Source organism: Ornithodoros turicata, chromosome 7 (assembly GCF_037126465.1).
Source record: "Ornithodoros turicata isolate Travis chromosome 7, ASM3712646v1, whole genome shotgun sequence".
In the NCBI taxonomy this organism is placed as follows: Eukaryota; Metazoa; Arthropoda; class Arachnida; order Ixodida; family Argasidae; genus Ornithodoros; species Ornithodoros turicata.
Genome location: NC_088207.1, coordinates 19,912,131 through 19,973,078, shown reverse-complemented (window position 1 = coordinate 19,973,078; position 60,948 = coordinate 19,912,131). Strand labels below are relative to the sequence as shown.

General features: G+C 47.0%; 3 protein-coding genes and 1 long non-coding RNA gene across 6 annotated transcripts in view; 3 read left to right on the top strand and 1 right to left on the bottom strand.

Moving 5' to 3' along the window:
- Positions 1 to 328: 328 nt before the first annotated feature.
- Positions 329 to 3,597, bottom strand: LOC135399647 (uncharacterized). The gene is made up of 3 exons (XR_010424375.1): positions 3,084 to 3,597; positions 2,777 to 2,915; positions 329 to 2,135 (listed from the first exon to the last, which is right to left on the bottom strand). It is a non-coding gene; the product is annotated as an uncharacterized LOC135399647 (long non-coding RNA).
- Positions 3,598 to 12,945: 9,348 nt separating this feature from the next.
- LOC135399645 (uncharacterized) lies at positions 12,946 to 15,620 on the top strand. The gene is made up of 2 exons (XM_064631374.1): positions 12,946 to 12,967; positions 13,027 to 15,620. Coding segments are annotated over exons 1-2 (1,746 nt in total). The 5' UTR covers positions 12,946 to 12,966; the 3' UTR covers positions 14,772 to 15,620.
- A 15,992-nt stretch (positions 15,621 to 31,612) lies between these two features.
- On the top strand, positions 31,613 to 45,430 carry LOC135400292 (uncharacterized). Of its 3 annotated transcripts, XM_064632094.1 has the most exons (10): positions 31,613 to 31,787; positions 32,411 to 32,429; positions 35,664 to 35,739; positions 36,218 to 36,357; positions 37,120 to 37,149; positions 38,506 to 38,862; positions 39,718 to 39,825; positions 40,231 to 40,521; positions 43,592 to 43,779; positions 45,289 to 45,430. In XM_064632094.1, the coding sequence occupies exons 3-9, from the start codon at positions 35,714 to 35,716 to the stop codon at positions 43,771 to 43,773; spliced, it is 1,134 nt and encodes a 377-aa protein (XP_064488164.1). In that variant the 5' UTR covers positions 31,613 to 31,787; positions 32,411 to 32,429; positions 35,664 to 35,713; the 3' UTR covers positions 43,774 to 43,779; positions 45,289 to 45,430. The 3 variants fall into 3 exon arrangements, with proteins under 3 accessions (XP_064488164.1, XP_064488163.1, XP_064488165.1); XM_064632093.1 differs by lacking the exon at positions 35,664 to 35,739; XM_064632095.1 differs by lacking the exons at positions 35,664 to 35,739; positions 36,218 to 36,357.
- An 8,302-nt stretch (positions 45,431 to 53,732) lies between these two features.
- The window catches only part of LOC135400291 (uncharacterized), an 11,570-nt gene continuing 4,354 nt past the window's right edge, over positions 53,733 to 60,948 (top strand). The window contains exons 1-2 of the mRNA XM_064632092.1: positions 53,733 to 53,848; positions 57,732 to 57,836. Of these exons, the coding sequence (XP_064488162.1) occupies positions 53,743 to 53,848; positions 57,732 to 57,836 (211 nt within the window). The 5' untranslated portion in view covers positions 53,733 to 53,742. The remainder of the gene's footprint in view (positions 53,849 to 57,731; positions 57,837 to 60,948) is intronic.

The window sequence follows — 60,948 nt, the reverse complement described above, 5'->3', positions numbered from 1 at the left end:
GAGCTGGTGATAGTGTCCATAATGGCGAGACCTGAAGAGGAGATACAAGAAGGGACATAAACAAGCTATGTTGAGACATTGTGTATGTCCCTTCCTATCCCTCGTCTCAGGGTTTTTCGCTATGGACCTTCATGATGTTTCCTTCGGCAAACTTTACATATTTTTATGTAGAATGGTGAAGGTACAGCCATGCGCTGTTAGCAAATCACACAGTACTTTTCTTGAATCAAGAATCCATGGAAGGTACACAGTCATCTTCAGCATTGCACACATATATGGGACATGTTAATCACTTTGTAATGTCACAGACATGTTATGGAGGCCGGCACATGATTAGTGGTGCTGAACACACAACTATTTGTCATAGTTTAGGCATAAAAAGCAGTTTTGTCACCTGCATGTTGAGGAAGATGTATCTCTACATGCTTTGCCATGACACAAATATATGAAGCAACAAATGTACCCTCTACTTTATTATGGTTATTAGTCAACACTGCCAAGAATGTGGGAACACAGTCTTGTACCACCTACACTCTTCAAAATGACATTCACACACGACACATTATAGGTCAACAAGACTCCAGAATGATGTCCTCTCCCTCCCCATTGGCTGAGAACATTTTTCTACTACTTTGCATAATGGGAAGTTAGTACAAGAAACGTACACATTCCTTTTTTGAGCAAATCAGTATTCAGCGCGTTACCATACTGTGGTAGGCCTGCAGTGCATTACGTGGTACAGCACACACTGTAAGAAATTTCACCGTAGAGCATGTCCCCCATTCTAATGACAGTCTTCGCCAGTTTTTCAAACTGCCATTTCCCATAGTGCTTTATGGTATGACACAGTATTTCTAAATCTTTACTGTAGTTTACTGGTTGTAGCAGAAAAAAGACACCACTGTTTCCGATCACAGGACGCACGCCATAAGTGCTATACGGAAAGAGTACATGCTGCTCTCTAGCAGTTGTTAGTGTTTGGACATCGTATGGTGCATGCAGGGTAAATTCCATGGTTAAAATATCCAAACGTGAACAACTGTTAGATTACATGATGTAGAATGCTCTGTAGTACAGTAAAACCTCCAAAGTCGGACACCTCCCTACCTCGGACAACTCCCCATGATTTCATTGCACGGGCAGGCTCCCATTGAAACTACATGGGGACGAAATTCTCTATGTCGGACACCTCCCTATCTTGGAAGTAGGATAGGGTTTTCCCTGCAAAGTCGGACAAAACCCTGGCCAAATTACCTCAACGTCGGCCCATCTTTGCACCAAAAAGACCCAAAATGAGCCAGTGGCCTTGACTTTTGCCCCTTTTTTCCCCTATTCTGGTCTCAGCATTTTGTTGCTTTAGTTTTTCGAGTCCAAAAACAAGTGCTGTCAGTCTACATTGTAATTCTTTACGTGAGCACTTGTCTTCAGTTTGTCTAGAGCCTTTGAACGAGCACTGCACCAAAGCTATGAGAAGTAGGCTGACGCTTCAGAGACAAGTCCTTGCTGCTCGAAAAGCTCCGGATGTAATGCCATTGAGTAGAATCTGAACGGAATTGAATATAGTAAAATCAGTAATAATTATCAGTGAAGAGTGGGTAGAGGTACCACTACCAGGCACCACCACCAGGTACCACTAAGGACCTTAAATTGAAGAAGGGGGACATTTCTCACAGCTGTGATCTCTTCCATTTTTTGTTGCCGTCATATTCTGTAACTCGGACACCTCTATACGTAGGAGACGCTTCGGCTGCACTGCGGGTGTCCAACATAGGAAGGTTTCACTGTATTTATGTTCCGTGTCATGTGACCACAAACAATATATGCTTTTGCTCATGCTGCACAGCACAGGCGAATTGAGCTGCATGTGAGGATAATAACATGAAACCCGAGGCGTGGAGGAAAATGCATGACTTTACGGTCTCTGTGTCAGTTGTTTCATGTTGTAGTTGCGTACCAGCTGGTCTGTACATGAGAATAGGTTTGATGCATTGTACACGCACCATACACATGAAGTATGTGGTGTGTTGTGATAGTAATGCCACTGCCAATTGAAGAATAATACTCCAGGTGGATTGTTTCGGTACAATCTTGAACTATGCATACCAAGGGGTAGGGCATCTGCGTGACAGGTTTACCTGGAAGTAAGAATGTAAATGTTAGCTAAAGTCATTGAATAATTAACATTATCAATATACTGCTGCAGATCATACCAACAATAGCACACAAGATGCTCTGATATGCTATGCAGGAATGTCTCTGTACTCACAATATTAGTACAGCAGCTACAGAAAAGCATAAAACTAGTTTTTGTATACATGATACCACTTGAATGCAACACAAGCTTCTGCTGCACCTGAGAAAAAGTATGTACTGTTGCACACATGATGCTGTTTGAATGTCTCGAAAAACATAATTTATGACCGAAAGACATCAACTGGAAGATTTCGAATTACCTTAGTCAAAACTGAGAAAAAGTATGTGCTGTTGCACACATGAAACTGCTTGAACTGCCCTTGAGCGCTCTGGAAGAACACCTTATTTGTGACCAAAATACAACAGCTGAGCGAACATTGAATTTATACCTTACTCAAAATACACAAGATGTGCTGCCCTGCATGTGATACGATGATACTGCTTAAATGTACTCTGAAAGCGCTGGCACCTCAGGCATGGTTGCTCTAAGCTAGCGAGCAACAGCAAGGGTATACGAACACAAGTAGTCGAGCACAAGTGGTGGAATGCACTTGATTAATCAAAAAATGAAATGTCTCAGTACCAGGTGTCACTGTTCCGTCAACAAAAACAGATGAACTTTGAAGGGGCGTCTGGTTGGCACTGGTGACAGCCTTCAGATTGAAACCCAGACGGTGATAGTTGAGACGTGGAGTGCAAGCTTTTCGGTGGTGCCAGAATGCCTGCGAAATCATTTAACAAATAAGGCAATTCCAAATCTGTACTGAGAATACACCCGCTGGGGCGTAATCTCAAAGGATGAAGCAGTAACTGACAGATAGCGTATTTTTCTCTTCTACGTGATGCAATTTGCACCGCATGACTGACTTGTCTAACATTACGCGTCTTACCTTTATCTGCTGCCTAGTCCTGCCCCTGCAATCTCCTGCTGCAGATAAGGTTGGCACGGCATCCCGGACGAGACATCTTCGGCTTCTTGTGAAACAAGTTGCGCATTGCTTCCGTAACATTCGTATGAGCCAGATGAACAGATCACTGCTTTCGAAGGTGGCACCCAGTCGGAGTTGTAACCGATTGTTGCAGTCAATAGATTTCTCTTTCACCTTTCGGAAAATTGTGGTTTGAAACATTGGAACTGCATGCTGAAGTGTTCTTGCAGACGGGAGCAAAACGCTCACGCATTCTCGGCACGCAGCACAGAACACGAATCACACCAGGAAGTCTGTACTGGCCTAGCAAATGCTTTGCAGTCGAAGGAAGCAAAACTCACGTTCCTCGTGGGTCCAGAAATATACTGGCTCCCTAATAGCGAACTGTTTATCACTTCCCCAATGTGAATCTGCGCAGCAGACGGCTCGGCAGGAGAAACTGGCCGGCTTGGCGGAAGAAACCAAGCCAAAAGTCATGCCAAGCCGGAGCGCGGGCAGACCACGAATGTATGGTGAGCTAGAATGAATGGTGTGCTGAACGGCGACTGAAACCGGGTCGTGACGACGGGCCTGCCGATAGGCGGCTACAAAGGGCTCGGCCCGCTGCCGCTTCTTGCGCCCTCAAGGCCACGTGACCGCATGCGCAAAGAGCACCTGGGAGCGCCAGGGAGTTCCCGCGATTGCCGAAATTGAAGCAATCTGGCAGATACAGGGGGAGAGAGAAAAAAAATGTGGGCGTGCTGATACGTCACGCTTCAGAGATATGATTACGACGGACGGAGGTGTTCGCGTTTTGGAATGTTGTGATGAAGGCACTGCCTCAGTGCCTTTCGATTCCTTCTTGGGATAATCGGGAGATAATTTTCTTCGGGGAATAAGGAATATCTCTGGTTCTGCTACATCGCTTCTGCGCGAAATCCCCTAATTAAAGAGGTTAATTAATGATTTTTGGGTAATTAGTGACCTTGTAGTTACATACTTTCTTCGAGAGGGTGTTCGCCTAGCCATATATAACTCAAAGAAAAATAAATAAATAAAAGGGAGGAATGGAGTGGACTTTCACTGCTGCAAGCTTGTTGAAGATACTAAAAAAGTATTCAAGTCAAGATACTAAAAACTGCCTTGTAAAAGTATTTGTAAGGTACCAAGTTACTCCCAAAAGCACTTAACGTAAAGTAACTTGAATCAAAAATAACAAAGACGGTTAAGAGCATCAGCTGTTTACTATATACATTAAAAACAAGACTTTCGTGCAGTAGGCTGCACTTCTTCAGGTTTGAGGACCTGTTACAAGTGGTGAAGCATATATCAAAAAACCAAGTCACATGGTACAAGAGAAAAGGGTAAGGGTGAAGAGAACTACAAACGCGATACAAATATCAACAAAAATGAAAATGAAAAACAAAACGCAATCAGTAGGAGGTGGCTCGACAAGGTCAGACAGACATACATACAGACGGGTCGGAGTTGTACGTGGAGGAAAACAGTGAACAGCACATGAATAGGCACAGCAGCCAGTTGGCACAAAAGGCTTTAGAATGCGTACGGGAAATTAGGGCTCAAGGGCGAAGGATTGAGGACACACAGCACCTTGATGGCTAAGAGCTTCCAGACTCTGGGAAAGTAACGCGGAGTTGGTGTCTTACTGATTGTGTATCATCGTGTATGATGTGAAAAATGGCAGACAAGTTATAATACAATAAATAGACTCATAGTGTAAAGGACTGTAATGGACCGCCGTACACGTTGATGCCGTGTGGCTGTAACGTTGCAAATTTCGAAATGAAAAAGGATTCTCGATTTTTGCGTTTGATGTCATTAGCGTACCCGGATTCTAAAATGGTGATAAGTATATGCGTATGCAAATCATGTCCCGGAAGATTAAAATGTAGCGATACAGGTGACTGGCGTTTATTAACAATATCTGATTTATGGCCATAAAATCTTTCACGGATGGTGTTACGTGTTTCGCCTATGTATTGTTTATTGCACAATTTGCATGTAATGAGATAGCAAACATTGAATGAGTTACAGTGAAGGGACTGCCGAATAGAGAAATCGAAACCATTAACAGTGCTACAGGTGGAGGTACATGTTGCAATAAATAAGCAAGTTTGGCAGCGGTTGCTGTTGCAAGGAGCGCAACCGGGACTCTGTTGATTATTGCGAGAGGAAGTGAGTAAGTCGCGTATGTTACGTGATCTCCGAAATGTAATAGTCGGAGCATTAGGGAAAATGTCTTTGAGATATTCATCGGCGTGGAGTATGTTTAAATGGCGTTTGAACACAGATCCTACATTACGGAGTGTGCGGTTGTAAGGTGTAATGAAAGTACATTTATTAATACTTGATGCCTTATTGGATTCACGAGAAAGCAACCTTTCCCTGTCTAGGGAGGTGGCTCTGGCTAGGGCATTGTTGATGAGATCGTCGGGATATCTACGCTCCTTGAAGTCATTGCACATGTCCTTTGCATGCTTCAAAAAATCTTGTGTATTGGAACATATGCGTTTTAAACGTGTGAGTTGTCCAAATGGAATGTTTCGCTTTTGGATATTAGGGTGATGGCTGTTGAAAAGTAACTTGAGTAGAGTATTTTTGTTATGTACAATTCTGTGCGAAGCTCTCACATGTGTTGTGAGGTGGCACAAAGGCATTCCATTCCAGTATCATCACACAGATACGTTATGTATAAATTAATGTATATGGAAGTGACTTCGATACGTTTGCTGCTTGCTGTTTTTCTGTATATGCCCAGCCCCTGTTTGGTAATAAAATACCTCAGTTTTCAGACATGTTGGAAGGCTGCTAAAATTTTGGCCGCAGGATGTTTTACACGCCATTGCTGTACAACCCAACATGATGCGCTTGTGGTATAATGCAATGATACACTGGTGCACAATGTATAAAGTTTTGGGTGCGACAGACTGACCATCGTGACACACGCTCCGCAAGTCACACAAATCCTGCCCCTGAAGTTTTGCTCAAGACGCCATTTCCAAAAACAGCGTCATGTACTAATAGATGCAGAGTATTTGGAAAATTAGTCAGATACCTCAGCCAATTCTTGACATCAAATTATGCAAGCTGAAGAACATCTCCCTAATTACTTCATAACATGTAATCGCGTCGTTTGACAAGCAAAAGTCGGGGTGTACTATGTATTTGTCGCGAACATCGTACAAAAGGTAGTAGAAGGTGAGATCCTGTTTAGACAGAAAGCCACATCTTGTAGAAACATTGTCTCTTTTTTACCTTCGTCGTAGAAGCAATGGTTTTTGCTTACGATTTCAGAACAGGGTTTATACACTATGTCACTGCTCTCTCCCTTTCCCGGCTTTTCGCAATGCAACAAGCTTTCTATTTCACAGTTGGTATATAATCAGAATGAATCAGCTGGACTAGAAAGCATGGTATGCTTTGTAGTCCAGCTGACTCATTATGATTATATATCAACTGTGAAACAGAATTTCAGGATCATTTGTGTGTATTCATAGTCCTTAAGATTATTGCATGGCGAAAAGCCGGGAAAGGGGGAGAGCAGTGACACAGTGTAGATACCTCGTTTTGTATTCCCCTTTGGTACCCGTACGAAAGGGGAAAACAACAACAGTTCCAGCAGAATAGACTCTTCCTACTGGCTGAGGTGAGCGTCTCTCAAAACGAGGGCGCATTCTCAGCGCAACAGTTCTTAGTGTTCGCTCCATGCTGAGCAGTGACCTGTACTTTGTTTCCATGGACGCCACCACAGAGCAGCCAAGTTCGCAAAGTACATCATGACTGATAAAAAAGAGAGAGAGGGGGAGAACATTCATAACTTTAGTGCTCAGGAGCAGATGTCTTCCTAACAAATCCGCCCAAATTTTGGAAGATAGCTTCAGCAGAACCAGCAATCCCAAAGGGGGTCAAGTCCGGGCCACTCCGTGAACGCTGGTAAATCTGCGGCGGCCCACCTGGTGCTAAGGGTCACTATGCGTTAGAATGTGAGGTGCCCTTTTATGCTCACATGGCATGCCGAGACTGGGAGGTGACCCGGGTTCGAATCTCGGAGGAAGCTGTGCTGTCTGAAGCCGGGCTTTCCTCGTACACTTTAAGACAAATGTCAGTTGCCTATGAATTCGGTCCAGAACGTCCCCCCCCCCCGCCCGAGCAGCATGTGCCGCCAGACAGGCAGGCAGATCGCTCGGAAGTATCCACTACCTTTTATGCTACGCAGACAGTGTATACCGTCCGTCCTATTTTGATACAGTATTCAGGGTTACCCCCCGTAATTTCACAAATGTTTATCATTTCCAGAAAGACATCGTCGCGCTGTTATCAGGTATCATGATACATGCCGAGCGCGGCTGCTATTTTCGTCATCTTCGTTCTTAAGGAAAAGTTTTCTGTGTCCGCTGCAAACGAAGCTGTTCCATAATTTATTTTTATTTTTATTTTTATTTTTCTTGAGAAATTCGGCATTATTATCTGACTACTCGCACTTTCACTCATTCAGCTGGTGAATATTCGGAAAACAAGGACGGTATAATGTTTATTTTATTGCAGATTTTATCTTATTGTTCTTACTTCCAACTTTAGCGACGCTCTTCCATTGCTTGCTATTGAATACTGGCATTCAACAAACCAGTTACATATAAAGAAATTTTATTGGCCTTATATGATGGTGTGTACAATAAAAAAAAAGCGCGAGATGTACACATACAGGCTGTACGGGCTAAAACAATGTGTGGGTTCCCCAAACACACTTCCTTCGGTTCTTGCATGGAGTCTCATTTCCTGCAAACAGCGAGCAACAAGCAGTATGATGTGATTGTGAACAGTACGATCGCCGAAGTTCTTTCCACTTGTACGTACACCAGCTAAGGGGTTCAGAACACGATTAGTAGAAAAGCAACGAAACGTCGGGTTGCTTATCGTTAAGGGATAACAAGTGAAGATAATGTCGCATGCTTAGATGTAATTTATATCGCATCAAATACATTGCGGTGTAGTAGGTATTTGATGAGGCAATCGTCTGTAAAGCACTGCGCGGTCCTACGTTTGTCACCCGGTCAGTGTCCGAAGCGACGAGGGTTTATCTCATCCGTGATTAAACCGTGGAAAACTGTTTATCCGCACACTTGGTACGCCGTCCTACTTACTTCGGCCACTTACCGGCCTAATAAAACGCGAACGCATCACAAGCCCTTAATTCTTGCACTAAGGACGAGTCCGACTCCTGCGCTCTAACCTGTGAATCACTGCGAGAAACGGTTTCTGAAAACTGTGTGAAATGAGAAAATATACGATTTGTTGCTGCTGGCTTTCTCTATTGAAACCGTGCTGTCTCGGGTAATACTGTGAGGTCCTGTAGTGGCCCTTTCCTTGCCTTCGATACACAATCCTTGCATACTTGCGCCTGGACGCGGTCCTTATGCGATAGCCGATTTCGAATGCGAGAAAACAAGCACAGTTAGATTGCAAGGAATAGCCATTGCACTTCGTCTAACCAACTGTACGCGTATTTTACAATCAGTGATTTGTGGAGGCCCCCCCTTACTAAAACCCTCAGTTGCTTGGGGTCAGGTTGTGGATTCAATTCCGGCTGAGGAGGCTATCAGCTTTTCGGCGGGTACAAGTTGTACAGGTTGCTTATAGATTGTGCACGCGCTGCGAGCGACGTGCAACGCATTGCCAATTCTACCCGAAGGGTTCCCAGAAGCGCAAATATCCCTCAAGTCTGAGCGAGAATACGGCGATATGCACAGACCGACCACTGTTGCATCGCATATGATGATTGTTGTAAGCAACAAATTATCAATTGCAAGAGTGTGAGAGATAACCTCAGCAAGCAACGACCTTGTACTGAGCTCGTGATGCTCTTGATAAACCACCCATAGACACTGTTCCGTTTCTCGGCCGGCGCGGTGCGATCCTCTGCATTTCACGGAAAGGGCACGTGATACGAAACAGAAGAGTACCTCGGATCCCCACAAAAATCCTTCCGCAAGGCGCGCAGCGAGCTTCAGCGCATCCATGTAAACAATCGCACGTGGTCGAGTGCCAAGGCCGCGACCAAGCGCTCCCATGCATTGGATAGGCCGGTAAGCACACCAGTCATTCTAGCTCACCATAACGAATGTGTCGTCGACACAGGGTTTGCGGGCCACAAGACGGGATGTCAGTGAAACTAAAAATTCACTTTTTCGGAAAACCGCGAGGAGTTTGGGATAACTGTTTTGCATACATAATCAGTGTTCCCTTATGAACACATCGTGTGAGTACCGTTCCATTCTGTAACACTCGAAAATCGGCGTAGCTGAGCTTTAAGAGATCGGCGAAAGATACGGGCCGTGAAATTCTCCGCGACCTCGGAGGGGCGGGCGTGCGAAGAAAGAGGAGAAAACCGGACGTCTTCGACGGCATAAATCACGCTGGTTGCGCGGCCACAATTTAGTTGCGAGATGGACACGATTAACGTCGTACATCCCGACACTCCTCTGTTGGATAAGTCGGAAACACAGTTATTTTCCGTGCCGGGAACGCAGTGGCATATACTGAAGGGGGAATATGAGGTATTCTACCCGGTCGCTGACATATCCTCCGTCATAGAGTTCCAGCTTTCGAATTTGGGGCACCACTATCTCGATTTGAACTCCGCGTACATAGTGACGAAAGTCCGCATCGTACGTGACGATGGTTCGCTACCGGAAACACAGGCTGGCGATCGGACGACCTACGACGAGGTCTACCCCGTCAACGCGTTCGCCAACTCGCTTTTCAAGAACGTAGCCGTCTTCTTGAATCAGACCATGATTACGAATAATGATTTGTATAGCTATAGAAGCTACTTGGATATTTTGCTTCACGCCAGCACCACGGAGCAAAATACCGTGCATAAAGCAGGTCTGTACACGCAAGAAGAAGCGCGTCGAACGGAAAACAACATTCGCGCTCGTGGACCGTCCGAACGATACAACCTCACACGCGGCGGCAAGACCATCGACCTGGTTTCCAAGATCAACTCGGACATTTTCCTGCAGCCTAAGCTACTCATATCGGGAGTGGAAATTAGGCTTGTTTTTTATCAAGGCTCCGACGCGTTCCGCATTATGAAGACCGATCAGGAGCAGCACACGCATAAAATGGAAATCATGAGTGCCACCTTGTACATAAAGAAGATCACCGTGTCTCCCAGCCTATTCCTCGGACACGAAACGGAATTGCAGAAGCGCAAGGCTCTCTACACACTGGCCGGAAGTGAATCGCGTATTCGTTCGCTACCAGTTGGCAACCTGGATGCATGCCTGGAAGATTTATTTCCTGAGAAGATACCGTCTAAGGTGGTGGTCGCATTCGTGCCCACCCTAGCCTACCAGGGAGCATTCAATCGGGACCCGTACCGATTCGTGAACTGCGACATTGAGTCGGCGACGCTCACCGTGAACGGGACGCAGCGAATAGACACGTTCGACTTCAACAATAACCTGAACCACCGAAGCTACTTCAACCTCCTGGAGCAGCTGTGTGAGAAGCACGTCTCCTATGAATACGACCACTACGTTGGAAACAAGTTCCTACTGTACTACGACCTGGATCCGGATCAATCCTCCGTCCACCTGTCACCGATCAGGCGTGGAAACGTTGGTCTGCAACTCAAGTTCCGACGTGCCTTGGCCGAACCCACGACCGTATTGATACTGTCCGAGAGTGTGCGAATTATGTCCATCGATAAGAACAGGAACGTCACACTGGATTAGCAATGTTCGAGCAAGATATCGAGAGACTCCTGAAGTACAACGACTACACTTCGGCACTCTTCCGCGGTGTATACGCTCGAGACGACCGTCTGCCCGCACTGGATAGACCGGGTATAATCGTGGTGAACACCGATCGGCGACAGCAGGCTGGGGAGCACTGGATTTTGTACGCGAAAATGAAGGATGACCTAATCTACTTTGATTCCTTCGGATTGCCGCCCATCGAACCCGAGTTGAAACGCCTCGCCGTTGACGAATATAATGATGTCTGTATTCAAAGCCTGTATTCTCCAATGTGTGGTGTGTACTGTTGTATCGCGGCGACATTGTTGGCGAAAGGGAAATCACTGAAGAGCATTGTATCCCTGTTTTCCGATAATCTCGCCGCTAATGACCTAAAATCAATAAAGCTGCTAGAAAAGTTGTTTGTCGCTTAAAAACGCCTGGTGTCCTTTATTCTCTATAGCTCCCCACAAACTACACTTGCTTAGTCAATGAATACGCGCTATAGCTCCCTATCATATCATTCTATCAATAGAGCTTCCCATCATATCAGCCTATCTTCCTAATCCATCACAACAACGCAACATTTAAAATCAGAAATACATGTATTTTCATTTTTCCCGCTGATTACATATGGGACGCGGACTTTCGTCGCGGTCACTTCTTCTTCGCGTGAGTAAAGATGATGTCGGGCGATGCGGCTCTTTTACCATCCCTGAATCTCTCCTTCTTCTCTAGTTTCAGATCTGGTAATTCTCGCATTTCTCGCAAATCTTCATCCGTGAGTCGCCTAAAACGACTGGGTAGGTACACCTTTACGCGTTTATCGTTGTCCATCAGGAGTTCCATGTACACGGACTCCCCATAGATAGTGTCCACTTTGCGTAAGTCCAACACGTCCAGCTTTTCGTTGTTTGGAACAATGCTCATTTTCTGAATGTCTCCATCACCGGGTTTCTTTAGTTTATCCAGCTTCTCGACAATAGATGACATATCTCTCAGTGCAAGTTTCTACGCACACCAAATGAACTGAAAATGAGGACAACTATTACCTAACTTTCCTCATCTTGAAGACAATAGTGAAACATACCTTTCTCGTTGTGCGCTTCACGAGGAGTCGACCGACGGCTTCACAGACCTCAAATGAGTTGTATATATCGCGACTTTTATATAAAGCACCCCCGGAGGAGCGCAAGGGTGGTGCGATTCTGTTTACACAATCACACGGGAACAGCATGTGATATATGATGCGCGCGCAAAGGACATTTGGAACTTCTTGGAAACTGCATAAGCGAACCCTTTGTTTTTGGTGCTTGTTTCGGCAATGAGCTGGTGGGCTCATAGGGATATTTTCCTTCAGATAGACTTGTCTCATCAAGCACAACAGTTTACTTTTGGTTTTAATACGCGTGGCCTCGGAAAACATGATTTACGTGGTGACCCAGTTTCTCGTTACATCACCTTGACGCAACATTTTTTTTCACTAGGGCCCGCCACGATGGGTGGAAGTGCGTACTTTAAAAGCGATAAAACCCCCGTGTTGTGTCGTCTGTTGACTTGTTCCCCGGCACGGGGGTTTTATCGCTTTTAAAGTATGCTGTACCGAACAGCCCAATTTTTAACCATTTTGGAAGTGCGTTTTTGATATTAAACAGATGGCACCGTCGTGTTGGGGCTTGTCTCAAGGTGACCCAATTTCTCGTTACATTACCTTGACGCAACTTCCCCGAGACTAAAACAAAGCTCACCGTTCTATAGTATAAACTCATTTCGGCCATGAAGCGCATTTTGATATAAAACAGGCAACCCCAACGTGTTGGAACATGCAACCGACTCAAGGTGACCCAATTTCTCGGAGAAGACCTATTTACATTACCTTGACGCAACATTTTCTTCGACGGTGAATGCTCACCATTGCGGCCGCGCGCGTTCTGATATTAAACAGATGGCCCCAACGCGGCCTCATCCTCGAGGTGCCACATGATTTACGACCGCGTGGAAACAAGCGAGCCCGGACGTGTTGGCGCATGTAGCGTGGATGCCGGTTTATAAGCCGCGCGATCGTCTCAGGGGGGGAACAGTCTGCTTTCACTCGCTTCACAAGTAAGTTATTCCCTCCTTTACTTGTTGCACGTTTCTTACTGATGCGCGTTTATTTTCAGTGCCTCGGTGTGTGTTCTGCTTTTTTGATCCTCACGATATCGAGGATGAATCGGACGACGACGACGATTCTCGGGACGGCGCACCTCCTACACTGTCTGCTCACGTGATGCGATCGCACCCCGACGTGGATACATCCTTCATGCCCTTCTTCCAGACTGACGCCGCATTTAGAGGTATCGTCAAAAGATTCACGCTATTGGCATCTGTTCACGATCAGGGAGTAGAGGATTTGCGACAATATTTAATGAGTCACTTTCACGATATGCTCGCCATATTGAGAGCGCAACGAATACCCTTTAGGTTTTGCATTTGTTCCGATGTTTTAATGGTAAAGGAAATTCGGGGGGAGATAACCGCGCACATTGCCCACTTTATGGCGTTTGCTCGCGAAGTCCACAGCGACGGAGCCATCGCGGATACCCTGATGGACGCGATTCAGGAGTCCACGGGACGCGTCGAAAATTATCAGCGGGAACGGAGTGGGTTCGTGTCCGCCGACGTCCAAAACGTTCAAATATGCATTTCCGCGGTGAAAACTAAAAAATTCGGATGTAGTGGGACACTTCCCGATCATTTGGCTAAGCGCAGGAACGTGCTGACGAATATTCATTTACCGGCACGTAAGGAGGGTGAGTGTTTTAAATACAATACGCTCGCCCTCCTGCACCCGCAGGAAAGGAATTCATGGAAAAAATGTGAAAAACACGCAGCGGAGTACTGGTGGCGTAGTCGCTTCCCCGTTTCCTACTCTGATCTGGACGAATTCGAAGAGAAAAACCAGATATCCGTGTACGTATACGAGTACGTCGATCAGGGAGTGCACGTGTCGCGACCCCAAAAACTCGAGTATCAAAAGAAAATTCACTTATTGGCTATAGATGAACATTTTTTCGGAATCAAGTCCCTCGAACGCTTGTTGACAACCAGAAGTAACCATTTCGTATGCGAGCGTTGCACGCGCTCTTTCGTGAAGGAAGAGAGCATGGCGAAACATCGTCGCTTGTGCGCGGACGTAAACGAAATCATATTGGAATTTTGCGAACCGGGCAAAAACTTTGTAGAATTTACCAACATACAGTACAGGCGTCAGTACAACTACGTCGTCGCGTTGGACACGGAGAGCGTACTCGCGCCCAGAGGTGTTGGCATGCAGCGTCACGTTACCTCGAGCTTCTGTGCCGTGCTCGTGCGCAATCACGACTCGAAGGTGATGCGCATCAGGACGCACCACGGTGAAGATTCCGCGAGGCAGTGCGTCAGAGCTTTGATGGAAATGCGGGACGAGATGATCACCCTGAACGCCTGCCCCGCGCAAATGGTGCTGAATGACGAGCAACGAGCGCGACACGAAGCTGCCGCCCACTGCGCGTATTGCGGGCGGAAGTTCGCGCAAGACCTACCCCGTGTCCGGCACCACGACCATTCCAAGCGTTGTACTGTCGGCGAGACAAATTACATCGCGACGCTGTGCAACCACTGTAACTTGGCGTGCACGACGCGGGAAAAACTGCCCATCGTGGGGCACAATCTGGCCTACGATTTGGCCGGACTGTTGCGAGAATTTCACCTTCTCGAGTGGAAGCGAGCTCCCTTCATCGTGGCTGGTTCCATGGAAAAAATCCGATCGTTCGAAATTGGCACCTTCCTATTCAGAGATACCACGCAGTACCTAAATTCGTCGCTGGGAGAGCTCGTGGAAACCGTCAAATCCATGGGGGGGGCGCAGAGGCGTTCCAATGCCTGAAGCAGGTATTTGGAGACGACTACGAAATTTTGCTTCGTAAAGGTGTATTCCCGTACAGCCACGTTAGGTCGTTCGCGGTCTACGACGAATTGGCTCTGCCGGCAAAATCCGCCTTCCGAAACGATCTGACGGGGGAGGATATAAGCGACGAAGACTATCAGTACGCGCTGCAAGTATTTGAACGTTTTGGATGCTCGAATCTGGGGGATTATAATGCATTGTACCTGAAAACGGATGCCCTGTTACATGGTGACGTAATGCAGCACTTCCGGCGCCTGTGATACAACGCGCGCGGTTTGGACTTGCTTCATTGTGTTTCGCTGGCATCCTATTCGTGGCAATGCGCTCTAAATTACACGCGGGCAAAATTGGAGCTGATCATCGCCGAGGACATGTACCGGACCATCGAATCGGGTGTTAGAGGTGGACTCTGTCAGGCGAGCAGGCGTCATTTACGGGCTAACAACCCGCTGTGCAGTGGCTACGATCCCGATAAAGAGGAGGTGTACATATCGTACATAGATTGCAACAATCTTTACGGATTCAGTATGATAAAGCACCTCCCAGTCGGCGATTTCGAATGGGTCGAGGATTTTAGCTCCGTGGATTTTATGCGTCATCCCACAGATTCGCACGTGGGATACGTGTACGTGTGCGATTTGGAGTATCCAAAATCTATCCACGCGCTGACGCGGTACTTCCCCCTGGCTCCCGAGAAGGCGGTCGTTCCGAAGGAATGGCTCTAACCATTCCAGCGAGGGCTCCTCGAAGAGTTAATGTATCAGCCGGCGAACAGCAAAAAGCTGCTGCTCACGTGCAAGGACAAGGTCGAGTACGTCGTTCATTAAGGGCAACCTCCATGGAGCGAATTTTTGCAACGAAGTTCGCGCGGCAGACTGCCACGCGCGTTCCGACGCCAGTTGTTCGCCGGCACCAGCTCCATGGAGCGAAAAACCAGCGGACGGCGTCGGGAAGTCATGCTGTGATGTCGCTGTTGCCAGGGTATAAGGTGAAAGCTTAGTGAAATCAATTGCTCGAAAAAGTGCATTTAATGTCACAAATTTTGCAACTAAATCTAACATCTGTCTGAAAACATGCTCCCAGTAACGTACCGAAAAGCATATTCAGTACTGTGAAAAGAAAACATGTTTCTTGGCAGAGAATGCCTCACGTTCTAACGATGCAGTTGGCGAAACAGCGAGCGGACGACAGCATCCAGTTGGAAGAAGAGGACGATGACGATGATTCACGAGAGCAGACGACCACGTGCAGGCGATCTGGCGTAGATTCGTAGCGGAAGAGCACTTTGATTGGTTCATCTGCAGTTGACGCTTCCGGAATCGCGGACGCTGGGCGAAAATATCTGGCATGGGCAGATCGGCGGCGGACGCTCACATTTTTGACGCCTCGCGCAGGGCGTCTGACGCTGAGCGAAGTTCGCAGCTTTTTCGCTGTGCATTCGCTCCATGGAGGTTGCCCTTTACGCGCTGCTCGCGCTCTATTGTAGACTGGGCATGCGGGTGACAAAAATTCACCTATTCTAAAATTTCGTCAGGCACCATTCCTGCGTCCCTACATTGAGGACAATGTTGCCAGACGCGTCGCATCGAGCACGACGTTCGAGAAAAATTTCTATAAAATCTCAAATAATGCGGTCTTCGGGCGTACGTTGCTAAATAAATTTAATATGCGAGACATTCGAGTAGCCTTCGATGAGGAGACGGCGAGTCGCCTCGGGAGTCAGGCGGAATGCGCGCGAATGGAAATTTTGTCCCCCGATTGTGTCATGTACGAAATGCGCAAGAGAAAAGTGCGATGCGATTTCCCCCTGCAGATTGGCTTCACGATTTTAGAACTGAGTAAGTTAAGCATGTACTCGTTCTACTATGAAACCCTGTTGAGTAAGCTCACTTGTCCGGTGATTACCTGCTACTTTGACACGGACTCTCTGATCCTCGGCCTATTCTGCAAGGACTACGAAGATCAGTTACGCGCGATCGCCGACGACCATTTAGACTTGTCTTCCTTCGATCGTGATCATCCACTGTACAGCGAGAGGAATCGCGGTAGACTTGGCGCGTTCAAAAGTGAAACGGGTAGCGTACCCATTGAGGAAGTAATATGCCTGAAAGCTAAAATGTATTCTATCAAATTAGCCAGGGGAAAACAGATTGCAAGAGCTAAAGGGGTCAAAAAGAACATTGTGCGCAAACACCTCCTCCATGATACGTACCACGATACCCTATTCAAGCACGACAGCGTATCGCATGAACAGGTGTCAATAGTGGGAAAGAAACAGTGCATGTACACCATCAGAAATGTGAAAAGAAGTCTAATGGCGTACGACGACAAACGGTACCTCTATAATGACGTGGACTCCTACCCGTACGGAAGCTGCGAATATGGTAAGCTCGAGTGGATGACGTAGATAGCGGGATTTCACACGGCATTATTTCCTCCGTCACACAGATAATGCAGAGGATGAGTAGGAGTAGCGTCATTTGACCTGCGTCACTGGAAGGATGTGGTGCCTCGTTCTCTTCTCGCTCGTCTCGTGCGCACTGGCGCTGGACGCCGGCAACTGTACTGCGAGCATCAAGCTGGAGAAGGATAAGCACACGTACGCGCACGAATGCCCTGGCGACATCTTGGCCATCAGAGTGGCACGTGGTACCTATGCGATCCGGTATTAACCTGAATAGGAACGCTACTGGATCGTTGTGTACGTGACTTCACTCGCTGGACGTGAGCGACAGCTACGAAGATATCCAGTGCACGCGGATGTGCCAGCTCACGGAGGACGAAATTTTTCTCAGCCGCTGTCCCGGAGATGTCTACATGATCCGTCACTTCCGTGGAACCACGCCCAGCATCAAAGGAATCAACCTCTCCAAGACCGCCATGCTTTTTCTCAAACATGTACTCAATAAACGTTGAAAGGTACTTTTTTCCCTGTCTGTTCGATCTCATAGAGCTATCTGAGATAGGTTAGAACCATCTGAAGCCGCCGGCGAGCGACCCGCGCACCATCTGGCGGCGGCGGGCCACCCGCTAGCCCGGGTAAGTTTGAGGCCGCAGCGGTGTGTTTCAGCGGCGGGCGGCGGCGGCGGCGGCGGCGGCCAATCAGATGGGGGGGCTGGGAGAGTGATCAGTAGGCTTAGAATGGACCAATCAGCGGAGCCGGTTAATTAGCATAACGGGGGCGTGCTCAGCCATACGCGTGCACCAATCAGCGTGAAGAGCCGAGTAATTAGCATAAAGGGGCGGAGCTACAGTCAACCAATCAATGATCAGTGGGCTTAGCATGGGCCATTCAACGTGAACTGGGCGGAGCCCAGCCAACTAATTAGCATAAAGGAGCGGAGCTACGGTCAGCCAATCAGTGGCGTGGTGGCCAATCAACGTGAAGTGGGCGGGGCTAATGGCCGCCAATCAGATGGCTTTGGATTTGGCTTGTGTTGGATTACAAGTGGATTGTGTTGGCTTAGGACTGGATTGTGTTGGCTTAGAACCGGATTTTGGCTTAGAATTGGATTAGAATCGGCCATCTTGGATTAGAAAAAGGATGTCGTTGTACGTAGCGAATATTATACCGTCTATCTCTATACTACTAGTGCCCTCTCCGGAACATGACATCATTGCAATTTGTGAGGGTATGATTACGTCACCCGCTCCTCGCGTACTCAACACTTGCGGAAGCTCAGCAGACCTTCAAAAATTGACAGAAATGCACAGCGTTCGTAAACAGGACTGAAATCTTGCGTATAGAATTCTTGAGTCACCTTCTTTTCATGAACTAAATAAAATAAACACCGTCTTCAAAGTCTGAAGTGACACTTTGAGTTCAGTAAGAAACAAATTGTTTTATTTGTTTGACATAGCTTACAAACACCTGACCATGGCGAAACGCGTGCGCGGCACGCACGAACTATACTTGGCATTCAAACGGATATTCGTGCCCGACGTTATACGTATATTTTACAGTCCTCCTCAGGTAACCGAGGATGCGGCTGTAGAGTATGTACCACTGCGCCAATCTACAACGTTGCAAGCTCATTGGCCCAGACTGGTCGACTGGACCATGGCGCTCCGATTGGTCGACAACGTTTTGAAATCGCATTTTGTACGCGCGCATGTGTGTGCAGCGTCCCCGCGGCCGTTTCAGCATAGTTTCGAAATAGCTCGCATCGGTCGGAACGGCGTCCGTCGTCTTGTGTTCCGTGTTTCGGTGATGTCAATTGGCAGAACAGTTTGTGATTCTACGCGTGTTGTGCTGTTCCTGGACACGACTATTATCCCACGTTCAGTCTACCAACTACGGAACTGCAATGCTTCGTGGGTTGGAGCGGTTGGAGAGTGAAGAACGCGTTCGGGCGCCGTTGGATTTTGAGGCCTGACAACAAAGACAGGATTACGATTACGTGCCACATAAGTGCCTTCCTCTCTGCAAGCAACGAAAGAAGATGCTCATCATAAAATCGGCCGGCAAGGTCGTGTTCCGTGGGTGTTTGTGGCCTCTTGTGTTCCGTGTTTCGGTGATGTCAATCGGCAGAACAGTTTGTAGAAGTGTTCGCTGGTTTATTCATGCGTCGATGTGATTCAACGTGCGTTGTGCTGTTCCTGGACACGACTATTATCCCACGAACAGTCTATCAACTCCGGAACTGGAATTCTTCGTGAGTTGGAGCGGTTGGAGAGTGAAGAACAAGCGCGGGCCCCGTTGGATTTCGAGAGCTGTGTTCGTTTTGCTTCAAGTTCGAACTTGATTACAGTGCGCCAGCAACGCAGTGGACTTTGTATTCACAGTGCACTCATGTATCAGATCTTTGAATCAGTGCTTTTTGTCAAATAAATATTTCTTTTAGCCAAAAGAAGCTTCAGTTATTTTGAATATCGGGTAACGGCGGTAGGCGTGAAATCCGGTTGAAGTCGATGGTAGCCAGAACCGGTCGAAAGGTCAGCCAAAGTTAAGGCTCCTGATTGGCCGACTGGCATTGCATAATTTCTACAACGTTGCACTCTCATTGGTCGTATGCCCAGTGTTGTGTGAATTATCTCAAACTATGGGCTCTATGGGGAGCTGTTGGAGCCTGTATTTTATCTCCAACCGCGCAAAACGACTCAGGGATACGGGAAACTATAGGCCGGCCTCCAATGGGTGCGACCAAGTGCGGTTCCACTTCGTTCCTATTGACATTTACAATGATTTCTCATTGAAACCCACTAAACCTTGTTGTTTTCAATTTTGCATTTGTCCGCAATTGCCGATTCAGAATCAGAAATTTTGGTCACCTTCAGTGACAATTTGAACGTGATATCCACTTAAACTGAATGAGAACTGGTCTATTTTGAATTGGATTATTTCCAGCAGGATACCCGTGAAAACTAGTTGAAGAATGTAGAGGGTTGGGCCAAGATCCACTTGGCAACAGTAGCAACAAAAATATAAAACACTGAAGCTAAAAGTGAAGCTTCTGCGTTTTATATTTTTGTTGTTACTTCCGAGAAAACTAGCTAAACGGGAACGGAAGGGTAACTTAAACTGTAAGAGTTCGGTTGTACATTTACCGCCCACACAATTACCGTTTCTTTCATTTGTGTAATACGTGGTAGCCTGTTTTCAAACGGACGTGACAGCGGTCAACGAGCTCCAAAATGAAGACGACGAAAAAGTTGGGTGCCCTGAACTCCTCGTGGATTGAATACATCTTCAGCTACACACCCGGAAGTGCTCCTCTTCTGCGACCAGCTCCCGTGGCTCAGTGGTTAGCGTGCTGGCCATGTCACGTCGAGACTGGGAGGTACCCGGAGGTACCTGGGTTCGAATCCTGGGTTTTTCTTGGGTTTTCCTCAGACGCTTTCAGACATATGTCGGCACAGTTCCTTTAGAAGTCGGCCCAGGACGCACATTCCCCGGGAGTCAGTCTTGACGTTGCGCACATACGGGAGGCCGACAACAGCAAGCCGTTTCACCATCGCCACCACCTCTTCTGGGATTGATCGCCTGATGCTGGCGCTATGAACGCATGGAGTCTGAATATGGTAACCTTGAGCCTTCTAGCCCGCCATACTATGAAGACTGACATAAACTGAAACTGTAATGGTGAATAAAACATGACAAGGGACACACACACACTTATACTGTTGTGGGTACTATAAACTGATAAAAAAGTGGCATTGATAATAATTGAGGAGTTTTATGCATAATGCTTCTCTGCTCACAATGATAACTCACTTCTGACTGCTGTACTGTTTTGGCCTACTTTCTCTTTTTGGTTTTAGTGTGTCTGTCCTTAAGACCTCGGAGGCATGAAGGAATCAAAGATGAGGAGGTATCTTTCTCACCAATGGGCGTACACATTAGAGTACCCGTCCCAGCTTTCCCACGGGCTGGGTGAAGTCTACTTTTTGTGGGCCTGGGCAGGGCTTGAGTTTGATCATTATGGGCCTGGACCGGACCCGTGCCGTACGCTGCCAGGCTAGATCATATTTGAGCCTGTGTTATCCTACTGTTAGCTAGCCACCCCAACGGGGGAAACAACAACGGCACAAAGTCGGCCTAATGTACGGCGTCAGACTAAAAGTTGCCGGCATGACCTATGTATTAGTGAATGGGCCAAGGTCGGGGATTGGCGTTGGTCTAACGCGATCTAAATTAATTGCTGGAGTTTGGACCAACGTACATGGTCGTCCTAAACGACAAAGGGCCAATGTAGTGCCATCATAAAACCGGGATTGGTTGCAACTCGGAGTCTTCCTGGACAGCAATGTTTTTATTTATGGGCCAGCCATATGGGCCACACAGCCATAGAGCAGCAGGCCAGACATTCGATGGACGTTATTCATTCTCAATTGTCACAACGTCTTGCGACGTAGGATAGCGATTTTTGATTCTTTGTGTGTTGCTCGTATTCCCCACAACAGACAGTGAGCACGCCATTTTAAAGCACAAAATTTGAAGACGGCGATTCAAACTCCAAAAAAAGAAAAATAGATAGAGGGAGAACCATAAAAGCTTGCAATATGCCCGAGAATACTAGAATCATACAGCTCACAAAGAAAAGCAATTGCATTAGCCCTAGCATACATACAACTTGCCAATGGTAGCTAATGTAGCCAACGGTAGAGCAATTTCCGTCGCGCTGATTGGTCACTTTCAGAAAGAATCCGCTCCATTCTGGATCCTGCTGAGTCAGTCATCTTCTTACACACAATTGCTCCAACTAACGCCTTCTTAACAAGTGACATCATCCGACAGACGCCTCCAACGCCAATTGCGACACTTGGCTACCCTAACGAATAGGTGGGCATTTTCCTGCGGCCTCACTCATTCTCTCCTCACGAAGCACAGACTTTATTGTCCTCACTTACCCTCACCAAATTTTCCTCACCAGTAACTAAACCTCAACAGCAGTCACACCACATTTGCTACCGATAGATCCACCCAAAATAGTGAAGCACCTGCCCATTTTCCCGCCAGACCTGTGCCGTCATTGCTCGTGATGTCATCCCATTCTCTGGGGCAGCACCTGTGTTCTCAACCTCTGAGCTAAGGCTCCAACCCAGGCAAAAATTTTTGGAACTGGTACCAGTGGAACTGTGTTATCGAACAGAGACCAGTTCAACCAGTCCCACCTCAACTGGCACCAGTTGTGCCAACTGGTACCAGTTAAGTACCTCTTCAATAACACAGCTCACCCAGTCCCAATTTCAACTGGGACCAGATAGAAACCAGTTGTGCCAAATGGTACCAGTTGATTCCCACAGGCCAACTGACCAGTTCACCCAGTCCCAGTTGAACTCGTCCAGTTGCAGCTGGGACTGGGTTAACGGTGGTATCGTACAGGGACCAGTTTGTAGTGGGCCGTGGACAACGACGACGATGGCCACGCGCCTGGAGCACCGGCCTCATGTAGAGGAACTCCACCTCCTCTACAAGTTGGCCCAACTGGTGTCTGGCCGGTCCCAGTCTCAACTGGTACCAGTTGGCACAACTCATTCTAACCGGTCGCAGTCTCGACTGGAACTGGTTGCAAACCTCATTGTTGAGCTGGGATCGGTTGAAATGGCTTCACTTGGAGTGGCCTGTTTGGACAGAGGTTAGCTTGTATGTAACTGGTGCCCCTTTGCACAATCGCTGTTCCCAAGAACGGCAGATCAAAAGAACTGCAAAGCAAAATTGCATTTTATTTGTAGTCAATCATTACACATATTCTAATGTACGTGCTGCGTAACCATAACGTAGTTAAATTAGCAGAGTAACTACAGAGTTACATGTGATAGATAATATGTCATGGTTGATTGGTCCCTTGCTTGACTGCCTTGTGAACATCTTGAATCATTCAACAAAGTATTTGAGATGTTCTTAATTGCACACGATGGATCAATATTTTCCTTTGAGCCCCAGCAGCTGAGTTTCCGGAAAGTTGAAAAGGCACAATGAAATATGCATTCAATTGCAAAATGTAATTCTAGTGTGTGCCTGGACAGTCACTCAATTTGAGCTGTCATGGCCACGGAAAGCACGAGAACATTTCCGTTGCGCAGTAGCTGGACATTTCAACTAGGATTCCTTTCGGGGGCAATGAGTACTACTCTGGTGCGCTAGCTAGTCCGAGAACATTCGTGGTGTGAAGGATCTAAAACACGAGAGTGAACGAAAAAATAAAACACGAGAATGGAAAAAAGTTGCTGGTAACGTCGGCATAAAACAGATCTTACTCGTAAAACGGTATGCACTTGCGACGAATGTGACTCGGTACAAAGAGAAGAGGTTCTAGTGGAAGCAATATTTCTAAATGGTGCACAAGGGAAAAGCACTTAAGCATAGTACTCACGATAAAGCAATCTCCACAGTTGTAGTCAAGCTGTTATCCTATAACACCCGCCCGCCCGGGCGCTGGCGCACTGTACTGCCGTACTCTCGTAAATTACAGACAAATCACTTAGATTATAAAACCAACGCCAATGTCACACATCATGCTAAGAACATAACGAGCGAACATCGCTGTACAGGTATGATGCTAAGCAAGCGACCGTTGCACAGTAAACGCATCATACATCGCGGGAGCAGGAACGCACAAAATACAAATATAACAATCCCAAAATAATTTCGCTTACACTAACGAACTTTACCAGAAACTGAAATATGATTTTTTCTACTAATAAAGCTACTTTGTGATCGTTCTTTTAACTTCGTCTTGCAATCTGCATGTTAACCTGTCCTGGCACAGAAACCGAAGCTTCCCCCAAATATGCAAACTGGTCCAGTTCGAACTGGCACCACCTCACTTCCGGTTGCTACCAGTCCAGCTCCCCCCCCCCCCCCCCCCGAACTGGTACCAGTTCACTTTCCAGTTGCCACCAGCCCAGTTTGAACTGCTTACACACAGTGCCCACTTGCCACCAGGCGAGCTTGAACTAGTGCAAGTTCATTTTCCAGTTGCCGCCAGCCCAGCTTGAACTGGTACGTGTTCACTTCCCAGTTGCTACTGTAGCACCAGCGTCATCTTCATCACCAGCACCGCCATCGGTTGCGCGCAGCACGGCGCGCGACCCGAGTCTTTCGTTTTCGGTTCATCGCCATCAGCCGCCATTAAAACCATCAGCGGAGCCTGGTCGCCCCTTTCCTCGCTCTATGCCTGATCACCCGGCCGAGCGTTCCAACGTTCCACCACCATGAACGGTGACCACCACTCCACCAGCCTTTCGCCTCCCAACCGGCCGCCACGCAGTGGCGTAGCCAGGCCTCCAAGGTAGGGGGGGCTCGATACAAAAACTCGCCCCCCCCCCGCTGCTCCTGTGTCGACAACGCACACATACTTGTGCACACTGCAAACTGAGGATTAAAAAAACGAACGAAAATAGTTGATTTAGACGTTCACGATACGATTACATGTATAGGCTGTCATGACCAGTGAGGTGGTGTCACGAGATTGGAAGTATTTTGAAAAACTCATATTTTGAAAACCATTCAAGAGTGCTTCTTAGATAGACGCCATGAACTGCAACAACTTTCGCGATCGTCACACTGGTCCCCCCCCCATATATTATGTTCTCGGATTTGCACGATTTGTGTGGGTCGGTTCGTGGCAGGTAGGGGGGCTCGAGCCCCCCCCCCCCCCCCCCCAGAACCCCCGTGGCTACGCCACTGCCACCACGACTTCCACCGCTTGAAGCTTCTGCGGCACAGCTCCGCCTGCCGCCTTTCTCCATCTCAGACCCTCAGCTGTGGTTCGCGCAGGGCGCAGGTTCTCTTGAACGGACGTCAAAGTTACAAGGTCACTTATCAAGGCAGGGCCTTAGGGACGAATTGGCTGTTTCACTGCGGCCGCGACACTCGAGCCTCGTGCTCACCTGCCGGCCGCGGCTGCCGACGCCACGGCACGCTTCAGTCGGTGTCTCGGCCCCTCTCCACGGCTCGCACAGCCTCACCCTCTCCTCTCTTGGAACTCTCCGAGCTTTGACTCCCGTGCAGGTTGCGGCACGCCACGACCACCACTTTGTCAGCGCCTCACTCTCCCCAAACACTGTGGCCATCGAAGGGCTCAATCCCGCGTTCCTGGAGTCGGCTCCGCCTGTATCGCCCGCTACGCCCTCCCTCCCTCCGCGCTCAACTCCGCTGTCTCCGGCCTTTCTACCCCTTCACGCCGTGTACATACATTGGGCCCCGCAGCTCGCACACTGCGAGCCGCCCGCCGCCTCGGGTTCGCCTCCTGCCTTCCTCGACTCCGGCGCACGAGCTACCTCAGTAGAGCTTGGTCGCCCCTTTTCTCGCTGTGCACTGCCAATCCAGCTTGAACTGGTACCAGTTTACTTTCCAGTTGCCACCAGTTTGGTACCAGTTAGTTCCAGTTGACCACCAATTGGTGCGTACTGTGTACGAGCTGGTACCAGTCGACTTCCCAGCTAATTTTTCTGACTGGTAAAGGTAATTCTTGCTTGTATGCCTGGCGAATGTGCGCCAGACACAAGGCCTTCACAAAGTTCCCCATTCTTCATTTTATACATTATCATTAACACTTTGACGTCACCATATTATTTTCTTTATTGCACTAGTACTGATTTTCACTCCTGCACTAAAGTTCTTGCTATGTTCACTCTTTGCACTTCTTCCCCTGTCGAATAATGACTCATTCTTCCTGGTTCCCACAACACGGGAGAGGTATATACTTGTCATCATTCATTCTATGAAATCCTGCGGTTATGACGATATCGCGCCCCTATTGCTGAGACACCTCGCGGGTTTTTGGGCCGAACCTCTCTCGCTGCTGTTTAATGAACTTTTCTTAGGTGTCGTTTTCCGTCGGGAAAGGTGGTGCCGACCTATAAAAAGATCAGACAGATCAGATGTCCATAAATATCGTCCCATTTCCTTGGTGTCCTCAATCGGCAAGGTGTTGGAGAAGCTATTGCTGGTACGCCTAGAAATTTCTTTTTGCGCACAGGTTTTTACTCACTCGCAGTTAGGAGTTCGTAAAGGAAAGCGACCTCTCTTGCGCTCGTGCACGCCACAGAAAAAAAAGTCTAATATTGAAGTTAGTGACCATGGGTATTTTGTCGACCTCACAAAAGCCTTTGGTCTTATCAATCACAATATTCTACTTCAAAAATTACAGGGGTGCAGTATTAGAGGTCCACCACGTACACTTCTCAAGGATTACCTGCTGGATAGACAGCAGATTCCTCATAAAGAACTTTGTACACTGGTGTGCCTCAGGGCTCACTGTTGGGCCTATGTTTATTCCTCGTTTATATCAATGATTTACCACACTTCCTTCCCAGTACCTGTTTCCTGTATGCTGACGATGTCAACATATTTATGGAAGATGTCGATGTTCCGTCATTACACCTTAAAGTTTTTGCAGTGCTACGAAAACTTCATACCTTGATGCTCAATAACATGCCAATAGCCAAAAATCGACTTACGTCGTGTTACGTCCTTCTCACAAAACCCTCACCCTCCCAAATGACGTCCTCTTTCTTGGAAACAAAGCTCTAACCCGCTCCTCATGTGTTCGTTTGTTGTGAGTTACTCTGCAAGAAAATCATAATTGGCAACCACACATTGACTCTGTTAAAAGCAAAATTACTCTACGGCCTTGCTCATATCAAAAACATGAGTCCCATTCACATCTTGCATGCTGTATATTATGCCCTCATTCATCTGATCTTGCCTACGTCCTCGGCGTATATGGGCTCACATATTTCAGCAACTTTCATCCGTTGCTTATAGCACAGAAGCGGGCACTTCAGTTAATCTTCTCGCCGGGCCCTCGTGACTCTGTTTCACCTGCCTTCTCTTACTTGTGGATATCAGCATCTATAGACTTCTCAGATGTAAAGCAGCAGCATCGTGCACAATTTGTACTCTCTAATAGCCACTAAATTTCCGCACAGAACTACACCACCCCTTACCCACTTAGGCACACAATGAACACTTTATAGTACCCTACTAGTCGTACTACCTATAGATTCTTCTCCGTTTTTGTTTCGGTGGTCAACTGTGAAATTAGCTTTCGCTACAGTTACGCCCCACTTGAAACCCCGCGATGTTCAAAGAGGCTGTTAGCGACGATTTTCCTGATCTGACATGAACAGCTACTCTCGGCATGTGTGTGTATGTTTATGTGCATGTATATATATAGGCACATTTATTATTGACTTTTGATATCTTTGTTGCGGTTTTGACAGTTTGTTTTACGGCTACAAATGCTTTGTTTTTATAAGTGTGAACTTTCTTTGTCATTTGGTATTTTGCACTTGAGATTTTGTACATTTGATATTTTATAATCTTGTTTATTTTCGTTTTTTTGCAACGAATAGCTTGTTTTTACACGGATGACCTCTTTTGTTGATTGGCATATGTACTTCGAGTTAGATTGCTTTCGGTTTGGCTATACCTTGTTATCATTACTACAACTCTTATTTTCGTTTGTTCTTCTGTTGTTTTACCTCCACCTGAGCACTCTTTTGTTGTCTGAGCAATCCTCACAAGACTAATGTAACATTGTTGTATACCCGTGTTTCTTTCCCTCCTTGGCTCACAGGGTTTGCCCTCAGCCCAATTTTCCATGTATTTGAACTATACTGTTTCTAATCAATAAAAATCTAAATTCTGAATCTAAAGATGAGAAAAAATAGCAACTGCGATTAATCATTTTTACCTAAAAGCATAAATTGGCATACTAAATAGATAATGACTAAACAAAATTAAACGAAAAGCGCCTATGCTACTTTCAGCCATTATGACCGCAACAATGGTAGTAGTTACTGACCCCCAGTTCAACACAAGAAAATGAACACTTGTTCAGCAGATTTAAAGAGGCAATAAACAGGTATACGAGGTGCACTGTTTTCCATGAATTCTGATACGCTGCCGATGGCGAACGTTTGCCAAAAACTGTTGTCGCAAAAAAGTAAATGATGACTCCAAACCGACCCAATATTCACTGCACTCTCAGCCCCATATGCCCTGTCCTGCGATGTCCTGGCGACACTAGCAACACATCATTTTGCCATCGCGCATCATCAGCCATTTAGAATGAAGGATGCTTATGCAGTAATTTTGTTGTAACATCGACAAGTGAGGTCAAGTCTGAACATATTCCCACTTGTCAAATCCAAGCTAGCCAGTTCAAGCTGCACCAAAACCGTCAATGTTCTGTTTCCAGTGCGCATTATGTTTTCAGTAACGTATCGTCACGGATGGAAACAGACGAACGAGACGGTGAATAATCGGCGAACGCTTTATTCTAGCTGCTTAACTGGCTAACAGAAGAGTGGTAGCTCTTAGACAGAACTAACGTAAAGAATGCTTCAACTGGGAGCTCACCAGCTTTTATACACAGCGGTGAAAACACGCGTCGGTAGAGAAGAGGAAATACCGAAGCTTCTCCAAGGCCTCCGGCCTGCCCTTCAGATTGATGCGAGCGAAGGAGCAGATGCTTCTGGAAGGATCGCTTGGTAATCAGTGCGGCATGTCGTGGATCTCAGCCCGTCGCTCGACGCCTCGCTGTCCGTTGTTACTGTTCCGTGTGTTTGCTTCAAAGATCATACGTGGCATTGCCCCCTCCGTAGACGTGGCATCGTCCCGATGCCAGAACCTGTGTCGGCTCATCGCATTTAGTTTGCACCCTGCTAAGTCTCGTAGCCAACGTAGCATTTTAACATTGTCGTCGGCGCCGTTATCGATTAACGCAGTTGTCTCGTGGTCGTCGATGAGTATTTACAGGACACTGGAAAAAGGTTTTGAGCGTCGCGGCGGTCTGTATTGCCGTTCGTCAAGTTCGTCGAGCTCGCGGACTGGTCGCGTCGTGAGTCAGCAGAAGCATGCTGCTGCCATAGAAAGTCTTCAATTGCATCAGGACGACTATCGCGCTGAAGGCGGGAGGCGTCAGGTGAAAATCCGAGTAGATCAATTCATCGGTACGGGCAACAGCGGTAGACGTGGGTGTCTTCTCCACAGTGGTAGCAAAGCGGCCTCAAGTTTTATATATCTCACCAGCACAAGCCTCACCAGCTTTTATACACAGCGGTGAACATTGCAGAAAAAACGCGTAGGTGGGGAGGAGGAAATACCGAAGCTTCTACAAGGCCGCCGGCCCGCCCTTGAGATTGATGCGAGCGAGGGAGCAGATGCTTCTGGAAGGATCACTTCCCAAGCGACACAATGTACTGAAAGTCGAGTGCAATAGGGGTGGCCGGTATGTGTCTTATCAATTTTCTCTAGGTTAACAAGTCTGTTCAAGGCCGTCCACCTACCCGTGCACCCATATTGCACTCGACTTTTAGTACATTGTGCTGCTTGGGTTGGTAATCAAAGCGGTGTGTCGTGGATCTCAGCCCGTCGATCGACGCCTCGCTGTCCGTTGTTACTGTTCCGTGTGGTTGCTTCAAAGATCATACGTGGCAGTATTGCTCCGTGAGGTCACCATGCTGTTCCTGCAACCGGTTCATTCACAAGGCGTAGCTTGTCCCTGTGAGGTATGTCATTGACTAGAAGAGCGAAATCTCCCCCACCTGCAGCGCGTAGAATTCAGTGTTGCTATACACTGAAACCTGGTGACGTGACCTGGTTCCATGGACAAGGAGAGACTCACACGGATTATGAACGTTGAAAGGCATTATTTTATGTTAAAGACGCTCGCTAGATGCAAAATAATTTCATATTTGGGTATTGTGAGTCATGTTCTTTCATTGAGCATAAGAACTGGAGAATTCTTGCTGGCCTCTTCTGTGCCCCTTTAAATTTTCATTCCTCAATTTGAAGCATTACACCATCTCAGTCGATGCTGAACCGGTGGTCGCTTATTTGTGAATAACTGGGGGTCATTGAAAAACTAGATGAATACCGTATTTACTCGAATACAAGATGCCGCCGATTGCAAGATGATCCTCGGCCTGCAGCCTCAAAAACTGGGAAAATAAGAAAAATGGGGGTTTTGACAAGCACTTTATTCTGGCATTTCATTATTCTCGGAGACTGGTCCTGGTCACTGGTTTTCTTGTCAGAATCATCACAGAGTGCATCACTGCTGTTACTGTGGCACACTTGCTCCGGAGTTGTTTGATGCAGTCGGCAACAGCTCTGTCAGTATCAGACTGTCGTCCAGACCTCAAGCCACTGAAAGTCTTCGCATTCCTGAGCAGTTCAATATTTCATTGCGTTCTCCCAGCTACCTGTGCACGTCGCCTTCTGCAACTCCGAAGGGGCTTGCTGTCGCAATGTTGTCGTCGGTAGCTTCGGCCACTTCCATCACTTTCCGTTTGAAAGCCGCTGAGTAGAACGTCCGCTTTGAAGGCATCACTCAGGAAACGCAAGTAGTTACTATGTTGCACGTGGACCAAAGACGAAACGAAACTGAAGAAAGCGCAAGAGTCGAGTGCAACATGATATCATCTATCAACCATGTGCGTACATATTGTCTTGCCCAATGGTTGTGCTGGCAACCAGCGGATCATCAAGATGGTGGAATAAAGAGTGTATCGTGAAACGACGATGCGTGCCTCCCATCACATATCAAACAACACAACAACTGGCGACGAGGACGGGATTCGAATTCACATCACGTACCAATCAACATAACAACTGGAGGCGAGTGCGAACTCTGTCGGGCATATTCTAGTGATGGGTGCAACTCCTCGTACAGCACAGATGACACCAAGCCACAGAGTCCGGAGGTACTACTGAGAACACAAGGGGTGAGCAACGAGCATTTCACATGGAGGCCGTACCCGCTGCCTTACCGGTCTTTCCTCCGTCTGACCTTTCTTCGGATCACACTGTTATTGGGGACCGTTGGCAGCGCTGGATAAATCGATTTGAAAATGTACTCATTGGTCAAAATATCAGAAGCCTAGCCCAAAAGAAATCATTGCTTCTATATTGCATTGGGGACGACGGATATGACGTATACACCTCGCTCGAGCCACACGCATAGTACAGTCAGACATCCTCATAGCCCTGGCCGATCTCCATTTTGGCTAATGGCCATTCTCCGTGGGACGAAGAAGAAGAAGAAGATCGCGCGACCTGTTACATCCACAACACCACACGCCCTGATATCTAAGGTCGCTTCACGCGTTACATCATGACTAGCCCTGGCCAATCGCCCTCAGTGGCTAACGGCCATTGCCCTGAGGTAGAAGAAGAAGAAGAAGAACACCACACGCCTTCGTAAATATAAAACACCCAACAAACAACACCCATATTATCCCGACGAGGTGAAATTAACTTAAAATCTACAGGCCCACAAATTTCAGAATCATGCTCCAAGAATATGTTCAAAGTAGGACCACATTAACATTGTACATAGAATCTCATTGCATGATAATCGTGCTTCATCTTCGTTAGCGTCGCATGGCCCCGTGGAGTGGGGGGTCCCGGAATCCGTTCTTCTAGGCTGGCATTAGGCATCGCTTCCCGGTGCGGTTTATTATAGCTGGATTCAATACAGACGTTTGAAAATTCTTCCGCAGCGGTAGCTATGTCGTCGGTCGGTGGCAGCAGCATAGGTGAGTAATGCTATTGCCTGGATGGTCAATAGGTTTGGTTCTATCGGTAGCGGAAGAGCAGACCAGCGTGCCTCCGAACAGGGCAGCGATCCAGAGGTGCTGCCAATTTAAAAGTGTGTCCATTTCTTGCTGGGGCCATATTTTATGGGAACAAGTGCAATGCAATTGAATATTGTTCCATATTGTGTTGAGGCTTAAGGTATTTTGCTAAAATTTCTGCTATGTTGCGTGGAAATTAAAAAAAAAGTCAAATGTTCGCACAACGTGCCCAAGAATAGCGTCGGACACTTTCGTGCGGTCGCGTAGGCCTCCCATTGGATCATTTGCTTGAAGAACGTTGCCGCGATACATGAAACAAAGTGCAATTCATGTGCGTTTTGCGCAGCTTGTGAAAACACATACCTATGCCATAAAGTGATTGATACTTACGGGTCGCCAGCCTCACTGGGTCATGAGAGTGACGGTGCTTCTTGTAAAAGTTTTGTACTGAACTACCCTGGAATGTTATCATATTATAATCCACTATAAAAAGAGACGGTCGTGTGACGTCTTTTACTTCTCTGTGTAACAGCATTCATTTGCTAGGTTGTGGTTTGTAATCCACGTTCCACAATTGCTTTCAGATGCCGAGGGACAGCCTGGGTAAGTGAACGCATGCTTTGTGCTGTAACCGATGCCATCGCCTATACTTCGTCGGTGGAAAACGCGTTTCTTTAACGATGTTTCTGAATGACGTACATGGTAGAGCGCAACTCTTCTTTGTTCATGAAGCACTCTATCAGAACCCAACACTCAAAGTATTTTCGCACGAGGGTGCCTCTTCTGAGCCCGGAAGCGTGACGTCAGAGACATTGGTTGATGTGCTGCTGTGACGAAAGCAGTGCAGCGTGACGTCAGTCAACGCCCGCGTCGGCATTCCAATCGAACCGATATATCGAAGTAATCGATGCTTTTTTTCGGTATAGGAGTGCGGATCGCGATACATTTTTAAAACCTGAATCGGAAAAGTATTTCCGTTACAGATTTATGGTAACGCAATCTCCGTATCGTTATCGAAACACGTGTTTATTTTTTTCCTTCGTGGAGGAAATAACAACGTTGCGCTCAAAAATATTCTCGAGGTCAGCGAACACAAGTCAAGTCCTTCACAGTACCCTTTGCATTCCTCCGCTAAGGTGCCGTGTCGCACTGAGTCACGCTCACATATACTGTGGTATTGTAACTCTACGGTACGCGTGGGCCTCACACTAACGTAATTGTCTCTGTCAGCTGCCCGATGAACCACAGCCAGCAAGGATGGCAGAGGACGACTTTGAGAACCAGTTATTGATAAAAGTCTAGCAGAGTGTCCTACACTCTCAGAATCAAACCAGATACTAAGGGTTAAAAAACGATGTGTTTTTTAACGCATATTTTATGTGTCAGGCGCTTACCCATAGAAGCGCTGACGGATAAAAAGGAAAAAAAATGAAGCGTCCTTGGCCGTGCTTTAAGAGGTGTAGGGTGACGGATACGCCATCTGTCACCGCATAACCTTTACATTTCGCTTTTTCACCCCCCCCCCCCCACGCACACACACACTCTCCCGTACGTTGTGGGTATAAAAACGGTTCTCGTCCAAAACGGTCGTCGGCTCCCGCGGTTCCTTCACAGCTGACATACTGCCTGTACAGTAAAGCAAGTATTGGCAAGAAGCAACCACACTACAGGAAGCAACTTACAAACAGGCTGCACCGATTGGGTGTGAGGACCAAGTGAGGAATAACATAAGTCTGGGAGATAAGTTGGGGGAGGCCCAAGCACTGCGGCAGGTACAAAGATAGGTGGGTGCGGAGATGCCTACAAGATGATGTCCTCTCCAGCTCCTGAGGACGGACCAGACAGAATACTTCTTTTTCAGTATCACAAACTACGTACAGAAAGCTGTGATGTCAACAGGAATGGCACTTACTGTTCCAAGCTTGCTGGCCTGCGGCAGCATGAAAGTCTTTAGCTGGGCTACCTGCGAGAGAGAATCGGTTTAATATATTTACACTGCAAGCAAAGCGTACGAGACTACTTACCTTGACTACTCTCTTTCTGGAAGGCCGTAGGAAATGGACCAAACGACGGCTTTCTGGTACACACAGAGAGACATGTTAATACATTTGCATAGCCTGCGTACCAGTGTACTGCGAATCTCCTCATTTCATTGGCAAAGACAGGAATGTTTATTCAACTGCTGTAATTTTGCAAACAGGCAGTTGAAAAATGCTATGCCAGAGGAAGAATTGACTCCAAATAAAAAAATAAAAAAAGAACTTACCAGAGTGCTGCTCTGTTACGTGCGCTTGCGACGTGCCTGTACAGCTAGCGTCTCGAAGAGGCCCTGTTGCATAGTGGAAACAGAATTTCACATATGTCACTGATGGTGACTGGCAGTGTGAAATAAACGCACGAAATCGCCAAAAGTCTGGCAGCAGTGAGAGCCACGCAGTAAGTAAAATGCAACAAAACAGGCAACGTACCCATAGCGCCGTGATCCGCTGGTGGATGGCCGCACGTAATGCACCAACCAGGAGGGCATTGCGAATACGAAAAAGCATCTGAAGGCCGCAAGTAACCAGGACAATCGCAGGCGTTCTGACAGCGTCCGCGAACTTAGCCCACCAAATCGGTGGAAGTGGTTGGCGGCACTGACATCTTTCTCGGCGCCGGAATGCCGCTCGTCGGACTATGGGTGTTTGATACACAGCTCTCTGACTTATCCCGGGGACATACCGCGTTTAGAAGCCCACGAGTTACAACACGCCATACTCGGCGACATCCACTCGCCGCTCCCGACAACGTACAGGCCCGATTCTCCCATGAAGCGGCGCAGCGCGGCGCGGTAGCGATCGCGCTGCTATCCGTGCAGATTTTGTGGTAAGATATTTTGTTGTTTCGATATCCTGTTATACAACAGTTATCATGCCATTATGTCGCAGTTATCATACACGCTCATCTTGATCTTCCGTCAGCGTCTCCGATTTGCTCAAATTTAAACACGCGAAAAACCATGATGCGTTGAAATGGCATTAGCTTATTTCTGTGACGACTATGTGCGAAAAGACAAAGTGACACATTTTTATTTTATGAGACGCAGATCGGTAAACGTAAAAGGGTGAGCGCGTCGAGACGCGGCCTTGCTTTATCAGTCATCGGAAAAGATTAACCATCAAAATAAGAGTAAAGGAACGGGGCTTCGCAATTTACTCTTAAAACACAAGCCTTCGGGTCAAGGTCGAGCCCAATGACGGATAGTACACGTTAAACGAAGCATTACTCATACACCGTCCTGGCGCCGCACTGGAACATGCCCTTACTATGCGTAAAACAACGCGTAAGCGTAAATTTATGAGTTGTCTTTCTGAGAGTGTACCTACACATTAAATAATATGCTGTATTTTTACTGCAAAACTCTTCTCCCAATTTGCTATTATACAAAGTGGTGTGTTCACGCAAATGATATTTCTATGTTGCATCGTCTTCGCATTTCCAACAAAAGTATCGAGCAAACTATTGGGCCAGTTTTTTGAGTAGCAGTAGCGGTACTCAGTTACTTTAGAAAAGACATATCGATGTCTGTATTTCAATACTTTTTTACTGAAGTAACGAGTATCGGAATCGCGGTACCATATTTTGGTGAGGGGTACAACAGTGGTTCTAAGTAAGTCGCATTTTCATTTGAATATGCCAGTTTTTACGAAACCGAAGCGATGATCCCCACCAAGAGGCGGCACAGTGGCGCGCCTAGTGGGAGTCTCGCCGCCAATAGAAAGTAACACTATTTGGTGTTAGCAGTACAATTTTCAGCTAGTAGTGTTCATCGTGCTTGGAAACCATCTGTTCATACAGCGTGTGCGCTGCAGAAGAAATCTGCGTTGTTACTGTGACCTCAGGTGAAGATGATCTGTGCTCCGCAGCTCGAAAGGTAACTTCGCCCGAGGGATTGCTTCCAGAGACTCTAATGTCAACTGAGTCGAATATCTTGAAAGGGCTGTGAAACTTTTATATACATGATTCGTTGAATCCTGTACACATTGCACTGTACCCGGCACACCATTAAAGTAATCATTTTATGCGCCTGTAGTTGATACAAACTTTTGAACGAAATTCGGCTTCGAGCTCTAACGTCATTGGTAGCTCAATGAGTATGGCGAAAGACTCGGCCATTCCTATTCGTTCTCGTGAGCGCGTGGCGCCTGCCAGGGCAGCCTCATTGGTGGAGCCGAATCTCAACGGGTCTATACCCCTTCTACGCTAAAATGGAATTGGAATTCCATTCCATGATTCCATGCAACAGTAATCCAAATCACACCGACTGAAGTAACCGTCTTTTAGATTAGTTGGGCGTACTTTGTTTGGAACCGTCACAAGCCCTTTGATGCCCATGTCACGTGACTATGCAGGGAGACTGTAGAGTACAGCAGCGCGCAAGGCAACCCCATCTTACGGATACTCTTCGGCTTCATCGCCGTTGTTGTCGTCGTGGTGGTTGTCGTTCTCCTCACTGTGTTCGTCCCTAGATGGAATTCCACCTCAGGGGAAAGTAAGGCACACCAATAGCATTGTTCGGAGTAGAAATGCAAGTCCGAAACCCCTCAATGGTCCGAAAAGAACTGACACGAGAGGGTTAAGGCCCGTACCCACATGTGGTGCACATGAGCGGAGACTGCATGCGGGTTCCGCGACTCAAGATATCGGTGCTGACGACGCTGCCAGCGTGCTGCAGACAGTGTGGGAGGCTGGAAGAAAACAAAAGCGTGACGCGGTCTCCGTTGACCACCTGATTGGACAACGACTGGCGCGGCATGGCGAAAAAATCGTGCATTGTGCGGCCGAGTGAAAGCGGAACGCGGAACCGGGTTCTCCCGCAGCGTGGTAAGAATTTTCCGCACCGCATATGCGTTACTGTGCGCATTTGCCGCATGTGGGTACGCGGCCTTGCGGGTACTTGTTTCAGTCACTTGAAAGTATTACAGTCCAAAAACACTACTTCACCGCATAGCGCGCCCTGCACGAACCGTTGCCACGAATGATCGGGTTATCGCGTCTGATTCGAAGAGAGAGGGCGGGTGTACGTCTTTTTGTTTCAATTTGGGTGTATGGTAAATGAGCGAAAGGCGCGTACGCCACTCTCTCTTCGAGTCAGAAACCCTACCATTCGTAGCAATGGTTGATGCACAGCGTGCCACGCGGTGAAATTCTGTTTTTAGACTCTATAGGGTACGGCTTGACATACCCTTTAGCAGGAAAAACGTTTTTAGCCTTCCCGTCTTGAAGTGACATTAATGGCAATTCTTTCTCACAGAGGTGATCATGCATGACAGAGGGGCTACTGGTGAGTTCACATTTTCTCATCTCTCTCTCTCTCTCTCTCTCTCGATTCAAAAATGCGACGCCCTCTTAAAGGGACTATGAAACGATTTTTTTCTTCGTTTCGTTCGAAAGAAGACATTTTTCTGAGTCTAGAACCGAAATTTTACTTTCGTCGCGCGAGCGGATTTCTCGGGAGCGAATTTAAACGGAGCGGCGAAGGGAGGACAGCTGGCGCCGCGCCGTGACGAGCTGCCGAGCGGAGACACAACGGGTAACTTGACGCGACCACGGCCGGCTCAGCAACACGTCATCGTGACGTGTTGCCGAGCCGAGGAATCCCGCCAGGAGCATGCGCCGTAGGATCCCGCGTATGCGTTCATCGGGAGTGGAAATCTCCATGACAGCAGCTTTCGCGCGATCGGCAGATTTCGGCAGTGGCGGCAGCCACAGCGCGAGCCTTGCCATTGTGCAACACCGGTGACGTAACGGGGAACCGAAGAGCGGTCCGTACAGTTACACCATCGGCAGGGAAATATGCGCGGGAGAGGAGGAACGCGGAAGAGACATTTCCAGCGCGCGCTCCTCGCAGAGTGGAGTTCGTCCGGAAAAATTGGTGGCATATTAGTTTCTCTGCGGGAAGAACAGTTTCCATCGAAAAAAAGTATGGGGGTTCGGGAAATTTCATAGTCCCTTTAAAGCACGCTTGGCATTTCGGTTTCTGATCTGACACTTATGGCATTTTGGACTTCCCATAGGATGGCACTCGGTGTCAAAAGAGAACTCAAGCGTATAACACGCACCACGCTAATCGTTGCCGCTGTGCAATTCGTTCGTAGTCATTCCGGGCTCTGCGATCACGGGACGGCATAGCTGCTGTCACCCTGTCGCTCAAGAAAAACGGCGACATGCACTATTAAAAAATTGACTTCACAGCATAGTACGATCCTAGCCAACCATAACCTCAAATGATATCATTATCTGCGCTGATTTGTTGGAAAACGGGAGTCGTACGCATCTTTTGTGGCACTTATGCTGTTCGTAATTGTCACAAAAAATGCGTACGCCTCCCGTTTTCAACAAATCGGAGCAGATAACAATGTCATTCGAGATGACGGTTCGCTAGGAGCGTGCTATGCGGTGAAGTTCATTTTTAGAGTGCAGGTTGTTGCGGTTGTGCGGTTGTGGAGCTTTGGACAGCGCGAACTTTAAATATAACGACAACGATCACGATGTAAATCATGGTGTGTGTGAGTTGAAGATCCGGCCCCGGGTCGTTGTGGTAGTGGGGTTTTTCACTATGTTCATTCTCAGCTTCATAGAGCACTGACTAAGTACCGAGGATAGACAGCACTTGCATTCACTTTTTCTCCCTCTGCAGCTGAAACGGTTATTCTTATTTCTACGCCGGATAGTGACATGAACACAAGTTTAACAATAACTACTCGTGCGATCCTCCCTCGGGTCACCTCCACCGTGCCACGAGCCAGCAGTGCTTCGGATATGTCGTTAGAATTTACAGTGGCTAAAGGACCAGATCGCTCGACAACATCCAGGAAAGCTTCCTCAGCCTCGTCCTCACCTAGGCGATCGTTTGCACACACCTCTGTCTCTGCTCTAGCAACAGCACCTCCGCTTCCTACAACCAGAACTACAAGGGCAAGTCATTCACCGGCGAAACCTACGGAGCATACTACCACGTTAGGCAGGGGAAGGACTGTCGAATCGGAGAACAGGAGTATGTGTATTCGCACGTTCATCTAGTAGTGCTTCTCTGTCGTCTATGCACACCTAGCATCGGCAAAGCATATGTGTGTAGATGCATACCGTGCAGGGAAAATTATGCTGAGTGTTATTTGTTGCAAAAATTTTGTACCTAGAGGTTGTCGATGTTTTATTGAATATCATAAACATCGATCAAGTGTATTCGGTACAGCACAACGAATAATGACTCAGGGGCGGAAGTAGAATAGAGGATAAAAATTATTGCGAAATTACGGTATGTCGCGGAGGGAGCTCCTTATCGGTAACTAATAGTTATTATAATCCCATATTTTACTCTACGAATATCGGTATTCTGATCCACGTGCCGATATTTCTCGATACTTTCGCACCTCTACTGCCCAGCGGCCACTCTGCCACAATGAGAAGGCTGTTATGAAGGGGGGGGGGGGAGGGGCTGCACGCATCGCAATCAAAAGTATTACAATATTGTTCTATTATAACATTACGAACAATACGTTAGCTCTAGAACCAGATAATCACACCGGGATCCTCTAAAGAATTCATTCAAGAAGTTCTTCAATACTTCGGCGATGCACAGCTATGACGACGTTCAGGCGCTGGTAAAGAAAGCGTTAATTACACTGCCGATGTCGCTTCGTCCTCCTTGAGATATGTACGGTGCGGAACTCAGTTGTTTATCGAGAAAAAGAAAGCCTTCCTGAAGATATGTGCTAATGCTAATGGTAGTGTTCTTCGACATACTACCGCTCACAATACACGACACTCTCTAATGACTGACCGTTGCACTCACAAGCACCTTGCATACTTTACAGCATGCTCGTCAATCCTCGTGTACTTTATTTTTCAGCTGACAAATCCGAGCACGCTACGGTGTCGCCTAAACAGGTCAACAGAGGGCTCGGTGACCCTGAAGGACCACTGACGACGAGAGCTCACGAAGACCTGTCTTCTGCAGGTAGGAAAGAGGAACACACATTCATCTTATACCGTAAACTTAGCTGCTCATGCTTACTTGTAATTCTTCGAAGCTAATGCCACCAATTAGTATTCATCGTTTCCTTGATTCGAACTCTTTTCACTAGAGGCGGGAACCATCACTGGGATCGCAGATTCAGAAGTATTAAAAGAGCCCCAATGAAGCGCAACCAAAGCCGACGAAATCCAGTGTCGTTTCAGTAAACACGAACAGTGAACACTATCGTACCAGGTCCCGTCATGATCCCGTTGAGGATTCAACCGCTCGCTCCCAGATCGACGAGTATAACTCGTCATGTGAATAGTGCAGCCTGGTTTGCATTTGAAATGGTGCAGCGTTTCCTCTATTCGACCTCAGCTCCACTGTGTTCATGTTTATTTCCAGGGTATTATATTACAAATTCTACCGATGTAATGCCTGGCCTAAAGACTACAGAGACTGTGCACGGGGCGAGCTCAGTGAATCTCACAGCTACATTTAATGGTTCCGGGGACCCCCTGGCTATCACAACGCCTCCTGCAGCTCCACTCGACATGGGCGGGAAAGAGAACAAAAGCCAGGCTACTGTGACGACATCAGCGGTAAACATCACGGAGCCGGTGCATAAGTCGACCTCTGTTAACACTACCGAAGACCGCCTGGTGACTACAGCGTCCGTAGCAATGACCGACATAGGTGAGTCGGATAGCATGGGCAGTGTGGCTGCACGGACAGCAGATACATATTCAACGCTCCGTTGCGTCCACTGGTGGATGCATTGAGTCGGCAGATGTTGTTAATAGACCTCTCCCTGTTTGTAAATAAATGACGTCATAGTGTTCGACAGCGCCACCAACTTGGTAGAGAACAAGGTCGCGTCCGAAAGCCATGGTCTTGAGGGGATTACGATGATCCCTGAAAGAGACGCGACCTTCGGTCCTACTATTCTTTCAATAGGAGGCAGCGAACTACTGCCCATTCGTAGAACCCAGCCCTCCCCTTCCGATTTGTTTCGGTTTCAGTCTCTCTACCAACGTCATGATGATGTCTCTCGGGTAGAGGTCTATTACGCGACTTTATCGTTTATATATTGGATCTGTTATCTCGATGGATATTTTTACAACACAGATGTCTGTCACCGACAGATATGATGTGATTACGCAAGAGATACTTCGCTGGCTCTTGACGTGCTACTTGAGAGGATCGTGCGCATACGGGCTGGTGCAGATATAATATTGCACCCAGGCAAACAAAAAACTCAAACCAGAGTTAAGGAAGACCGTACCCGACGTGTCTCAGCCTCCTACGCGTCGGGTACCTTCTTCCTTAATCCTGGTTGGAGTTTTGTGTTCACCATAGTCTCACCCAACATGGCGCCCTTGTGTTGAAGATGTTCACTTCACGGCACTGTTTGTTTTTTATGGTCTACAACAATTCTCGATTGTTCTAAACATAGCATCGCAAAACTTATAACGTACAAATGACATACGGCTCACTTACGGCTGGAGAACCTATACCAAGATGGGCAAAGATGTCTTATTGCCATATTCATAAGAGGGGACCTGCAAATGCCTGTAATACTTTCGTGGTAATGTCCTCCAAAAACGTGGAATTCACAGTTGTGGTTTAAGGTGGCGCAACACCGGGTGAAACAGGCTACTCAGAAAACCTCATCGACTGTAATTTTTGTAGGGACTAAGTTGACCGAGTTCAGCCCACAGAAGTTCACCTAATACCACAAACGGACTGCCGTACACAACCTGGATCAGCCCAGAATCCTGGTCGGCGCAATCCCGCTGGATACGCTGCGCCGTCCGCACTTCAAAGTAGATGAAGAGATTGGTACAGGATGTCTACTTGAGGGAAAGAAATGCGAGGGTGAAAGAAAGCCACTGCGCCCGCGCCAACCCTCTTCGAAGTGTGTAATCATGCTCGCGAATCGGGGATAAGTGTCTGCGTTGTTGATCTCTGCCGCCGAGTCTCGCTTCGTTCGCAGCTGATGGCGATCGCAATTGCTGCCTAATCACGATTACGCGCTATGTAGATCCTGCGTCAGTGCGTTTGGGGTGTAAGAGAATGATAGCTGCCCACAGGCTGGCTGTAAGTGGTCCTATGTGCTGTCGTACAATCGTGGGGCCTCACTCCATGCAACACGCACATTTCGCGTAGTGTGATGTGATAGAAAGGCAGTGAGCGAAAAATGTTTGCTGGGATATAGAACAGCATGCCTTACTCACTGGGCATGGCTGAACGCGAGAAGGTCGGGGGTTCGATGCCCTGGTCCTGTACGTATCGAGAGCAACCTGGGGTTTGTTTATATTTGCTTGATAGTGAATTTCACAAGTTGTAACTTCATAGTATTGTGAAAATAACAATTTAATTTTATGAGTATTTATTATACCCAAATGCTTTTAAGGATGAGCAGCCCATTTGATAGTAGCTCGGTGACTTAACATAAACACTTCTTTTGAGTGTCTTGTACAAGGCTGCTCTTGGGAGCGAATCACTGGAAGCATCACGCTTTGGACCCGTAATTATCAATCTCGTTGGTTCGAAGGAACAACAGATACTTGAGAGAGGTTTGCACTGCCCACTTGAAAGAAAAGGGGGGGGGGAGGTCGAAGTAGCTTGCCGTTGTTGGCCGCCACTTTAAGGGAGCCTATTGAGGCGCTACATGAACACATGTACATGAACACATGTAGGTGCGCGTATGGGGGCAATTATTCGCGTAGGGTCGCCACGTTGCATGCACACTACTGGTTGAAAGGTTGGAAGACAATCGGCAATATCGGCATCGTTTTGCCGGTATTTCGCAGCAGAATGAGTTTCATGGGTATCAGGTCGTGATTTTCGACGTTATCGACGTTTTCTAGTTGCCGCAACCTCTTTGTTGTGCAACTACGCAGAGTCATAACGGCAGCACGGACACTGTATGCTTATGTGCACACTGCTGAGTGTGCGACGTCGACGTCACCCTCTCCCAACCTCTACTTCCCTCGCCCAGCCTGAAATTTTTTCCTCTCTCCTCCTACCTCACTTATTGAGCCGGTATCTTCGACGGCGAAAAGTGGCAACCCATATTCGCGAAAGCCAAACCCATCAAAGTCTACCCAGCTGTATATATACCCCGCATTTTGAATACTCATACGTTCGTACTGTCTGTTAAAGTTCGCTCCTACTTCAGTGCGGTTTCGAAGCCATGCCGTGGATTTCATCGTGAGAGCTCTACGCGTAATTTCGCTGCCACTACACATTTTTAATAGAACAGGAGATACAGTTAAGGCCCACGTGACCTGGATTTGCGTTGCACAGATACAGAGGAAAAAGTATGCATATGTGAAACGAATTTCTGTACGACACTTCAAAAATTAAGCTGATACAGTACTGCCTTTAATGCAGATGATAGAACAGAGTGAACGTGATCTCTCATCGTGCTATCTTACAACGTGTCATCGTTCATAGATGATAGTGCACGATAGGGACACACTGTGAAGAAGAATGATACGGACATCACTCACTGGGCATACCAACCACTTCATTGTGTGTGTCCCTATCGTGCACTCGGTCTCAGCTATGTATTTCCTCCACCCTGAAGGTGCCCGAGCAATGGGCCGAACACACGCAAGACACAAAACGCAAAGACACCCCCAAGTGCCCACGCTCGCTGGTTTGAGAGCTTCGTGGTACGGTTGCGTGTTGTGTCTTTTGTCTTCCGTTCCTTGAATGCATGAACACTAACGCCTCTCAATCTCTCACCTGTTCTCAGGTACCGGCATCAATGATGAAGAGAAAATTATATCGGCAACGACAATCGCGGGGCAAAATAAGGGCACCAACCCAGGGGAAGGCCCCAACGTGGTGACGAATACGTCGAGACCAGAAATGGACTACCAGAGGGCACCGTATTCCACACAGATGGCGGCCCAGTCATTGCGCAACCTTGCGTGAGGACTGGTGAGCTCACATCTTGCTAGCTATTTATCGTCCTGATGAGCGGAGTCAACTGAACAAACAATTGTAACATGTACTTAGGCGAAAACGCGGGTTTTGTTATAAGTGGTTCGTCGACATTGTTGCGAGGTCGACTAGTAAAAATTTATTATCATTAATAACGTCGTAAATGGTGTCAAATGAGCTCAATATATTTGTAAAGTGACGAAGTGGTCCCGCTCTGTCATCAATGTCACGTCACAATAGTGCGTCCTATCGGGACGACGCTTTCTATTCAGTACTCGAAACTATACAGGGTGTCCACGGTAAGTGTGAACAGATTTTTAAAAAATATATCAATCACTTTTTCCGAGATGAAATCAATTGCAATATAGCATATGCTGAAGGGCACTCCCTAGGGGGGTATTAACAGACTCCTATGGCAATGTCTTAATTAACTTTCAATAATTAACTTTTTAATTATAAAAGCTACGAAGTTGCTCCAATGAGAACATCTGATCTCTTCAGTCACCAGATACCAAAACCGTTTTCAGAACAAAAATCCGTTCGGTAGATCGTCCGCAAAAAATTCGTGAAGGAACGCCATTTTTTTCTTTATTTGGTTTATTGCGCATCTTCAAAGAAGCGGCTTTCCTTTACCCCCAGTGTGAGAGAGTGAAAGAGCACAGTGCCGCCTCATGCGTCGAAGATTAGCTTTAACTTGCGGAAACAGAACAAAAACACAAATCTATCGGGTGACTCTATCGCGACTGCCCTTATCTTGGGGCTGCATTTTCTGTCTTTTTCCGGGACGCAAGAGGCGATAGTGTGCTCTTTCATCCTCTCGTATTGGGGGCGAAGTTAAGACGCGTCTCTAGAGATGCGCAATGAGTAAAATAAAGAAAAAAATTGCGTTCATTCACGAATTTTTTGCGGACGATCTATCGAACGGATTTTTGTTCTGAAAACGGCTTTGGTATCTGGTGACCGAAGAGATCAGATGTTCTCATTGGAGCAACTTCGTAGCTTTTATAATTAAAAAGTTAATTATTGAAAGTTAATTAAGAGATTGTCTTAGGAGTCTGTTAATGCCCCCCTAGGGAGTGCCCTTCAGCATATGCTATATTGCAATTGATTTCATCTCGGAAAAAGTGATTGATATATTTTTAAAGAATCTGTTCACACTTAGCGTGGACACCCTGTATAGTCTTATGTCGTACAGAAGATAGCGCTAGAATGGTCGACCACAGAGTAGATGTAGACACACCGAGCGCTTTCCGCCATCTAGCCCAACACTGCTAGTTTTATAGTTCAGATACCAATTTAAAATGTTCTCTTATTTCTTTGAATCTACTCTTAGCGGCAAGCCCACTGAATACCTTAATGTGGTGTCTTGCAAGGTCGTTCGACAGTGCTATCATAAGGGATGGCTGGCTCGTCGAGTCTTACAAACCCACTTCTACCTATCATTCTACCCTAGACAGCCATATCAGAAATATGAGGTTAATACCTTCCCTTTTATTAACATTTCAGGTCTTTGCTGCCCGGCCTCTGTGTGCTCGCTTTGCCGTTACACGACCTGCGAAGCCTTGCCAATGAAGCCTAACTTCCATCTAATACAAATTGCTGTGCAGATACTTTGAGCTACGCCCATAATAAATTAGCGTCATGGTCAGCCTGTGTTGAGTAAATATCTATAGTCGCGCTTAGCCTCCCGTGTATTCCTTCAGTGATCTAGATTTGACGGCACAAATCGGATTCTATCCTGAAGCCGGTTTGGTAAACCGGGACGTAACAAAGGATTCGATGTGACATTGTGTGTTGACATGAGAAAATATAAATCCATATTCAGAACGACGTGATTTGGATTGGATTTGTGATCATCGGTACACATGGGGATATGTATATGTGTAGTGCTGGTATGAGTTGGTGTGGTAGTGCTGAACTCCGCTTTGCTGCCACACAGTTTTGCGCGCAACGACACTGAGGGCCGAGTAATATGCTTCGAATTTTTTGCCGGGCATCGGAAACTTCGACTTATTAACATTTATGCCCCGGCGAGACCCAGCGAAACCAACGCTTTTTTCTACAATTTGCAAAGAAGCTTCATGTTGCAATCTGACGTGATCCTGTACGGAGATTTCAATTGTGTCTTCGATTCTGACAGTGATGTACGTGGGCCCGGCCGCGGCAGACCTACCTGGAGTGCACGAGAACTGCGGCGTTTGCTTGCACAACGGAACCTTATTGACACTTGGTCAGCCTTACATGGCAATCACTTTTCTGCTACCTGGTCTCGCGGGGGCTCTTCTAGTCGCCTTGACCGTTTTTATGTTCCTACTCATCTCCGCTCACAAGTTTCTGTATGCCGGACGATCACCATAGATCAGCTTGCTGTTCACGTAAGCGATCACAGCGCTGTTCTATTGTCACTGGATGTTAATCGTTTTCTGACTGGCCAGGCCAGGCGCTGGAGGCTTGACCGCTCACTACTCCATGACGATGAGGTTTCGACCGAAGCCAGAAGACAAGTTGAGACGTATTTAAGGCATCGTGCTCCATCCCTGGAAGAATGGGAAAGTTTCAAGGTCTGGTTACGTCACCTTTTCCAGATACTGGGTCGGCAGCGCGCTCGTGAGCGGAGTACAGTGCTGCGACGCCTTGCTGCGAAAATAAGAATTGTGCGACGGGGGACACCGCTAACGCCGGTAATGCAAGAGTACTTAGAGTCACTTCAAGAGCGATACCGCCTCCTTCTTCGATCGTCTTCTGGTGCCGCACGGAGGGACTTCGTAAGAGCGCAGGCCCTTGCAAGTCCTGGTGTTGCACGGTACCTTGATTATGCACGTCATGCGCAACATGGCGTATGTCCACCGTACAGTTGTCGCCGCTCTGACGGTTCTACCACGGAGGATCCGGATGAGGTCGTTCATGGTTTCGAAGACTTCTTCCGCGGTCTGTACACCAGTTCGTCAGTCCCCAATGCACAAGGGAGTGAGTTCCCAACTGGATTGCCGGTGCTATCGGAAGAGGATCAGATGTCCCTTGCCAGGCCACTGACTATATTGGAACTTGACGGTGCGGTACATAGGGCTGCATCTTCAACCAGCCCGGGCCTGGACGGTCTCCCTGCTGATTTTTATGTGGCGTTCTGGCCTGTTCTTCGTGAATTTTTCTTTCAAGCCGTGCAAGCGTGTATCAGTGAAGGTTCTTTCCCGGACTCTTTCGGCTTCGGACACATCGTAGTGCTACCTAAGAAAAGTGGGAATCCTGCTGATCCCGCAAATTGGCGCCCAATCACCCTTTTGAACTGTGACTACAAAATCTTAACGTCAGCGCTAGCTCAAAGGGTTCAGAGCGTACTCCCAACAATTGTCCACCCTTCGCAGACATGCACTGTGCCTGGTCGAAGTATGTATGACACGTTATCGGGACTACGGGATCTTGTTCGCTACGTGATGTCTTCTAACCTGGGCGGAGGCCTGCTGTCATTGGATCAAGCCAAAGCGTTTGACCGGGTTGAACACAACTACCTCTTCGTTATACTTCAAGTGTACGGCTTCCCGGAGTGAATATGCGACACCGTCAGAAGACTATATATAGTAATCATCGAAGCTGTCTTTTCTTGCTACAGCGTTTCTCCCACGAGTTCCCAATAGGCAGAGACGTCCGTCAAGGTTGTCCCCTGTCGCCCATTTTGTTCGTGTTAGCAATAGATCCTCTTTTATGGAATATCGACACCAACGTCTCCATTCAAGGTTTACCCCTTCCAACATCCGGGACATGGAAAGTGGCGGCATACGCGGACGACATCACGGTTTTCCCTGCTGATGCCGTACGATGTGTACGACCAGTATGCCTCGTCATCAGGAGGAATGCTAAATTACAGCAAGACCAAACTAATGTGTGTTGGAAGCAGAGTTTCTCATTCGCCCTCAACGTTTCTTTACTGCGCAACTGCCAAGATCCTAGGTGTTTTATTTGATAAAAACGGTCCCACACAGGACAACTGGACAGTAGCACTGCAATAACTCTGTTCAAAGTGTGAAGCAGCAGATCCGCACGAGCTATCCTACCGAGAGCGGGCATACCTTGTACGCAGTGTGTTCTGCGGGCGACTGTGGCACCTGAGCCATGTTCTAATTGTACCGCACCACATTGTAGCGCGGGTTCACAGTGCTATCATCTCCTCCTTTTGGCGAAAACGTCGAAGGCCTGTAGCACGTGTCCTTCGTTCTCTTCCTATGTCTCAAGGTGGAGTAGCATTACCCGACGTCGACCTCATGAATAGAGGCATCGCATTGAAGACCACATCACGTATACTCAACGGCGAGTCGACACCAGCTCAGGTGCTGCTCATCTTGCGCCACGTGCATATAATCCGCTGGCACCTGCAGCCGCGTCCCCACTACGGTTCTATGCCGCTGTTCAAGCGTATCATCGAAAGCTGTCGCAAATACTCCCCCCCCCCCCCCAACGTTGTGATATCGTCTCCTAGCGCACTTGCTGAAGCAACGATCCGACACGGACTTGAAACGGGTGCGAGCAGGCCTGTGCGTCAGCCGAGGCCCATATCATGGTCCTCGGTAATGCGTTCATGGCTTCCTGGACATCTGTATGACACCCTATGGTCCTTCGCATGGGAGATTCAACCAACGCGTGACCACCTCTCCGCTTGGAACATTGTGTCCCAGGGTAGTTGCCCATACTGTGGTAACACAGAAACTAACAGTCATGTGCTCTATGGTTGCCGCACCGCAAGGATTTTTTGGGTACTTGTTCGGCGGCGCACCAACGTCGCCTGCCCTGTGAGCTTCGATCGCCGGTGGTCAGGTCATCGACTCAGTGTTCTTGTGACAGCCTGTGGTGCGGATGTACTGTGGGCGGCACGCTGTCAGGCTGCAGCGAACCGACGACGTGGCACGCCGTTATTCTTGTTACTGCGTCGGTTGCGCATTAACCTCGTCAACACCCTGCAGCGGGACTTGTTTGCGTTGGGCAAGATCACCTTCGAGTGGCTGTGGTGTTCGTGTCCCTCCGTTCGTGTTGTTGATGGATGTGTCATCGTGGAAGGCGCTCCTCCTTAACTGTACATATTGTAATTCATAAGATGCAGTTTATAATCTTTATTTTGTAGTAATTACCTGATCTTTCTGTCGCGGTTTTGCGCATACTTGGGCTAGCTTATGCCTTAATGTTGTACATAATGTACTTTCCTTTCGTGGTGTCGCTGTATATATTTTCAGGTTTGCTGTTGCATGTTCTGTTGCGGTTTTATTGCACATTGTTGGGTCAATGCCTTGCTGCTGTACATTCTCTATTCCTTTTGTGTGTGAGGTTTTGTTGTAAATATTCTGCTGTCTTGTTGTTGCATGTCGCTTGCGGAGATGTTGCATGTAATGAACTGTATATAGTCTGATTTTACTGACTGGTGTTCTTTGTAGTTGTGGGGTTTTCTGTATGTATTGCTGTATGTATGTATTCCTGTTTGTTTGCTGTACTAATTGTCCTATTCACACTTGTATGCATTACCACGTTATATTAAATTTTCCTCCAACACATTTACATTGCTAGACGGTGCATGATGTGACACCATGAGACGCCAGAAGCCAGAGTGACCGTTAACCAAGCGGAAGAAAAGACGCTTTGCACACGGAACTGTGCACGTGTTCTCAGAAGGCAGCAGGGCCGGCGATATGGGTAGGCCAGTAAGGCGACCGCCTTAGGCCCCGCGCTTGCATATTGGCCACGCGCACGAAGCCCTCAACCAGGGATTACTTTCTTAAAAAATATCTAGTATGCACTTAATCGCACGCGCGATCTTCGACTAAAACAGAAATGAGAGAAGAATGTGTTATGTGCCATTCCGTCATGTGATGAGAAAAAGTCCCACTTTTAAGAAAAATCCGCCAACCCTGCAAGCTATACCGAGGATTTCGCACCCTTCTCTCCTGCTGCCATTACCCGTTCTGCTAAAATCTCCCACTGCGAAAATATTATGATTTCTTATATTTTCATTACTGCTGGTGTGAAACAGGCCCCGCGATGTGCCTTTGCCTCAGGATCCGCACACCCGTATAGCACAGGCCCTGGAAGGCAGGGCCCGTATAACAAATGAAACACAATACGCGTCAATATAGGCGTTAAGGGCTAATACTCCGACGCAGAGCCGACGTCAAGACGAAATCTTATCCGTCAGAATATAAGAGTAAATCGTACGCCACGTGCCATTTACTCATAAAACTCCGCCTTTTACGCTTACACCGGGCGCGTTTACGGGTCCTACACTCTTAAAAATGAACTTCGCCACATAGCACGCTCCTAGCCAACCATCGTCTCGAATGATATCGTTGTCTGCCCTGATTTGTTGAAAACGAGAAGAACTGCAGATGCTAGTAAATGGTCAGTACGCAAACCAGCGTAGCGCAGGCCCAAACATATTCAGTATAAAAATAGTCAAGCATACATGCACCGTCACACACGGGACATGTTGGACTAATTCACCGGGAACCCGCTTGGTTTGTAGCGAACGCATAGCGCCGGAGATCAGGATCTTGGCCTCAAAACAGGGGCATCGCGCATTCCATACATTGTATTTGGCGGTAAACACACCGGCATTTCTAGCCCACCATACACGAAGTATACTTGGCATTCCCACGGATATCCGTGCAGAATGCTGTATGTATATCGTATCATTAACCGAACTTGTCGATGGCTGGTCTTCCGCTCCGATGCCAATATAGATGGCTGACGGACATCCGGGCCGATGTACGAAACCGAACACGAACGTTAGAACATCCGCAGGATAGTCCTACATCCTACAGTTGGCGATACAAGGATATTCGGTGTTGATGGAGAAGTACGCTGCAATATTGAACGACGGAATATCATTATCAGGACGCGTTTTCTTCCTATATGGCTTTGTTTAACGTCGCTCACTTTTACACAGTTTATTTTTCAAGCACCAGGGCCATTCCAGGCCAGAGGTGCCGCTCGACCTCGCCCTCCTAGAATTTGATGTGCATCTTTTTTTTCTTTTGCCGTGCACAACACACCTATAGATAAAAACACTGGAAGCGTCATTCGCAGCTGGCAGCCCAGAAAGCTCATCTTCTTATTCTGGTTTGGTCACTGAATGCCCTTTCTGAGTGTGTGGGACTCAAATAAGCCAATCAAATATTCCTTACCCCCGAAAGACCCAATCTGTCCTGGACAGACTTTCCTCAACGGAGCTGTTTGTGGCTACCAAATATAGTTACACTTTTCACTTATGCTGCAAACCTGCATTACAGTATTTGTATTATTTTTTTTTTTTTCTTTTTCAGGCTCCACTAGGACAGATGGTCGTATCCGGATGACGCAGCACTTGCTTACCTGAGCGAAATGAAATGTGCGTCATACTCTCGTTTCTCGCTTGTTTTGAAAACTAACTGTGGATGATGATGATGGAACTAAGTATGGAGGGGGAAAGTATTGTCATTAGAAGAGAAAAAGAAAGGGAAAAGCGGAAAGGGAAGCCAAAAGGTGTGTCGACTTGCTGTCCCGCATGAATATAACTGAAGAGTTTGCTATGTGGATGCGCTGTTACAAGAATGGAGCAAAAGCCAAACCGGGATTTCAAACCGGGTCCTTCTACTGGGTCATTCTAAGGGTACCTGAACGGGATAATGTATTTTATAGCGTAATGGACATGGATAGCTTGCTGCGTGCTATTCCACGTTCGCGTAGAACACCTACTCAAGCACCTCTACTGGCAATAGCAGGATTACATAGGTACATAATACTACATATCTCACTTCGGCAACTACGGAAGGTCGGATCCCCCTGGATGGTTTCCCAGGAAGTCGTTCTGCCCACTCTATGTACCCTGCTCCTGCGACCTTCAATAATTGCTTCTACCCGCTTTCATGGGGTTAACTAGTGCCATCGCCAACAACTCAGTTCGTTTATAATTCCTCGAGGTGCTTCATAAACAATTATCACAGTCCAAATACTGCGCGACATAGCTATGACGTAGTCACTTGCTGCGAGGTGTCCTCTCCAGCACGAGATGGCATATCTGTGTGAATTTCATTGAACCGCAATAGACGATTTTCAGGAAATCCAAGTCCTCCTTGCGAAGGCGTTGCATCCTGGGAGATTACTGGAATGAGGACGGGAGAACTGTCCTTAACGTTTCGTTTTTGCTGACCTTGACAACTCGTGGACAATCGGCCAACAGAGAAGGAACCGAAACAGCTTCGAAACCTTCTCCTCCTTTGTTCAGCAGGTAACCATAGTTCGAAGCGACGCCAAGCCCTGGGATTATCTGAAGTCGTCTATTGAGCGTGATTGATTTGGAATTCATTATTGTATGTAACTTTGTTTTGGGAGCACAACAAATGGTAACGTCCTGAAATTTCTAAAATGGCATAAACGCACCAAATGGAATTATGTTGTAAACACATAATACAGAACGCATACCGACCCAGGAATCCACAATATGACCTTTGATGTACTTTAAAACTATAACTCTGATTAACGACAGCACACTTGGAAAATTGTGCCTGAGCTTTTCGTATAGGCTAGAGTGGATCTCTCAACCATGCACGTAAGCCGAGTGTGCAACCAGGCAAGGAAGATGATCCAATCCCGTTCCCGCCTTTCGCTGTGCGTCGTCAGAGCACCGAATAAAAAAAAAAGTTAGTGCTTCGGTTCAGGTTCGGATGTAGGAACAAAAGTTCGGTTCAGGTTCCGCTCCAGTGCGACGCGGGAATGGGTAACCGGTTCAAAATCGAGTTATTGCGTAAAATACCCAAGCAGTACAATGTACTGAAAGTCGAGTGCAATAGGGGTGGACGGTATGTGTCTTATCAATATTCTTTAGCTTCACAAGTGTGTTCAAGGCCTTCCACCTACCCGTCCACCCCCATTGCACTCGACTTGCAGTACATTGTGCTGCTTGGGTATACGTGTGATGATGCTGTAGGCACGATCTAAAAAATTTCACGCAATGCAAATGCGTAATAAGAACAACGATAAGATTTGTCATTTCTTTTCACTGTTTATTTGTACTTTTGAGCGTGAATATGGTGAAGCGCATGCAACAGAAAGAACGTGGACCTGGCTTAACACGACCAGAGTCACCGCTGTCGTTAAAATATTATGTGACTAAGTAACATACAAAATAATACGTATCAATTAAGCAATCACATAAGATTTTTATTGACGCACACAAAACTACTTTACAAACGAACGCAGCCACATATCACCGAAATTCAAGACTGTCGTGTGGGAGCCTCTTTCTGGAAACACTATTATTTGGATACGGAAAACGCCTGTTCTACGCTCACCTGCACTGCTGAGAGAGCTGCTTGTGCTCCCTTACATTATAGAGAGGTTAATCATAGGCAAGCCGTAAAGGTGAGCTATAAGAAGCCTCGAAAAATAATAAATGTCCCAGGACCCCACACAAATGATAATTTAATGTTGCTGGAACCGGTAACCATAACGTCTTCAATCGGTTCCGCTTTGCGGTGAATTTAGGTTCTCGGTTTGGTTTCCGGTTCGGTTCAACAATGTACCTGGGCTACTTGTAGTCACGCACAGAGGCCCTGTTATGCTGTCCTGATGATCTCACTTTGTTCAGGCGTGCTATCTATTGCGATTCCGTACGTAAAACATTTGAGGCCACTCGTATATGCCTAGGTTAGCTGGTGGAAGAAATCCATGGCGAAACAAGCCTGAGCATGGGCAACACGAAGTACACGAACACAACGTTGTGTACTTCGTTGTTCATGTTCGTGTATTTTATGTAGCCCGTGCTTTGGCTTGTTTCATCATCAGCAAGCACAGAGAACGTAAGTCCCGTTCCTTCATACAAATAATATTGGCACGTTGACAACCAATACTGAATCACGATCGCGCGCTTGCGCGTGGCGTCGGGCTCCCACGATATAAATAAACGGCGTAACCGTCTCATTGCTCCCACGCGACGAGAGAGATAATATGGAGGCAACAATGCTTTTTCCAACCTTAGTGACGATGGCAATGCTTGCCTGCAGCTCTGCTGGAGATGTCCTCGCAAGACACCAGGTGGGAAAAGATCTGTGCTGTAAGTGTGTCTTTATCCCATCTAATTTTTTTTTCGAGGCAGGAATATTGGAACGCGTGTGCGACAAGGAATCTGATCTCAGGGCTGTTGAACATTACATGCACTGTATAGTCTTGCGGTTAGGGGTTCCCTCTCGATGGTTTTAAAGTTTTAAGCGCCACGTATAAAAGCGGACCATACCCAAAGAGAGCACCACTTTTGCCGTGATTCGACGTCCGGTTAGGCGTTCTAATTATTTGGTAACCGGAGCTGGATCAAGAGTTTAAATCGATAGAACCTGCATCAGGTGCAGTGTAAACCTAAAGTATAGCTTCACCGATTCATTAATGTGCACCTTTACAAGCAGACCTCTTTCTGAAACGAAGAAGGCTCCGCAGTCTCCATAGGGAGTTGTTCGAATAAAATGACTTCGAGTCTTTATAGACATCAACTAATCTCATATATGAGTTAAGGCCGCTCTCAGCTTGACGTTCAACGCTTTGGGGCACGCTTGATATGAACAGCTGCCAGTTTATAATAAGACTTCGAACCTCTTCCACCGTTGATGTCGTACGCCAGCTAACATTGTTCTTGTTGTTCAGAAGCATTACATTTTCATATACGTCACGTACACACACACACACACACAAGTATATATATATATATATATATATACAAAAATGAGCGAATGCTCCATGGCTGCACGTGAGGCATATGTTTACATGTCAAGCGTGCCACAATAATATCAAATGAAAATATTTTTACAAGGTGGCAAATTCAGTTGCCACACAAATGCCGTTTACCCCGTATTTTTCCGTGTCCCCGTTTTTTTTATAAAGTTCGAATGACACGTTTTTTGAAACACCCTGTATAGATACTCGAGGAACGATGTGACAGCACCAGAAGACACGTGTTTCGCCGTGTTTGCGGCTCGTCAGCTCTGGGTAGCTGCGCATCGTTCGGAATTGGCAAACCAGGGGTCGCTCAGTGAGCGATATACACCTGGGAGGGTGACTCAACACTCCTCAATGCCACAGTGCAAGCCAGTCAATTATAATGAGGGAAAAAAAGTCATTAAAGAAACAAGTAAATGACACTAGACGTGTTTGAAATTCAAAATTAGATTAAGATGGCTTCTATGGCTGCACGCAGAGAAACAGACACTCGTGGAACGATGCGACAGCACCAGAGGACACGTGTTTCGATGTGTTCGCGGCTCGTCAGCTCTGGGCAGGCAGCGCTGACTGGCGAAGCGTCGACCCCTAAATGTAACAGTAAATCTACTTCTAAAACTTTCCCATTTCATAGACCTTTTTTAAATGTAATAAACTAGTAATTGTTTTTAATCCTTATACGGTTTCCTAATCTCTTCATTACTTGTAGTCTATAATGTGACTCACCACTGTAAGCCCAGTGCAAAGCCAGTAAACTATTTAACGAAGAAAAACAGCACTTTAAAATAGAAAATAAGAGAAAGTTCTTTGGCTGCACGTAGAATATGTGTTTATAAGTGCTTAGCCCAGCCATACCTGCACCGGACAGCTGATACGGCCCTGTTGCGCCATCATCAGCACTGCGCACAATATATATTTTGAATATATATCGTATAAGGATTAGGAGGGCAGTTGACCACGAGAATGAAATATGCGGGAAAAATCAGGGAACGAGAAAGAGCTTACAGGGAAAACACAACGGGGAGTTTATTAAAGGTCAGCTCCTGGGGTACCTTGCCTTCTTGAAACTGCAACGATATTCTGGAAGCCCATATCGGATTGTGTCTGAAACCGCCCTTCATTTCCTCGAAACAGCCCCATGTTTTAAATAATCACAAATTAACCATTTCGAAACAAACATGGGGGCCGCCATTTTTATGACGGCAGCTGTTCACGCGGTCCATCCCGCTCACGTACGCGATATCAGTGTTCTTCAACACATCCCTCCCTCTCTACGGAACATACGGGAATGTAGACAGGCGATGGTGGCAGGGAGCGTCTGCTCGACCGACGTAGGCTTCTTGATTGTATTGTTTTTTATTTGTGGGATGATCTGCCTAATACCAAAACACGCTATTGATACCACTTCTGCAGTTAGGATTCGTGCAATTATGCTATTGCGTTCCGGTCAGCGCCAAACTGGCGAAGAACACAATGAACGTCACGTATCGTCAGCCGAACTGTGCTACGCCTACATACGGAATATATCTTGATTCGCATTGTAGGTATCTTTGATAAAGTAAGTCAACTCATTGCTTAAGTGAGGTCTTCACTCTCTTATCGTTACGGCTCACCACTGCTTCATCACTTGCTGCTTGCATGCACTCGCGCATACCTTTCTCTCGATTGCCTGGCGTTTGACGTTACAGGAACAGTAATCACACTTCTTGGCATTATAATCGGGTGAACAGGTTGTGTTTGGCAACGCCATGTTATCGTATACACACTGTAGGTACGTACGTAATAATTAGGCGTGAACGACAACTTTACTGCAGGTTCGCGATGAACGTATTTGCGTCTAGAGAGAAAGCACCAGATACAAGAACAAGCAAGATACTTACATGAGGGCGTACGTGGCTTATGAGAGCTCAAGAGTAGCATAAAATGAAAGAAGGGGGGGGAGGGGCGGCAGAACCACTGCACAGTACAATGTCACCGTGCAAGTGTAATTACCAGGGATATCTTCGCACCTTATTTCGGCTGGTTTACTAGTCCAATGCAACCATGCACCAACACGTTAATCAACCACTAAAAAAAAGAAAAAAAAAGAAGATGATGAGTTGCTTGCATACGTCATCTACACCATTATTGCATCTGGATCTGCGTGCTGGTTTCAGGAGCCAAGTTACTTCTTGTATCAATGCACATCTCCACACATTCCATACACTGTAATTTTACACGTAACATTGAATAGACCATAATTTTAATGAATACACAGAGATCATAAATCTACCTGACTCCCCCTCCCCCCATAATTCCTCGCAACAGGTAAACAAGTACACTGCAAGATGGATAGAATACAGGTGCAGTTGAGGTGTTCTGTGGTAAGTCTTAGGTGCAGAATGAGGTCATTCTCCACAAACCAGTGAAAGGGGTTGCAACACCATCATCCCACATGAACATAAAACCTTCTTCGTACCAATGTGTGTTTTACAAACCAAGGTGGGAATAGTGTGTAGAAAATGGCCACCTTGAATAGCAAAACTCGAGCAGCTCTGATGTCACAAACTTTAGGGCTATCAGTGGAATTGGCTGTATCTCTGAGGTCTTTGACATCCGCGCTTTAGTCGGGCATCTGTTCGAGAGCTTTTATCTCGTGAACTATGACACATAAAAAAATGATTGATCAGCATTATGGTGAGCATAGAGTTGAGCCCAGATTTCGCAGCATACAGGGTATTCGGCCAAACTATTTTGGAAGTACATTCAGTAGGCATCAGCCTTTGGGCCTGTTTTTGCTGTAATCTGTGACAGTGAGTTTCCTCCGGAGCTGACGTTTAATACATATAGGGATACGGGTCGACGTTTCGGCAGTCAGCACTGCCTTTGACGGGTCTCGGGTCCCGCTTTTATTGCCCATTTACCCATCCGTGTGAATTAACTTCCTCATTTCCCTGGCGCCCGCCATCTTCCCGTATGCCTCGCACAGAACGTCGCGGTCTACATTATCCGCTGGCGGATATATTTCTTTCTGACTGTAGTTCTTACGTTATCTCGGAGCACAGTTGCTTTGCTTCGTTCTCGTTCGGTATAGGGGGACTGTGAAAAGTCTACTTTTGCTTGCTTCGCTTACTTACTAGCCAATTTCTTCTCGTTACCAGGTGTAGCTATACACTGTTTGAACCCTGTAACACGTGTCTGCGAACACTGGTCTACCCAATACTAATCGAACTATCTGCCATGTTTTACAGATCCCGGCATGGACGTTTCCCGCGTTCGAAGGGTGTGGTGTTCCCTGGACAATTGCGTGTCCTCCCCGGGAGTGAAGTTTGTCTTTGAAGCGCAAGTGACTTTCGGTAAGGACGTTGTTTTTACGATAAAATGCAGCGCTCCATAGAAACCACAACAGCTTCGGTAGTGCGGACAAAAGTACATAGCTAAGTACGATGCACGCATTGTTAAAGAAGCAGTGAAAGAGTCCGCCATAATGTTATGTTTATTTTGTTTCTGGATGCGGCAGATTGCACGAGTAACAACAACCATTTTTCTGCAACAAAGCTGGTCGTAGCTAACCCGTCTCTGATCCTGACGGCAGTCTGCACTCTTAAAAATGAACTTCACCTCATAGCACGCTCCTAGCCAACCATAATCTGGAATGATATCGTTATCTGCCCTGATTTGTTGAAAACGGGAGGCGTACGCCTTTTCTGTGACAATTATGAACAGCATAAGTGTCACAGAAAAGGCGTACGCCTCCCGCTTTCAACAAATCAGGGCAGATAACGATTTCATTCGCGATTATGGTTGGCTAGGAGCGTGCTATGCGGTGAAGTTCATTTTTAAGAGTGTGGGGAACCCCTCAACTCGCGGATGGGCCTTTAAAGGAGCACTACACTGTTAAAACAGAACTTCACCACATAGCACGCTACTAGCCAACCATCATACCGAATGATATCATTTTGTGTCATGATTTGTTCAAAACAGGGGGGAGGCGCCTATCTGGGACAGATTATCTTGTCCCAGATAGGCGCCACCCCCCTGTTTTGAACAAATCATGACACAAAATGATATCATTCGGTATGATGGTTGGCTAGTAGCGTGCTATGTGGTGAAGTTCTGTTTTAACAGTGTAGTGTGCCGCCTTTCACATATTTTTTAATTTCTTTTTTTGAGGGGTGGGGGAGATGTTTTGATATGACTACTTCTGCAACAATAAAATAAGCGCCTGCGACAGGTGAGCTGCAGCGCCTGCGCCAGTCCTCCGTTCCGCGCACCTTTCAAAATTCATCCATTCGTGGAAAATGCGTATAAGGGAACGAGGGTAGGAGTATGACATACGTCATAACGTCAGCTATCCCGCTACCACTCTTAAAATGGAGTTTCACCAGATGAGGGTAAACCGTTGTTAATGTTAACGTCACCAGACTTACCCTTTCGTGGCAGTTCACACAGCTACGTAACTTCCGAGAGCGCACGCCTCCCGTTTTGAGAAATTTCCCCATTGATGATACCTTTTCCCGAACAACCCATTTTCCCATTTCATGATGGTCGATTAGCAGTGTGTAATGCGGTGAAGTTCTGTTTTAAGACTGTGGCACGGCCGATCATGTGACTGGCGACGTAAACTGGCGCGGATGAAACGGAATTAAGCAGCCCGTGACTCGAGAAGAAAGAAGCAAGGAAGAAAGGCACGAGAAGCGGCCAACGTCATTCGATGGCACAAGGCCGTACGTCACTGTTAAGGCCGTACGGAGGCTGTTTTCTCGAGTGTGTTGGTAAAATTGGTTGCGCAATGGCGATACACGGCACAGCGAGGATAGTTTGTATGGTATATCCTAGAGCTTGATGAATGAAACAAAGTCTCGAGTCTAAATGAAGCCCAAGATACAATTCAAATTACAAGTGCTTTTTAGTAGTCTTTTACTGCCTGTCATTGAATTTGGATCTGTTGCTTGGAATTGTATTGGTCGATCTAATGTGTCTCGTCTAGACTCGGTCTTGAGGAGGTATTTGATTATCGTCTACCGGAGGTTCCCTTCTTATGTCACAACGTTTCCCTCTGGGTCTTTTTGGCGATCGCCGATCGAGCCGTGATATTATTTTTTTATATAAATGTGTTCACAATCTTTTGGATGCTCGATCTATACTTGACCTTGTGTGTTTTCATGTACCCGCGCGCACTGTCCGGCACATGCACTTGTTTTATGTAGACAACATACGTGCGAGCCAGTCGCCCACCCACCGCATTCAGTTATACTTCAACTCAATGACTTCTGAAATTGACTTATTTTATCATTCTTTTTAACATTAATAGCCAGAAAATAGCCAGAGCCAACAAGGCCGAAACAGCTGTCCAGTACTGGCATGGCGACGTTTGAGTTACAAACATATGCTATAGGTGCAGCCAAAGAGCTCCGGCTATTTTTTCCTTTTATACTTCACTGGCTTTGCACTGGGCTTTCAGTGAGTGAGTTATCTCACCCTGACGGGAGGAATCACGTGTTACGTGACCTTCTGACGCCATCCGCTCAAACGTTGCCTGCCTGCGTACTGTTGATGAGGCCCAACAAGGCCGAAACAGCTGTCCAGTACTGGCATGGCGACGTTTGAGTTACAAACATATATATATATATATATATTATCGCAGCCAATTTTTGTACCCCGCTTCTGATCCTTTTCTTAGACAAGGGTCCGCCAAAAGGACCACACATAACTTGAGAGTGATGTGGATTGCAGCGCGACCGTAAATTGCGACAATCTTTCCTTGAACACACGTTTGTCTCCGTCTACCATTGTTCAAAGTTGTTTCAAGTCCAGAACGCAGAAACGCACCTCCCACCTCCCCAGAGTCTGGCACGTGGCAACACACGTGGCGCGAGGAAGACAGGGCGCAAATCAAAACACACATAAAAAATTACTCTTTCCTACGTTCCAGCTTTTGCATTATTGGCGGCAGCCGTGCCGCGCCTACCCCTCCTCGTCGGCGTCGGCGCGGCCACGCACACCTCTAGTCTCAGGCAAACCCGACAGCTGTCGCTGTTGGTGAAATGCCGCAAAGGATTAGCGTTATTTTTTGTTTTTTATGTCGGTGCGCTTTGAACCTTTTGTGTGCTATTATGTGGCCCTAACAATAAAATAGAACCTGCATGTCACTTTTGCTATCGGATGAGCCTCAGGGCGAAAACCGCCAATGTTTTGAGCAGAGACTGTCCTTCTCTCTTCTCTCTTCGAGACTGTCCTTCTCACATCGAACATGTGGAACTGAATGCAGACTAGTTCTCTGCGACGCCGCTTTCGACCGTGTGGCTATCTGAGGAAAGTAGCTGGAACACAGGTATAGCCGATTAGGCAGCGGCGGTTTTTTTAATTTTCACAATTTATCCGCAGAGTAACAGACTAGGCGGCATTATGGACATAAAATGTGGGGGCATAATACGTCCTCTAACGTCTACTTTAGCTTTCCGACAC

Excerpts from the sequence above, each read along its gene's own strand:
- LOC135400292 (XM_064632093.1), top strand. The coding sequence starts at position 31,760 with ATGTCGTCGGTCGGTGGCAGCAGCATAG. Across the intron at positions 36,358-37,119 it reads GAATTCCACCTCAGGGGAAA|AGGTGATCATGCATGACAGA; the intron begins GTAAGGCACACC and ends TCTTTCTCACAG. Across the intron at positions 38,863-39,717 it reads TGTCGAATCGGAGAACAGGA|CTGACAAATCCGAGCACGCT; the intron begins GTATGTGTATTC and ends TTTATTTTTCAG.